A 69,200-nucleotide genomic window follows, 5' to 3' on the forward strand; every position below is an offset into this window, starting at 1 on the left:
AACCAGAAAAACTGTTTTCAGCTGTGCTAACATAATTGCACAAGGGTTTTCAAGGGTTTTCTAATCATCCATTAGCCTTCTAATGCAATTAGCAAAGACAATATACCATTAGAACACTGGAGTGATGGTTGCTGGAAATGGGCCTCTATGATATTGCATTAAAAACCAGACGTTTGCAGCTAGAATAGTCATTTACCACATTAACAATGTATAGAGTGTATTTCTGATTAGTTTAATGTTATCTTCATTGAAAAAACTGTGCTTTTATTTCAAAAATAAGGACATTTCTAAGTGACCCCAAACTTTTGAACGGTAGTGTATATATAACATAAATTCATTACATAAATTCTACACTGAAACTTTTGGCTTTACATCATGTCATTTAAAAAAACAAACAAAAACAAAACATGCAGATTTGAAATGTCAATATACAGTGAGAAGGTTTGTAACATGATACAGGCCAGGTGGCTGTATAACAGCTCTCTGAAACTGTTGCTTGGCGCAATATAGTTTATCTTTAACTAGATGAATAAAGCTGATGTTTATGTTTTTGATGCTCGCAACCAGCATCTCCAGACACAGCAAATCCATTGTAGCAAATTATACCATGTGAAATACTGAAATATCACATCACACATGCTTCCCACGGGATCCTTTCAATTTTGGACAGTTTATGAATAAAGCTCATTGTTTTCCTGAACTGTCACTGAAGACAGTCTCTTTAAAAGCAGATGGATTTCAACACTTGCTGATGTACCTCACAAAAAGTAGCCACATGTGGCACTGTTAAGTCCACCACATCAAAATGTAACTTCACTAATACGTGGCAGTTATCTCTTGTTGTAACCCTCCTCCCTTTTTATGAATTGTGTTTTATAATAATAAAGATTATAATTTTTTATATTTTGTATATCTGCATTCTGTGGTTATTTGATGGTTCTGACTTGGTGTCAGTGTTTTCTTGCCACTCCTGTACAAAACCACTTCCCCATTCACTTGAATGGAAAATTGGAAAGTGGCACCTCAGAGGCTTTATTTTATTTTTATTGACAACACATTTAAAATAGCTGTGTTTTTTAGACTTTGTACAAAATTGCAATTGACTGGAAAAATATCTTTAAATGCGTCTGACTGTGCCAAGTTAACTACCAGCTGATGATGAGCAATGTGGGTGGCTCTGGCTCAGGAGGCAGGTATGCTCTCCTCTATCAGAGAATATATTGTAGAAAAAAATAATAAAAATAATCTTTTATACCATTAATGCAATCTTGACTTTCATATGCTGCACTCCACAGGGCACGGCCACAGTAATGAAGACACTTCACTCTTTTTATTTCAGTAAGTATAAAATATTTCAAATCCAGTTTGCAATTCAGTTGCTACTTGTATCAAGTCTCATAGTTAGAGATTAATAATTGCAGAAAGTCTAGCTTCCATTTTCTTTGTAAATTTGAGGTATATGTTTCTTCAACATAAAATGTAAAGAAAGTGAAAATGATCAGACACTTCGCCACAACATGTTCCGCCTTCCATGTTCCAGTTGCTCCAGCTTCTGGCCAATGACTGTTCTCTGTGATGTCCTGCCCCTCCCCATCACTGTACAGTATTTGTCCCATTTGTTCTGGATCCAAGGGACAAACAGCCAATCAAATGGCTCGATTTGTTCCATATTCAAGCATTTTGCTGTCTCATTAAATACCTGCAGTCAAGTCAATGTTTGCTGCTGGCAGTGCTATGTCAGAGTGCAGTATTCATTAATTCTAATCAAATATTTGTATAAGTTGACAGGGTTTTACAGTTTTTCAAATGTCACATTTTAATTTTACGTGACGGAAGTCATGAAATACAGCAGCTGTTATTGTTGTGTTTTAGCCAACTAACATTCATGCTGTTCAAACCGTCTTTCAAGCTAAAAACACACCACTTCAAGTTGGTCTGTACCTGTTTCATATGGTGCTAATGTTATTTGCTGCTAATACACTAATTTTTCATGTAGAGGCAAGAACCATGAGGCTTTTTCACTCAAATTCAACAGTCCAGTCATGAAGACAGCTACTAATAGATATCTGAATGGGTACATTATCGTTCTCATGCTGTTCAACCAGTTAATGTATATTTTAAATATAAAACATGTCAGCACGTCTCAAAATGTGATGAAACTGCTTTGATTAAAACTTTTTTTATGCAGAAGGAGCTGAGCGCAGCTTAACACCATCATCTTAATTTCTCCTCTGTTGTGTTACAGATTCTATCTGCTTTACAAAGGAAGAATGGAAGCTGTGAGTCTGCTGAGTTGCAGACTGCAAGATTTCTGGGAATCTATGTTGATGAGACCTTGAGTTGGAAAGAACAAACTGACTGGGTTAGCAGAAAAATAAATCAATCTATTGGTATAATGAGGAGGATTAGCCATCTTCAGATCACAAGCTGTCTCCTTACTCTCTATTATAGTCTCATTTAACCCTCTTTTTCATATTGTAATATACGTAGTTTGGGCGAGTACTCTTTCTACTACTCTTGACAAAATCTTGGTCCTCCAGAAACATTTTGTTAGAATTGCAACCCAATCAGAATGAAATGTCATCTGCTCCTTTATTTGAGAAACTACAGATTCTTACTATTTATAATATCAATACTTTTCAAATTTGTGCTTTTATTTAAAAGATATATTCAATCAAAGGGAATATTCCTAAGTATTTCAAGACTCATTTTAAAGCAAACTCACAGGTCCATTCTTCCTCAACTCGTCAATCTTCTGATATTCATCCTCTTAAATTTCTCACTTGCAGAGGTCAATTTTCAATAAGCTTTATGGGTCAAATTATAGAATGGCTTTCTCCATTTGGCAAAGAACTGCTCCTCTATAAAATATTACAAAAAAGATAATTTTACTGCTGTTCTTTTCCCCCATGTTGTTCAGTCCCCCATGTATGACTGCTTTTTTGTTTTTGCTCATATTTACATGTATTTTTAACATTGCTCATGGAGTCAAACTCATACCCATAATATTTTCCCATTTTTTGCTCTTATTTTGATATTATTGTTATTTTGATTGTTAATTTTATCATATATATATTTTGAATCTATTAATTTGTCATTATCTTGCTGTAGTCATGTTATTTTCTTGTATGTTCATTTTGTATTTTTGTACTTTTATACTGTATTTTTTCAATATTACTTTAGGTGGAGACTTTAAATAAAACCATCTCCCTGCACTGTATGTTATTTGTTTTCCTTGTCACTTTATGTGTATCTTTAATTGTGCAAAACAATAAACAGAAAAAATCAAAAATATAGTATCAGCTTCACTGAGCAGTGCACCACTGTGTGCTGCCATTCAGACATACCAAGACTAACCCCTGCAACTACTGAGGGGTTAACAATGTGCAGTTTCATGCTCTGGCTCAAATGTCACACAGATACCTCTCAGCACGACTCAGCAGCGTGGAGAGTGACAGGCTGTTCAGCTCCCTGTCACATAATGTAGATGAGAACAGAAACAGCTGATAGTGCAGAAGCTTCTTTTCCTGCCTCTCACTCCCCAGAAAAAATGCTTAGACCTCCCACACAGCACTAACATAGGATAACATATCATTCAATGGCACTGCTACAATATGTTGGCTGGCACTGACTGTGTTATGGGTTACACATGTGTGTCGACACAAAGCTGAGCAGCAGCAGCATAATGTTGGAGGTTTCATTTGTTACAGGCAGAAAGTGAACAGGAACATATGATGAAAATAAAACATGTTTTCAAAGTCACTGTTTCAACTGTAATTGTACTCAATACTCATCTCAGTACTCTGTATCAGCAAGTACACAAATGCAAGTGTCTGTGCTTGGTCTGAAAAAAAGTGGTATTCAATTCAATTCAATTCAATTCAATTTTATTTGTATAGCGCCAAATCATAATATACATTATCTCAAGGCACTTTACAGGGTAAGGTCAAGACCTTACTTTGTTACAGAATAAACCCAACAGTTCCCACAAAGAGCAAGCGCTTGGCGACAGGGGGGAGGAAAAACTCCCTTTAACAGGAAGAAACCTCCAACAGAACCGGGCTCAGGGTGGGGGGGTCTGCCTCGACCGGTTGGATTTAGGAGAAGATAGAAAGAGGGGGAGGGGGAGGAGAGGGGAGAGAAGAAAGAGAGAGAGAGACCAGGAACAGCTGTGTCAGTAATGGTGTTATCAATAATAATGACAGGTAACAGTGGTTAATAGTAAAGATGAGTAGTGGTGGATCTGGGTCCTGCTGCTCCAGAGGCAGAAATACCTGCAGAATGAGGACAGAGAGAGGGAGAGAGAGGAGAAGCACAAACTACGGGAGAGAAAAAAAATACAAAGTTAATGGCATGAAGTTATCGAGAGAGAGAGGGGGAGAGAGAGACAGAAATAGAGAGAGAGCGCCCAGTGAATCATGGGAATCCCCCAGCAGTCTAGCTCTATAGCAGCATAACTAAGGGATGGGTCAGGACATACCCGAGCCAGCCCTAACTATAAGCTTTACTAAACAGGACAGTTTTAAGCCTGATCTTAAAGTTAGAGAGGGGGTCTGCCTCCCGAACCCACACTGGGAATGTGGGAATCTCTGCATCCCTGACTAAAACGGTCTGTGTCTGTGTCTTCCAGGTGCCCTCAACACCAGAATGAGTGACTGCTTCCTCCTCCTCCTCGTCCTCAGGATGACCTGCAGCCAGGCCCCTCTTCCAGTAGCTGTGGAGGAGTGGAGGGAGGAGATCAGGAGGAGACAAGATGATGGGACAGAGACATTTGACCTTTTTTTAAATCTTTATTTATATTTTTCTTTATCTACACTATTTATTTGTTTATTTGTTTTTTAATTTTTACATTTGGAGTGGTGAATCTGAATCCACTATTCGCTCTCTTTTAGCTGTGTGTGTGGTCTCCCTGAACTCCTGAGGGAAATATCTCACTCTTCCACCAGCTGCTCTCTAATTGCGTCTGTCTGCTGTTTGCTGCTGTGCAGGTTGTGGACAGTGGCTTTTCAACAGCTGTTTCTTTAAAAACAGCTGCCAGCTGCAGCTGAAAACAGTTCATTTTATTTTATCTATAGAAATATTTCTAAATTAAAGAAATTTCTGCAATCAGCACTTTGTTTGAAAGTTTTATGATTTATGGTGATTTATTTTGAATGATTTGACTTGTAAACACAAGGGCAATAACATCATGTAATGCCAACAATAATCAATAAAACAACATGGATTACTCATGCTGGTCGCACTTCCAGGGTTCATGGGTCAAAACAATATTTTGTTATTGATTATATGTTTTAATATTTATATTACTATGTTCCTCCCTAAAAAGTGGGAGGCGGTGCCATAACAATCATTTTTAAAGTGCTGCCTTTGTTTGTCCCCAATAGAGACACACTCAGGTGAAGTTTGTGTATGAGCATTGCACATTTGACTCAGTGCTGCAATCAGGACATGTTTGAGTGTGTTGTCTGACGCTGTGGATAATTAAGCTGAGGCTGTCCAGCACTGCTAAATTTCTGATGAGCACATGTAATCCACAGAGTGAGAGCTGCTGCTGGGCTAGTCTGCAGGCTTCAGTGTGTCGGACTTTTCACACGTTAAATTCACATATATGTCAGACAGACAGAACATATGTGAATATATAGCAAGGTGACAAATAAAATCAGTAACCCTTAAATTTACAGACTGTGAATTATGTAGTACTTATGTAGTAATGTAAAGAAATTGCCATGAAGTGATTTTCAAGTTAAATAAGTATAATGGTAAGTTGTATTGGTATAATTACGGAGATTTACTGTAAAATATTAGGTAATTACAGAGTAAAATTGAAGCAAAATAAATGGTTGGTCAGTAATTTTATAGGAATTAATTAGTTAGTTATGTAAAGCCTAAGTAGTATGGCCCTCAAACAAAGACATGAGGGTCGTTTCTCAATCCATCCATTTTCTTCTGTTTATGCTGGGGTCTGGTCGTGGTGGCAGCAGGCTAAGCAGAGAATTCCAGGCATCCTTCTCCCCAACCTTTCAGTCACTACCCAGAGCTCATGACCATAGGTGAGGGTTGGAACGAAGATCAACTGGTAGATCGAGAGCTCAGCTGTTTCTCTTGCTTTACGACACGACTGTCAGTCTGTCTGAACAAGAAGCTAACGTTAGCATGTCTGATGTGTAATTATGAAGATGTCTGAATATTTATTGATCCGTACACGAGCTCTGGGTAAGTTATATTTTTATTTTCCAACTCATTCAATCTTCACCAACGACAATTCAGATGTTGGATTTAAACACCGGGCACGCCCCTTTATGCAGACTGGAACCGCCCCCCTTTTGCTCCCATAGACATGAAGTATCTTGCTCCGCCATGTAAAATCACGTGCTATGCTCAGTCCTTAATCTCATCGCAATTAACGCATTAATGCTGACAGCTCTATGTTAAACTGATCACCTGATGTTGTCACGCTCTTCATTTTCTGGAAAGCCCTGCATTTTTCTCCACCAAGTCTTTACAAAGTCTTCCACAGGCCATCAAAGTCATCCTGTTATTGTTTTTCATTGTGATCCATAACTTACCAAAACAACATTCTCTGGACTCGCGTATGAAACATAACTCAACCTGGACATGTTCATAGGTCAGAGCAAATTCTGTGGGTTGTGCTGAGTTCAAACAGGAGTTTTCTGTACAATATAGGTGATTGCTGAACATATAGGAAAGGCAACATTTTGCGACAAGGAGACTGTGAATAGGAAGTCTTTCTACAGTATTAAAGTGCAACTGAAAGTCGAAGTTCATGTGTGATGCAGCACACATCATGTTGAAGGCAAGTGGCCAGGCTCTGTGCATGACTTGCACGTGTCATGAATGTACCCTGAGCGACAGATTTGCGCAGGGGAAGTAAAACTGTATCCTCATGATGTCCTCATGTATCTCTTAAACACAATCAAAATGTGTTCTCTGTGCAATAACAGAAGAGTTTGGTGGCTACGTACTTGGTTACAGGGGGTACCCATGCCAGCCCTTCTTGTTGACCCCTGACACTGACCCTTTATGTGGCCCACTGCAGGACTGGAGCCCAGGTTGAGATGACAATAGTATGCTCAAAGCCAGGTTCCAGTGCCTATTAGGGGTGGGGGGAAGGTTGATTCTTAGATGCATCGCGATGCGGTTGTGGACGATTCTGAATCGATTCACAAAAAGTGGAACTCGGAAGTGCCGAGATACAACGTCTCATCTCGAAGATATTTTATGGACACAGCGATCCCAACACTAAACAACTAGACCAAAACTGAAGTCACGGAATCTCTGAAGACAGCAGGTAGGATAGCTGTAACGTGATGCGTGGACATCCACTGCAACAGAATCTTATGTCACCGTAACTGCAGATTTTATCACAGACGAGTGGCAGCTAGTGTCTTATGTGCTCCAAACAAGAGCAGTGAATGAGAGCCACACAGGTGCAAATATGGCAGAACTGTTAAAGAATGTAGCTGAGAAATGGCAGATCACTAAGAAAGATTTAGTTTTAGTTACTGGTAACGCATCCAACATGGTTGTTGCTGCTGAAATTCTTTGCAATGCTGGGATATATACTGGCAAATGCAACCTTCCAGTGGACTTGCCGCATCTCTTCCATTTGTTTTTTTAATAAAAGATATTGGAAGTAAATTCATTATGGATCATTACAAATACTTTGCTTTGAAAGTAACAAAGTAGTCACAGTGAGAAAAAAGAAATCCTGTATAGAAAAAAAGATGCACCAAGATACGTTGATAATCATTTTATCATTGCATCGCTGAATCGTAATTGAATTGTGAGGTGCCTAGAGATTCCAACCCCTGGTGCCAACATGAACTCAGAGTAACCCCATAGAGGGCATGTGACATTACTGTGTACATGTGTTGTTCTCCATAATGTTGTCACAATTAGAGGAGAGCAACAAATCGACCCTGAGGAAGACCATCCCCTCCACCCCGCTGATGGAGGCTGTGAAAGACATCCTTTGCAGAAATCATGTCTCAAATTAAACCACCACCACCCCCATCAGTCAAATAAAGGGAATATATTCACAATTCATTCAGTCTTCTTTATTTCCTACAAATACAATGCAAAAATTAGTATGTTTACATTGCTCCAACAATGAACATAATTAACCTGTGACCTTGCACCCACCTCTAATCGAATATTTCAAATTCCAGATGTTTTTCTTATCTGCCGCTCAAGATCAGTTTTAACCATTTTTTGTTTTGATGAGATGCATTTTGTACAGCTCTTTTACTGGTAACTGGCAAACATAAAAATGACATTAAATCCTACAAAACCATTTTCTGAACATCTCACAGTGTTAAACTGTACTGTGAAAGTTGATGGACCCTCCTCCTGGCGATGCCCAGCCATGCTCTATTAAAAAAGGATTAGAATGTGCAAACTGTTCTTTCTATTCATAATTTATTCCAATCACGTCAGTGCATATTTCAAACTCGCAATTGCACACAAGGATAATAATCACTTTGAATAATTTATAGGTCCTTAACATAGACTCAGTAGATACTTTACATCATATTAAGATTTATAGCTTACCTTTGTAGGTACTTCTGAAGGTCATCATCAGCTTACTCTGAACTATATTTGTCAGAATCTGAAGGGCAGGAGGTTCACCAAGGCTGATAACACCATCAGTGACTGTTGGCACACATGGATGAAAAAACAACATTACAGACACACACACACACACACACACACACACACACACACACACACACACACACACACACACACATACCCACACACTTACATCTTACGTAAGCACTTGAGTCCTGTGGTGTGAGTGGCTCAGATGAGCTCCCTCCAGGGACGCCTTCAGCCTCTGCCTCTTTCAGAGGTGGTGGTGGTGAGCCTCCATTGGTTGTGTTGGTCTCTACCTTCTTTCAGTTAACTGAAAAGAAAAATGTGTATGTAATAAGCTGGGTATAGGAAGTTTGTATGTCTTAAACGGCATTTTTGGGTGCTTAAAGATACCAGTAGTTGAATGTCAGTATAATTAAAACAAAATTTAGGCCTACAAGTCCTATAGGCCTCGTCAAGGCTTTAGTTCGAACTGTGTTTTTATTAAATTTGTTTATTTTATGACATTTTTGCCTTTACTAATAGGACAGTGGAGAGTGACAGGAAACAGGACAGTGAGTAGGGGAATGACATGCAGTGTCCGACCGGTCCAGAGTCGAACCGGGGACTTGGCTGCTCAGAGCATTTGAGCCCACATGTCGTGCATAGCCCCTGAGCTATGGCATTTTCAGCTGCTGCCGAGTGTGCTTGATGTCCATGGGAATTCACCTAAATGAAAATAGATTTTTATTCAATAGTATTTCACTATTTATTTATACCTGGAATATTAAGTAATATGTGGTTGAATAGTGAATTAATGGACTGCTGCAGAAAAACTGACTCAGGCAGTAAAGCTCTCCCACGTCAACTCTCTCCTGTGCTGCTGCAGCTGGGTTTCTCATTCTATTGAAGATGTGCTCATATTCACAGTACACACTTAACAAAATTTCTTGTTCCACCATGGTAAAGTATGACAACCTTTTTTTTCCTGGTTGTCACGGTAAATCGTTGAATCGGAGCTCCATTGATGATGGCTTTTTATATTCCTCAGGCTTAACTCAGACTGAACATACTCAGAGTTGATTGAATTAACTCAAGTCAGCTGTTCAGGAACCGAAAACTCAGAATTTCCCATCTCAGGCTTTCACAACTCTGAGTTCAGGGTTAGAGTCAGAGTTTGTTGAACCTACTATCTGGAATAGACCCCAGATCAGCTGCAGCCCATAACACAGAATAAACATCTACACAAAAAACTTGGATCTGTCATTTTGTGAAGCTGCAACTAGAAATACCCACTGTGCTAATATACTTAACTTGCTAACTTTTGCTCATAACAAAGATAAAGAGGAGGAGCCCAAGTTCATCTGAGTTGTGCAGTTCCTCAGAGGAAACATGAGCCAAACATGAGCCTTTGCTCAACATGGTAACTGATCAATACTTTTGAAAGCAGATCCTTCATTAGGGCCCGAGCACCGAATTGTATTATTATTATTTTTCCAGAAGTAAAATGGCTTTTTGGGGCCTTTCTCCTGCTCAAAAAGTCATGAAATCTTGCACATGCGTCAGGTCTGGCGAAAATTTTTATATTTTTGTGGTCTCGCACATGGGTGTGGTAAATTGGCTTGACAGCGTCACCTAGAAAATTTTAAAAATCGAGCCCCTTGTGTGTGTTTCACCTACATGCATGAAAATTGGTAGGCATAATCTAGGATGTTGAGACGCACAAAAAAGTTTCATTGACCCATACTCTAAAACCAACAGGAAGTCCGCCATTTTGAATTGAATATGCAATTTTGGCTGCGTTATTGCAATTTGAGGGTCTCATACTTGAGTGAACTCCTCCTGGAGAATAGATCGGATTGACCTCTCCTTTGGTGTGTGTCATCTTAAGACCATTGCCGTGTGAAATTGCGGGAGTTTTTGAGTTTTCGTCAGAGAATACGTCCACGGGTGTGTGGCAAATTTCGATGATTCGCCATGAAAAATCAACTGGCTCTAGCTCTGGTATGCATTGTCCAATCGGCCTCAAAGAGTCCCAGCCTGAACAGATCTATATGGTCATATTCAGTCGTACTCGTAGCGTTACCTAGCAGCGACACACAAAATATGTTGTTTTTCGTTGTGTGTAGGTCAAGAATAGAAACCAGTATTGTCACTGAACAAAGTATACAGTGAAATTTGGAGACCTACTCCTCATTAGTTTAAAATGAAACAGACAGAAGACACAAAAAAGTATTGCACTTGATCAAAGACAATGTAATTTAAATGAAGTAATATGTAAAAAGAGTATGAAAGTAATGTGAAGTTGCCAGAGAAATGTTAATATGAAATGGATTGTCAGATACATCATGATGGACAGTACAAATGGTATAATTTGTATAGTGCATATATTGATATCTTGGCTCATATGTTGTATTGCAAGTCGTGTAGTTCTTGAGGCAATAAGTGTAAGGAAAACTAATGGTATTGTTTGTTGTTACCACAAAGTGAGCAAGGACATTGCAGGGAATCAAACCCTATCCCAGTGAACCAGAAGTACTATTACCAGTGTCTTTTGCTTTTTGTGGGTACGTGTAAGTGAAAGCAAAACCTGCATCACCAATACTGTTACATCCAATTGGAATTGTATTATTTATTTTATATAGTAATGATGTAATTGTTTTGTGAGATGTAATTGTAATGTATTGTATTGACCAAATATGATTGTTGCATAATGTTGACAATGAGTAATTGTAATTGTTGAAAATGACAATTTATGAATACATATTATGTAATGCAGGAAAAGAAACCTTACTATGAAATGAAGTTTTTGTTTGTATAAGTAGTTGTACGAGTCTGTGAATGTGTATATTGTAATGCTTACTGAATATGCCAGTGAAAGAACATTTGTATGTTGCAATGAGGGCCATTGAGAAACAGCTATATGTGACTCAGCAGAGATAAAGAATCCACTGTGGTGTTAACTCTTTCTCAATCTCTGTTGCCAAATAAAGCTAATGAATAATGACACCTATTTTGTAGTGCAGGACCACTGCAAAGCAGCAATATTTGACACAGCAGAGATAAAGAATGCACAGGGGTGTGAACTCTCTCTCCACCTCCATAGCCAAATAAAGCTGGAGTTCCTCTAATAGGTTTAAGAAAACGATAGCCATCATCAAATTCCAACAACTTCTTTAAAGACTCCTCATTATTCAATAGGTTAGCAGTGACTTTATGAGACATACAATTTCCTTTTCCCTTTCACAATGCAATAGAGGCATTGGATATAACCTATCTCTGACATGTACTGAGCAAAAAATATGTATTCCACACTTTGTGCAAACCTTCCATCTGCATGTAAAACAAGACATCGTCAAACGATGTGGTCTACTGTCATGATAAGAGTTACTTCCCTGTGGGAACAACACTGGAAGGCATTTGGCTTCATTTGAATGGTCAGACAGCAACCTTACAGGATTGTTACCTTCTGCTGGAGCCACATTTAATACATGATCAAAATATTGATCCAACACTTCCTGGCCTATGTCAACTGGCATGAGACATGTGTCTTGAAACATGCAGTGTTGCTGTCTGTCCTGCAAAAGCTCATCCTGAACTACACCAGCACTACTCTCACCACTACTCTCACCACTTCCTATATATATCACTTACTTCTCCTGAAACTCTTTTTCTGGGCAAAACTCATTCAGCCATGCCTCATTAAATTCAACATCTTTATAGTACACATTGTTCTATTGCAAATGCACTAATGCTTGCCTTATCAGAATCAGAATCAGAATCAGAATCAGAATCAGTTTTATTGCCAAGTATGTTTTCACATACAAGGAATTTTTTTTGGTGATTGGTGCAATTGATCAGCAACAGTGGGGCTCTCTAGCCTTGTTGATGAGGCTAATAGCAGATGGGAAGAAGCTATTTTTGTGGCGAGAGGTTTTGGTCCTGAAGGACCGCAGCCTCCTGCCAGAGGGGAGTGTCTCAAAGAGTTTGTGTCCAGGGTGGGAGGAGTCAGCTACAATCTTCCCTGCACGCCTCAGAGTCCTTGAGGCGTACAGGTCCTGGAGGGACGGAAGATTGCAGCCAATCACCTTCTCAGCAGAGTGGATGATACGCTGCAGTCTGTTATTGTCCCTCTCCGTGGCAGCAGCGTACCAGATGGTGATGGAGGAGGTGAGGATGGACTCAATGATGGAGGTGTAGAAGTTCACCATCATAGTCCTTGGCAGGTTGAACTTCTTCAATTGCCTCAGGAAATACATCCTCTGCTGAGCTTTTTTGATGAGGGAGCTGATGTTTAGCTCCCATTTGAGATCCTGTGTGATGGTGGTTCCCAAGAAGCGAAAATGCTCCACGGTAGCCACGGGGGAGTCACACAGGGAGATGGGGGTGGGTGGGGCTGGGCTCTTCCTGAAGTCCACTATCATTTCCACTGTCTTCAGAGCGTTTAGCTCTAGGTTGTTCTGCCTGCACCAGGTCACCAGACGCTCAGTCTCCCACCTGTAGGCAGACTCATCGCCATCAGAGATGAGTCCAATGAGAGTGGTGTCGTCTGCAAACTTCAGGAGCTTGACAGACTGATGGCTGGAGGTGCAGGTGTTGGTGTACAGGGAGAAGAGCAGAGGAGAAAGAACGCAGCCTTGTGGGGATCCAGTGCTGATGGTCTGGGAGTCAGACATATGCTTTCCTAGCTTCACGTGCTGCCTCCTGTCAGACAGGAAGTCGGTGATCCACCTGCAGGTGGAGTCAGGCACGCTCAGCTGGGAGAGCTTGTCCTGCAGCAGAGCCGGGATGATGGTGTTGAAGGCAGAGCTGAAGTCCACAAACAGGATCCTGGCATAGGTCCCTGAGGAGTCCAGGTGCTGGAGGATGAAGTGGAGAGCCATGTTGACGGCGTCGTCTACAGACCTGTTGGCTCTGTAGGTGAACTGCAGGGGGTCCAGGAGTGGGTCAGTGATGGATTTGAGGTGGGACAGGACAAGGCGCTCAAATGATTTCATGACCACAGAGGTCAGGGCAATGGGTCTATAGTCATTTAGACCTGTGGGCCTTGGTTTTTTGGGGACAGGGATGATGGTGGAGGATTTGAAGCAGCATATGTGCACAGTGTTAACATATTGATATTCATAATGGCCTTTATATGTTAACTTGCACTTCAACTTTACAGCCAACAAAGAGCCCTCCCTACTGGAGCGAGACAACACTTGAGTAGTTTCAACTATATTAGCTGGAACACAAGACACTGGTCCATGGTCTCTCATACTGGTCTCTACTGTTGCCATGGCGCCGCGGATGGCTGCCTCGGTGTGTTGGTGCGCATTTTTTCACCTTATTTTCTTTGTAAATCCAGTTTTCTGCTTTGGTTTCCGGAGCTCTTTCACCAGAGAAGAGCTCATTAACATCAGAGAAACAACTCCAGTGGATTTTTTTCCTACTTTTCTCGACTCATCTGTGGGATTATTGGACATTTTGGTCAGAGGTCACTGACCGTTGCTCTCGCAGTGAAACGCCGGAGGAGAGGAAAACGTGCCGGTGCGCTTGCGCGTCTCCGCCGGCGCGGACTCCGCACACCTCTCCCAGGTATCTTTCTCTCCAAGGTGCGTTCACTGCCCAACAAACTGGATGAACTTCAGCTACTGGTGCAGAAGAACAGAGACTTTTCCTCATCTTCCGTCCTGTGCTTCGCGGAGACGTGGCTGTGTGGATCGATCCGGACTCTGCGCTGGAGCTGGCCGGCTTCCAGCTCTTCAGAGCGGATCGCGACACAGAGCTGTCCGGCAAAACCAAAGGTGGAGGAATCTGCTTTTATGCAAACAGTGGCTGGTGCAGAGACGTGACAGTGATCCTGCAGCACTGTTCTCCTGACCTGGAGACTTTCATCATAAACTGCAGACCCTTCTACTCCCCCCGTGAGTTCACCTCAATCATCCTGGTCGGTGTTTCCATCCCACCACAGGCCACAGCAGATACTGTGTGTGGAGCGGACCAACCCGGACTCCGTAGTTATTGTCCTTGGTGACTTTAACAAAGGGAACCTCAACCACAAACTGCCCAAATACAGACAGTTTGTTAATTGCCCGACCAGAGAGGGGAACACTCTGGACCACTGTTACACCACAATCAGTGGTGCTTATCCCGCCGTCCCCCGGGCTGCACTGGGCCACTCTGACCATGTGATGGTCCACCTGATTCCCACATACAGGCAGAAACTAAAACTGTGTAAACCTGTTGTGAGGACATCAAAGCAGTGGAGCAGTGAAGCCATAGAGGATCTGCGGGCATGTTTGGACTGCACTGACTGGGAGGTGTTCAGGACTGCTTCCAACAGTCTGGATGAGTTCACAGAGGCTGTGACGTCATACATCAGCTTCTGTGAGGACTGCTGTATCCCATCATGCACCAGGGTGAGTTATAACAATGACAAACCCTGGTTCACAGCTAAGCTCAGTCAGCTCAGGAGGCAAAAGGAGGAAGCTTTCAGGAGTGGGGACAGGGACAGGTTTAAAGAGTCCAAGTACAGGTTTAGCAAAGCGGTGAGAGAAGCTAAACGACTGTACTCTGAGAAACTTCAGCTCCAGTTCTCAGCCAATGACTCTGCTTCTGTCTGGAAAGGGCTAAGACAGATCACTAACTACAAACCTAAACCCCCCCTCTCCATTAACGACTTCCGTCTGGCCAATGATCTGAATGAGTTCTACTGCCGCTTTGAAAGACAGTGGGACAAGCCTGACACTAACCTCCACATCAGAGCCACATCAGAACCCCCCTCCTCCCCTACCAAAGGAACGTCTCTCTCTATCCTGGAGAGAGATGTCAGCAGGCTTTTTAAGAAGCAGAACCCCCGCAAAGCAGCCGGTCCTGACTCTGTCTCTCCATCATCCCTGAAGCACTGTGCTGATCAGCTGTCTCCAGTGTTCACAGACATCTTCAACACCTCACTGGAGACCTGCCACGTGCCAGCCTGCTTCAAATCCTCCACCATCATCCCTGTCCCCAAAAAACCAAGGCCCACAGGACTAAATGACTACAGACCCATTGCCCTGACCTCTGTGGTCATGAAATCATTTGAGCGCCTTATCCTGTCCCACCTCAAATCCATCACTGACCCACTCCTGGACCCCCTGCAGTTCACCTACAGAGCCAACAGGTCTGTAGACGACGCCGTCAACATGGCTCTCCACTTCATCCTCCAGCACCTGGACTCCTCAGGGACCTATGCCAGGATCCTGTTTGTGGACTTCAGCTCTGCCTTCAACACCATCATCCCGGCTCTGCTGCAGGACAAGCTCTCCCAGCTGAGCGTGCCTGACTCCACCTGCAGGTGGATCACCGACTTCCTGTCTGACAGGAGGCAGCACGTGAAGCTAGGAAAGCACGTGTCTGACTCCCAGACCATCAGCACTGGAGCCCCGCAAGGCTGCGTTCTTTCTCCTCTGCTCTTCTCCCTGTACACCAACACCTGCACCTCCAGCCATCAGTCTGTCAAGCTCCTGAAGTTTGCAGACGACACCACTCTCATTGGACTCATCTCTGATGGCGATGAGTCCGCCTACAGGTGGGAGACTGAGCGTCTGGTGACCTGGTGCAGGCAGAACAACCTAGAGCTAAACGCTCTGAAGACAGTGGAAATGATAGTGGACTTCAGGAAGAGCCCAGCCCCACCCACCCCCATCTCCCTGTGCGACTCCCCCGTGGCTACCGTGGAGCATTTTCGCTTCTTGGGAACCACCATCACACAGGATCTCAAATGGGAGCTGAACATCAGCTCCCTCATCAAAAAAGCTCAGCAGAGGATGTATTTCCTGAGGCAATTGAAGAAGTTCAACCTGCCAAGGACTATGATGGTGAACTTCTACACCTCCATCATTGAGTCCATCCTCACCTCCTCCATCACCATCTGGTACGCTGCTGCCACGGAGAGGGACAATAACAGACTGCAGCGTATCATCCACTCTGCTGAGAAGGTGATTGGCTGCAATCTTCCGTCCCTCCAGGACCTGTACACCTCAAGGACTCCTCCCACCCTGGACACAAACTCTTTGAGACACTCCCCTCTGGCAGGAGGCTGCGGTCCTTCAGGACCAAAACCTCTCGCCACAAAAATAGCTTCTTCCCATCTGCTATTAGCCTCATCAACAAGGCTAGAGAGCCCCACTGTTGCTGATCAATTGCACCAATCACCAGAAAAAATTCCTTGTATGTGAAAACATACTTGGCAATAAAACTGATTCTGATTCTGATTCTGATTCTGATGAACTCCATTTTGCCCACCTATAGGCAAACCTAACATTTTCATAAATGGAATATGTAAAACAATCAAATGTTGCTCTAAACTATTCAAACACACCAACTCTGGAGGAATAGGATCAACTGTCAAGTTGTTCCCTGAACACTCAGGTGGCATTTCCCCTCGTCTAATCTTATAATGGCAACAATAACAAATCCACAGTTTTGCTCTAGCTGTATCCAGCCACTGACAAGGCATTACACAGTCGTGATGAAACTTATGCAAATACAGTTCAGTCATACATGCAGCTGCAACTGAAGCTATAGCTGCACTTTTGTTATAATCCTCTTTTTTACACTGTACAACCTGATGTCTGAACAACAGCCTATGACACACACAACAAACAAAATCTGGCCCATCTTTCACTTTATCCAAAAACTACGCCATAACAAAATTGAACTGCTCAGACTTGTCTTTCATTGTTTTCCTTTTAGACTGTACATCTGCTATAACTCGCTGCATGTTCATTTAACATATACTTGTTTTTGCTCATGTCCTTTACCCTTTGTTTATGTAGCACATTATGTTTGTATTTCATTTTGCTCAAACTCTTTACCTTTTCCCTGTGCAAGACATTATGCTGATATTTCACTCTTCTATAAGTCTTTACCCGTTCCCTATGCAACACATTCTGTTGATATTTCATTTTAATCAGTCTTCACCATGTCTCTATGCAAGGCATTTTGTTGATACTTCATTTTATCGCGCAAGGCATTTTTCCTTTTCACATACTTTGATACACAATACCTACTGCCTGTACTAGTACTTTCTATATACTGTGCCTTTACCTTCCTTGTACACATGGATTGTGTGTCAAATAAATTACTCTTTCTGCACAACTCAAAACATACCTGTTTATCAAGATGCTGCACACAAACGACAGGTTCGCAATAACTACTCCCATGTTTCAAATATATTCCTTCATGTGACAACTTTGTCCTCAAGCAACTGTGTTTCAACCATTTCCCTTCACTATTAATAAATATATTCTGGAATTCTACCTTTGATGCACAGTGTCCAACATACTTTATCTGTGATTTATAAATGTAGTCAGACACTGAAGTATATTCTTTTCCAATTAAGTTTATGTGCTCCTCATTGTGAGTCTCCATGTATTTTACTACTGCAAGTCTTATCTTACAATGATTCTTTTCAGAATCACTTGTGCAACTGCTCTAAAGAAACTATTATTATCCGGTAGAATTTTACCTGTCTTACAAACACCACCTACTGAGCCAAATGTAGTTGGAACTTGTGTATCTACTTTCTCAAAGTCCAGATTGCATTGACGACACAATGTATGAGCTACTTCAGTGGATATAGGCATAAACTGGAAGTTCACAGAGCTACCTTCCTGTACAACTTCAGTGTCAGAGTCTAACATTGATACAGCTGCACAACATCTGTCATTCTTCTCTTCCACAACTTGTCTGCTGCTGTCGAACTATATGCCAATACTTTCAATTGTATTGCCTGCTGTCAAATTATAACATTTAGAAGAAGAAGTGGCTTTACAATACCCATAACAACTGTGCATTGCAGACCCATGAACACAAACAACAGTCTCATAATGATTTCCCTGACGATTTTCCAAATATATGCTATGCTTGGACAAAAGGTTGGTGTTGCAACTATATTTCAACCAACGAGCATCATAAAATGCAAACACATGTACTCCTAAATAATCTGCTGTACACAAGAAGTACACAACAATGCTTCTTCCATTTGCATCAATCATACCTCCTGCACTGCGAGCATGAGAATCAACCACTGCATATTTTCCACTATGGTAAATTACACAGGTACACAGGTACTGTTGCGCAGTGTCAGAAGACATGTGTTATACTTGTTGAAAACCAAGTCCAATCCAATTTCTAGACTTGTGTAAATACCACTGTCAAGAAGTTCACCTTTGTCCATTTTCACATCGCCACTAACAAAGTAGCCATATTCAAAAAACATGTTCTGCTCATCAATTACTAACTGTTTTGGTAAATCAGGAACACACGACAGGTCAGGACAGATCTGCCACTGATCAAGTTGCTGTCTCTCAAAACTGTGTACAACTCATCACCTAATACAACAACTCTGTCCAGATCTTCTGTCTCCCATGAGGTCCCGCTGTGAACTGTATGTTTCGCTAGGCTGACCAAGCATATCGCCATACACTGAACACCTCCATACTTGAAGTTATTATTACGCTGATAAAAAGATCTCCTTACAACATCTTCAGGCCTAGTAGAAATTCATACATCTACATCTCCCTTCTGTGCTATCTGTTGTTACATATTAATATATTTCATGAACACAATCACACCCACTATTATGTGCTCCTTGCATTGTACAACTATGTATGATCATTGCATTTGTGTCACTGCTTACATTTGTACCATAACAATTCACGCAACACACTGCAAAACTTTACTATCAAAAGCCATCTCATAAACTCTTTCTGCACTTGCAAAATCTGCCAAACACATTACTATACCAATACTACCTTCGCATCACACATTTCAATTTTTGATACAACAATATCAATACAGTTACAGCATCATTACATCACCATCTTACTATCACCTCAAATTGTTTCTACAAATGATCCACTGGGCGAGGCTTAATTTATGCATTCCTTTGTCACACTAACAAACATGTGGTGGGTGGGGTTCACACACACACAATTTAAAAGCATACACACTTCTTACCTTTCCCCACAAGGAGTTTGTTGTGTTTGACAAAATCAGCATGACCTTTGCAGGTAAATATGACCATTCAGCCATTCAGACCATTCATATGTCCTTTCAGCTATATATACTACTTGTAAATACTTACATTGCAATGAATTTCCTGTTAAGATGTTGTTGATATTTTGTGTAACCACCATCATTTCTTTACAGACCATAAAGCAAATACAGTCCGGTCCAGGTTTAGAGAAAAACACTGCACAATAAACTGTCATGCCTCAGCTGGATAGCTGAGTTCCCTTTTTTGTTTCCCCCAGTGTTCTTTGTCTTGTACTTCCTGTTTTATTTTGATACTCACCTCTTTTCTCGTTTCAGGTTCCTCACTTCCTGCCCTCATGTGTCCTTCCCCTTGTGTGATTACCTGCCCTGTCCTAATGTGCTGCACCTGTGTCTCATTGTCTTCCCTCTCCCTGAGTATTTAGTCTCTGTGTTCCCTCCCTTCTGTGCCAGTTCGTCTAGTTCTGTATGACTACGTTCCAGCCTTTATTCCCCGTGTGCCTTATTCGTATCTTGTCTTGTTTTTGGTTTTTGCCCCTGCCTTTGCCTACCGATTTTGATACTTTTGCTCCGCGGACTGATCTCCTGTGTACCGACTTTTGCCTTATTAAAGGACATTGTGAACTCGCTTACTGTGTCAGTCTGCATCTGAGTCCGAGCCATTGTTCAGCCCTGACATAAACAAGGGAAAGTTCTTATGTTATAACCATTATTTCCCATTTCCCAAATCACTTTCTATTACATCACTTTCCTAACACTTTTTCTTTATGATTACAGGACTCAAAGTACAAAGTGCTTCCTCACAGAGTCCATGTGTTGTGGCCTCACAGATCACATCAGCAACATCTGTGCTTTTGTGCATCTTGGTACATACATCGCAGTTTGACACAGCACACGTACCATTTTGACCACATCACAGGAGAAGCACTCATCATCCTCCACACTAGAACCAACGACATTGCCAGAGGATGACCTCCAAATGTGTTCATTCAACAGATGACTGTGCTTATTCAACAGATACAACGTGGACACTCACAACCTATGTAGTTTGCTGTCAGCGCTATCTTGCCCAGACCAATCAACGACCACGACACCAAGACTCTTGTGAAGACATGCAACACATTAATGGAGAGACATTGTGACAACATGCATAACATTGTGTTCTTAAGGACAAACACGCTGTTTTTGTCACAGGGTACACCTACTGCACACCTGTACAGCAAAGATGGATTGCATCTCTCTTCTTTACTCTCTCTTACTTTAAAAGGTTCATGTGGCCCTTTTGTCATCACCAGCAGTCTCTTCTCCCTTCATCACTGTTATCAAGTGTACACTACTCCTAAGTAAGACATGCCTCATCACAACTAAATAAAATCTTCATTCAATCAACCACTCTTTTGCTCTTTCAATTCCTTCTACAAACTGTACCATTACTGTCAATGAATTCCTTGAAAAACCTTTTACATACACACTGAATAAATGTGTTGTCTGATAAAAGCGCATACTCAGTTCAAATGCACAATGTCAGTACATGTTTCATTTTAAAAGATCAGGGGTACAACATGTTACATGGTCATTATAATGACCTCTGCTTATGAAATCATCTCATATTCCCAGGTCGAAAAGAAGTGCTCTTAAATGTACTAAAAAGGTGTTAGAAATCCAAATAGTATGTTTGCAATACATTTGTATTTTTTTAGTACATACCTTTACTGCACTTAAGTATGGAATTAGAAAGTACACCGTAAGTAGAGTGTAATTAAAATATATTTTATTATGCCTTTATAAAATATGCTAAAAAGTAAGTATACTTACAGCTACATTTCATCATATTTATTGAAACCTATTTATTCCACACTTACTTGAAGTTGTACTTAATTTCATTTTTCAAAAGTATACTTTTCAGTGTACTGCAATAAATGTATTTTATATGTGTATAGGCTAACTTTTTAGGCATACTTTTATCATCATTTTAGTGTATTCATTATTATTTAGTAACATTTATTCAGCACTTCTCTAGTATACCACCTAATGTCACAAAGTCAAAGCATTCTTTGAATATTTTCCTATATGTTTTCCATAGAAAAACACCACATTTCTGGCTACATGTGAATTTATTTATTCTCAACATACTACAGTACATACAGTTACAATGGTATACTTTAAAAGGAATTTCAAAAGGATACAAAGCAAAAAGTCACTTAATTACAACATACATTCAGTTATGAATCTGATATCAAAAAAGGTACTACATATCGCTCAATATAATGTGGCCAAATTTCATCAAGTTACAAACATTTTCAATAAGTAATTCCTCTACTGTATTGCACTTCATCAATGCAGTTGCAAATATGTACATTAGTCCCTTTCAATATTATTTGGCAGGGCAATTACATATGTATTCTGTTTGACATTAATCATGACACATTTCCTTTTCAAAGACTGTGGATGCACTGCATAAATAGTGTTGGACTCTGTCACTTCATTCACAAACCTAGAGGAAATCTTAAGGTCTGCATCCCTATGCATTTGACTTCCAGACCTGCAAAGCTCCTTGACCAAAACACAACTCTGTTGTGCATTAGAACCTGCAGTGTGAAACGCCACAATTCTTAGGATCTTGCATAATGTGCCATCAGCTAATTGTACAACTGAGTTGTTTCTTTTCTGAAGCCTTGTATAAGTTTCCGAGTGATAGAGAACACTGTCAACGAGAAAACGATCGTAATACAGGCACTGCTGTACCCTGACACCAAAAAGTTCCTCAATAGCAAGCATGTGCCGTACTGGAACATTCACTGGATTAGAATTACCAAATACTCTAACATTCTCTGATAGTTGTGATGATTTAGCTGTCTCTTGCTTGTTGTTTTGCATGTCATAGAATAGTTCTTTCACAGTGTCATTGGCATCGTTCATGTGCTGGTTTGCTTTGTTTGAAAGATCTCTCCATTTGAGGAATCTCTTGACAATCTGATCTTGTACATATGTGGTTCCATTAAAGAATTTCAGTAAGGTGCCATTAAAACTCTCAAATGAAAATGTGGATGTGGCCCACAGGGGTCCCCAGTTTCTGACACTTGCAGAAATGTGTGTCATCAAGTGCACATTAAAAGTCATGTTTTCCCGTCCGTACAACTTCTCAAACTCCTTAACAAATTTTTTCAATGCCTTCTCTGCATTATCAATATCAACTATTTGGATCTTTTCCTGAAGCAGAGTATAAATACCAAAAACAAGGAGGAAAAGATGGTTCAAATGCTTCTTTGAAAGAATACCAGAAAGCACAGGTAAAGCATAGAACAAAAGAAAAGATCTCCATTCTGAGGCTTTCCAATATTTCCGTTCCTTTACTGAACGTGGGACTCTAGTTAACTCTTAACTGGAGGCTTGATGGCTAGCAACTGCTTATCAATCATGACAGATTTAGTGCCGATGTACCATGGCTTCGCATTATTTTTTGAATCTAGCCATAATGTCATTAGCTGCCGTGTTACTCTAAGGCAAACACTGTGCTGGTATTCTGGCACAAATCCATTTACCATCTGAAACTTTGAAAGCCTCATCAGAGGAGAGGGACCTCCCATTACAGGTTGCTGAGGAGTTGCAGCCATTGCATGTTCAAAATTTTCAGATTCAGATCTGAGAGAAGGTTCAGGACTTATATGTGAGTATGGACCACCTTTATGGTAGCAAAAGTCATAGCCATATTCTCCGTTGAACTGTTTTGTGTTACGAATTTGAGCACGAGCCACTGAATCTGAACTACAGATCAGGGCATGCACTTTAGATAAGTGCTGTCGGTTCTGTGTGTCTGTCCATTTTATTCCATTTTCCTCCAATTCTTGTAGCTGATCAACAAATGCAGTTAACAGAGTTGTCATGTTGGGTTTCACCTCACCACACCAAATACATGGTATGCAAACATTATTTTTCCGATCTTTTGGCTTCAGTTCAATAATCTGACATTGAATGGGCCATAGTTGACACTTGGAACTCTTGAAAACAGGGATTCCATCACAGTTCCACAATAGACTTACGTCATCTTCACTAGTTTCACCATTCCTGATTAGCTTCTCATACTGTGTTCCTGAATGTATATCATTAAAAACACCACTGGGTGATACATTTCTTGCTAAAGCTGTCTGGGGATTTTCAAGAATGTCCTTAATTTGGGAGGATAAATTCAAAACAAGAAAATATGATCCATTTTTCAGATTAGTGTCTGCATCAAATGGCATGTTACATATGTGTACAACTGTGTCTGATCAGCAGTACCCTTACCTATGTAGCTTGTGCATCCAGAACAGTAAAAATGTGATTCACATTGTCCATACTGTCCATAGGCCTTATGGAACAGGTAAGAAGTTGCAGGCATTAATCCTGGGAAATGTTCATTGAACATTTTGAGAAGATGTTCAAGAGCTGTCCCTGTCAGGTTGTGTCTCAAGATGTAGGTCATCAAAAGAAGCAGACTCTGTCCTTTGGAGAGCGGTGCCCCTGGGTAGAGGAGCTCATCCAGCTATACTACATTTGTAACCAAAGTGTAACTAAATTGTCCAAAGTATACTGTGCTCACAGTTTATGCATTCTGTCATTCAGTCAATCAGTATAATTACAGTGTTTTTACATTAAGCGAGATATCTGTGAACATGACTTTGAAGATGATATAGTGTACACATCCCTTACAATGCCACATTGTGTATGTTTCGTGAAAGTACCTGTGATGCATTATAGTTTGGACTTTGAGCTGGTTGAGGTACATCAGGTACTGGTTGCAAATTGGCAGTATGTTCCTGGTGTCCTCCGGTTTCCATTTGGTCTTTGTAAATCTATGGAATATATAGTATATCTGTGTAATAAATTACTATGAGTGTTTCAACAACAACTTTCACATGAAAGAATACATGTTCCAAACAATTTGGACCTGTAACAATTTGTAATGACCTGGTTTCTCTTTGCTTCATTGTAACCTTCCTCAGCAGTTACAAGTGACTCTGTCTGGTGAGGCAGTGCCCTGAAATCACTGTCTGATCCATCTGCAACAGACTAAATATTTATTTTGAGTAATTATTTAGCATTGTGACATATGGCAGATATAAACTGAATTTTCAGAAAAACACATTACTGTCAGAAAGCACTACAGAGGTGTAAGTGAAATGCAACATATATGAATAATGGACCACTCAATATTTGAAAGGATTTAATAAAGACAAAATCTTAACATAAATATCATATATCTACCCAGACAGACACATCTTGTATTTGTCTTTCAGTTCTGGGTCTTTTAGCAGGTCCTGGGCAATGGGAATTTTGTACACTGGCATCCTCATCGTCATTGGCGTGAACAGGGAACTTGAACTGCGATATAAAATTATGTCAAGGAATTTTAAAAGGAAGGAATTTTTAGGAAGGAAGTTCACATACTAAGGGATGTTCACATCATGTCATAACTTAGTGTTGTATAGACTTCTTAGCAGCATTAAATGTGTTGTTTACTTCTTATTAGTTTTGCAAGTTTTAGACTGTTTATGACGCTGACTGTATTTAGCTCAATAACAGAAAATCTCTATATAGCTGAATTTTGTGTACACTGATACTTGACCACAACAACCACAGTACAAGATACAGCATATATGCTGAATAGATATATCTATTATAACCATGTAACACAGAAAATTTATTTTACAGTGTATTCCTTTTCCAGTATGCACTTGTTCTTGGGATACCTGACTCACTGGTAGAAACAAACTTTTTATAAACCACTTGGGCATAGTTCTGCAAAGAGATTGAGAAAAGGACATGCTAGGTGTCTCAGATGTTGCAGGATGACAAGAATAGCATACCATCAGGAGGAAATTAATTGGATTTCTGGCAAATTGACATTGTATGGAGAGTGTCACCTTTCTCTTTGAGAAACAAAATACTTTTTAAAAATAAGTGAATTCAATGTTACCTCTTTATCTTTACCATGTCTCAATCGCCTGTGAGCTGTGGTTCTTGGAATGTTGTTTTCAGATTCCCGCAGATAGGATTAGTATTTCTTCATTTTGGTCACTTGCAAGTGACCAAGTGCGGCCTGCACAGGCCTAACAACAAAGAAAAAAGACTTGTTTTCGTGTAATTATGACCCTATCTTCACATGCTAATGTAAAACACACTGTCACCCTACCATACTTGCACTAACTGTTAACGCTCCAGAATAGGTTGCGCCTATAGCCTATAGCAAATAATTTATAACAACTAGGTAATCTAGTTAATGCAATATTCATGCCACAATATTCTACAGCAACGAAGTTTTGCTGAAAAATACCAGATATAGCCTACCTTAAATGCAAGTAATTATTCAGGTGAATTTCCTCTTCGGAGACCGCCAACGGAGTGTAATGCCGTTTAACCAATCAGAGTCAAGCTTTGCCGTATTCAAAATCGACATATCTTCCGGTGATGGGGAAACGTTAGGCTACTGAGTTCTTCTTGTGTAGTCTGTTGTAGTTGAGAGGAAGATAAAAACAATGGTATTTCCCAGATTTGGGCTGTTTTATTTCCCCGATACTAATTTGGTGAAAGTGGACAGCACGGACATAATTAGATGCGAGCACAGGAGGGAAGAAAACAGGGTAACCTCTCGACAGCAACTTGATAGTGAAGACGGCCATGTTGAAGTGTGTTTGCCTAGTCGCAGCAGAAATGGACAAGCTAAGACACTAGCGGCAAAATACTCTTTCTTGGAGGTAAGTTCACTATAGCCAATACAATACAATAACAGTGTTTAACTTGAAGTTTTTTTTTTTTACTTCTAAGGTGATAATGAGAATTTTAGTTAGCAGCGTAGCATAATGCTGTTGTTAGCACTATTCTGTTATATGTTAATGTGCTAATGTTTAATTGTGTATAAAAGAACTGAGTTATCATTTCATTATTATTATTATTAAACGAAGGAAATTTCTTAAACTGATATAAAGAGGGGCAGATGTGTTAAATGAAATTTCGTCCAAAAAAGGGTTTTATCATCTATCTAAGGGGGGTCGGTTCAGATTAGCCGCTCTTTAGCCTATCTATTGAGGTTTTTCACCTGCCACGTCATAATGCCAATGCGTCTATGAGAATTTAACATAGGCAAAACTGCTCGTGGACTGCCATCAAGTTGAATGGTGGCGGTTTATAGAAATTCATGTGGGCGACAGCAATCATTTGTGAACGACTGCTTAATTAAACGCTGATTACAGGTATGACAACTATTTGTGTGTCAGTAGGTTGTTTTAATTGCCCGAAAAATTGAGGTGTTAAGTTATTTCAGTGCTAATTTCCCTGCTAAGTAACGTTAAACCGACAACTTTGGTTGCTAACTTTCTTACAAATTACATGGAATTTAAAGACCCATACTCATTTTGCACATTGCAGTACATGTCAGTGATGAACTTTAACATAGTTATTACACTCGTTTTGAACTATAAGCAACAGATTGCATAGCAAAGTGTCTAGCAGCGTGTCTCGCTGTCCCTGTAGCCTATAGAATTTGGCTGCAAGCAATAAAGATATCACAACAACATTAAACACACTTTTTGCCCAATAAATAGCAAAGTAGCATATTGTGACAGGCTATTGAATGCTTCAGTATGGGAAACCCTTTCATAATTTTCACTTTTATCAAGGTTTGACATGTTAATAGTGATTAAATCCGAAGACAAAAACACAGAAATAACATAGGCTTGTACTGACTACCTTGACATTTTGCCTACCTGCCAATCACGCACGTCACAATGGCTCCAAACATCATCTGTAATACCTCAATAATGGCTCTCTGGTTGTGCATTGACTGTTTACATTTTTTGGTCATTGTTGTAGATCCAAAATAATTCTTACATTGTGTAGTTTTGAAAATATGTACCCTATTTAACCAATTTTGTACGAACAAGAGTGGGAGTCATAAAGGTTACAAATTCTTTGTAGTTGCAATCTGTAGTTCAGATATCCACAATGACAAATATCCACATGTCATTTTGTCTGCAGACAACTTTAAGGACATGGTAGGAAAAAAAAACAGCTTTCCTCAGAAATGAAGACATCTGGCACAACAGTGGCACCACATCAGCTGTGAGAAGAAAGTCTACTGCCACACAAGATGAAAACAGACCAAAGGTTGATTTCGCTTTTTTGACATGTCATTGAATAAAAACTGTTGCAATATGTAGTTATGGATGCCACAGTACTACACATGTATACATCCCAGATTATTTATCAATCTGTATATACTGCTAAATAACAATTACTTTTCTCATCTTACTGATTGTGAAGGAAATAAGAGGATCTTTCACTTGAAAATATGAGTTTATATATTTAGATAGTTTCTATATTGTCAATTACACATTTTCTCTCTGCTACAGAAAAAAAAAATAAAGGGACAGGAGGCCACATGATGTCTTCAGACGATGATGAGACTGACATAGACGCACCACCAGCCTTTGGAACAAGTGTGAGTTGATATTGGGAAAAGAGTATACAAATATTGCACACACTAGTTTAACCTATGATTAACACCCACCAGGCAAATCCATTTCTATGGAAAGTTCAATACATTGAGTGATAATATAGAAATGTATGTAGAATTTTACAGTTGTTAAGAAGGTAAAGTCTACCTCGAGACATTTTCAGTTTCAACTTTGAACACTTCACTCCGCACTTGTTATTGTTTGTGCATATATTAATTTTACTTATTGTGGTCTTTGATTCAGAAACCAAAAATGATGAAGGCTGCAAAGGAGAGGGTTCTTTCGCAGCTAAAGTCTTCTCTGATGAATAAAAGGCCAAGGACATCCACCCCCTCACAGAGTGAGGAAGATGATGTAGACATAGACACCAATATGGACCTTTTTGATTCACCCCAAGCTTCTGGAACAGCTGTAAGTATATTGTATTTATAGCATAAAATATATACATAGTCGAAATTGCTAGTTCAGAAATTGTGTAGTAGCAACAAAGTTTGCGCAGAAACCATTTGTGGGAGAAAGTGAAGCCCAATATCAGAGTAGAGGCTGACAAAGAAATCAGTGGCGGCTGCTGGTTTCTTAAACAGGGGAAGCTCATTTTATGTGTTCATCATAAAACTTATATCGAAGCAAGGCAGTTACAAACAAAAGAAAAGTTTAATTTAGGCTGCTGTATGCCTAAAATATGCTTACCATACTGTACATAAGACAGACCCAGTCATGCAGTTCACTTTCTCATACCAGCAGACCTGAAAAGACCTGTTATGACCTCTCCCTAATTTCTGAATCAGCTTGCACGTTGGTCTGCCTTGCTGTCCAATTCCTACTCTCTCCTCGTAGGCTAAGCAAAAGTAAGCTACAGTTAAATGGCTTTGCCAAAATCATATGTACAATGTTAGCTGCCGTTATGCTAGGCTGGGCTTACTAGCACAGCAGATCCCACCTAGGCTACAACCACGTTGAATGACCTAAATGAATAAACAAACTGATGAAACTCAAAACTATGATTATGTTTTTTTATTTACAGTGTAATATGTACAAACGTGTATGTAAACGAACGTGTGAAAATCGCTGTGGAAAGTAATGCATTTTGGACAGCACTTAAGCACACACTACTCTCACAGGAGTCTGCATGGAACTGAACCCTAATCCCCCCCCCCCCCCCCCCCCCCCCCCCCCCTCTTGTTTTTCAAACAAAGCAAGAGAAGTAGATGACTGGAGGAATTCCATGGTGTAGAGAGAGTTTTAGGTTAGAGGTTAGACACCACCTGCATTACATTCTATTTACAGAGTCCTTAGTTGACTCCTTGTCAATCAAGTCAATGATAACCCAGTGGAGATTTGTGATGGTGGCTTCATTGTTAAATTGACCACGTTGGGTTTTATTTGATTTGGGTGAAGCAGCCTTATAGGAGGTAAAAGGAGGTCTGAGCCGTGGAAAAAGAAAGTTTGCATTTGTGGCTACTGCGTTCCCAGACTTGGTTGATTGGGATTTCATCTGAGCTAGTGTTAAGATAGGTGAAACTATGTCAAAGTACATTTTGAGATGCACTGTTGTAATCTCTAGTGGTGAGGTGTGTCCTGACCCATCTTTAGCAAGGAGAGGGCTCTGTCTGGAATGCCTGATACCACTTGGACCTTTTGGAGATATTGGGTGCCTAATTTAATGAAACACTGATAAAGAAAAAAAAACAATGAAATGATCAGCTTGTTTATTGCTGTAGTTGTTATGGATTTTTGGTTAGGCTGTCATATTGTATTTAGCTGTTGAGGACTTAGATGGTGCATCCTGTACTGTGGAGAAAGGATGTTATGTTCCTAGGGGACAACATGTAACATTCCAACAGTTACCAACCATTTGTGCATTGTAGTGATAGTAAAAGGAACTGGGGGGTGTTCCAATTAGGTGGTTAAGTGATAAACCTAGATAAGTTAAGCTGGAGAAAGTGGTAAACCTCGTAAGAGAGTAGCCTGTGTGTTCTGTTTAGTTTAGAGAATAACTTCCAGGCTCTTCTATTACCAGGTTTACCACTACCTCCATCTTAACTTACCCAGGTTTACCACTTAACCACCTACTTGAAATACCCCCGTGGTCTCTGTGAATTCTGCAACAAAAGGAAAAATACAAGAAGTTGTATTCTTTTGTGTAACAAAATAAATGAATAAATTGTAACTTTAATTTATAGGACCCCTGCTTTAGGCAACAGGGAATGGAGAGTGGCCAGATGAATCAGGCACTAGAAAACATAGACAGGCACCAGGATGTGATGGATGCATTAAAAGGTATCTATAATGAAAAAGAAATGTTTTATATATTTGTGTATCTAAAATTTAGATGACATGATTTATGCATTTGGTAATTAGAAGTTATCGATGGCTGATGTCTTTATTTATTTATTTATTTTACTTTAATGCAGAAATACCCACCCTTGTCAAGTGTGTTAAGGAACTAACGACCACTATGCAGTGATTGCTACCTTCCTTTGACAGTGATACAAGTTCAGGGTCCTCCAGTCCTGCTCCAGAAATGGTGTGTTGTGCTGTGCTTCCCTTTCTAAAAGAATGACTTATTTTTACTATAGACTATCTTGTGTCATAAAATGAGCCTGCAATTTCCAAACAAGATGATACTCAATTATGCTTTCTGGGCAAATATCTGCAACCTGGGCACAATGATGGAAGTGACTGATGCTTCTATGTGGCTTTTCAGGTGCTGCGTGAAGTGACTACGCTTAGATATTAGTTCTTCACCAAGACAATCATCTGCTTTGAAAATTGCTGTTTCATTTTATATTGTTATTTCTTAATTAATCTGAGTATTTAATTTTCTGATCACAGATTTCCTTGGGCAACTCAGCAGTTGTGGTGAACCGAAAATGTTTCAAAAGATTGAACAGATCAAGGATGTCCCTTTTTGCCCAGGATTTAGCTGTTCTGGTCTTTGGTTGTGACATTCTAGCTTCCTCAAGCCTTACAGGCAATGGAAATCAAAAGGATCCATTAGATCCAGAAAAGCTGAATGCTCTTGTTGGTGTGTACAGAATAAATCTTATATTTTATTATTATTGTCTATGGTTTTTATGTCTGTATTGTGACAGACTTTCACGGATTGTGAGTGTGTAAAGGGACTAGAGTTAAAATATTGCATTAATTTAAAACAATACATTTGCCTGTGCCTATGTCTATGTAAATGGAATACCTTACAAATGTGTGTATTGTTTTTCCCTACAGATACAGTGATGTCTGAGTTCCCAGGAACAAGTACATCTGATGTGAGAGCTGTTCTAAGACGAAAGTGCAACAATGAACATTTTTTTTTCAAAGAAGAAGGTGTAAGACACACACACACGTGTCAGACCAGTGTGCACCAGTGTTTACATGTTCTATTGTTATCTCTTACTTTAGGCTGTATGTTTACATAAAAAATGTTATATACTTTACACATTTTACTACCTCACAATTAAATGTGGCTCTCGGTTGTTTGAAATTCTTTGCCAATGAAAGCTGGAAAAATCTTTATATATTTTTGAAAATATATATTTTTGTTTGCCCATTCTTTTTTTTCAACTAATGGGCCTTGTCTACTTTTCACTTTTGTAATTTATTGTTTTTCTTTACTCAGTAGAGGTGTGTAAGAGCATTGTGATTGCGCTCATTAGCGATTGTTAAAAAATACACTCAAGTAAGAGTTTAAGAACATTTTAACGAGTCTAAAAGTTCTTCTGTGCACCGTGTTAAATGCACTTGAAACGTACTGTTTTGATATGTACTTAGTTTGCCATTAAGTGCTAATAAAAACATGTTGAAATACAACGAGGGGTGTATTGTAGCAATATTTTGAGACACTATTAAAATACACTATAATGTACTACATTTATGCTAATTTTCATGGCATTTTAAATGTATTTAAAGTAAAATGTGATGAAGGCCACATTTTAGTATAATAAATGTACTTTTAGTTGTTCCATTTTAGCACAAAATAGTGCATTTAATTTTAAATTAAGTTGTGTTTAAGACTGTCTTGAAGTGCACTTAATACACTAATAGCTGTTCCAAAATAGCACATTTCAGTATGTACTTCTATAGCATGCTAGAAGTTCAATAAGTGCATGGCAAGAAAATACTACTTAAGTATATTTCTTTTCCACCTGGGTTATTACGATAAAGAGTCTCCTTTGGCTACCAAGTGTATCATTTCCCAGATAAGGGCAGCACCAAAATCCACTAAAATTTGTTAAAACCGATGTAGTCTAATACAATGTAGTCCTGCAATCAACTATCCTGCATGAAGGTTATAGCATGCTTGTCATAAAAGTATTTCAGACAGGTTTTGAATGGACTCTGACACATAATGTCTGCTTGTTGCGTGGTGTCTGTCTCTAAGCAGTGGATGCGATTAAGAATGCAAATAAACAGGCGACTCATCCTGGACGCCGCCACGCAGTAAACATAGGAACTCTTAACCCCTGAGCGCATTGTCTAACGATCCCTGTGATGCAGGGCTGCTTTGCGCAACCTGCTGCTCCATCCTACCCCCCTGGTGGCAAGGGTGTTTTACTACAAGTTACCAAATCAGAGGGGGTAGTGCATAGGTACAGAATCCTTCTCAAACAAGGAGCTTTACTCTTCAGAAATACAAGATGTACAGGAATACTGTATCCCTAACTGCTGCCGTCGCAGAGGTTACCCTTACTGGGCAGAGGGGGGGTATTCCAGACTTCAATGATGGGATGACATTGATGGCCTGTGCAAGACTTTAGAAGGACTTGGTGGAAAAAATGCAGTGTTTTCCAAAAAAAAAAGAAGAAGAGCGAGCTTTTGCCTTTCAGTTTAGAATAAAAATCCAGGCAGGCTTTTCAGTGCCATTAGGAAAACAGTAAACTTTTATCCCCTGCTTCCAACAAGAATGCAAAAGTCACAACACAAATGCAAAAGCAACAACGCTAATACAAAAGTCATAACACAAATGCAAGAACCACAACGGACATGAGCAGTGGTCGGTCTATAATATTACTATAACAATAGATAAGAAAAAGTAGGGCAAAAGTACATAAATATGAAAATATGAATACATCACAATCATATAGCAACAATAATCAGTTATCTAGCAATAACATTTCACTTACTTCTCAAACTGCTTCAGAAACTTTTCCAGTCAAAATAGAGTGATTGCCTGGAAGTATCCTGATAACTGAAGGGTAAGGATTCATTCTATTTTTCTGATCAGCGAGTCTCCACTTCAACTCCCAGCTGGCTGGACTTATTGCTGCACGTCATTCCCCTTCGCTCTGTGCATTTTCTGTCTCTCTTCACTGTCCTGTCAAATAAAGGCAAAAAATGCCCCAATCCCCTGTGGTTCCAGGTTGCCAGGGGATTATTATTGCTCTTTTAGTTCTTTTTTTGTTTTGGGAAGATTGGGAGTTGATCCAGGAACTATCTGCTCAGAAAATTGGCCTGTTGGACCTCCTGTTGTTTTTTCGTTACTTTTTGGGCATTTCGGGTTGTGGCTTTTGTATTGATGTTGTGGCTTTTGCATTTGTGCTGTTGTTTTTGCATTTGTGTTGTGTCCTCTGCATTGTGATGACCTGTCTGGGCCACCACAGTTGTATATGGTGTTGTTGTGAATATTTGCAGCACATATTTCAAATACATAAGTTATATAGTAGTGGTATATATAGTTCATATCAGAGTTAATAAAGGTGAATTTTTCTGGTATTTACAAAATCTTTGTTTGTTATGTTGAAACTATTTCAAGGAAATACTGATATACTTGACATCCAATGTGAATTATCTTGATACTGGCATGTCGTCCTCTATCATATAGAAATGACCTGCATGTTCTTTAAAAGTTTCACATTACTCTATTCAGACAGTACAAATACTGTCTAATGGTACTAATGGTATTAGAAAAGACCCTCCTGTCTTACCCTGTATGTGGGCTACACTACTTAGGCTACCATAACAATTACATAACATTACATAATTACATAACAAAGCAACCCTCTTCAGTTCCACTGTCCTGCCATTGCATCAAATGTCCCTCTTCTCCTCCCAAACAGACTCCAGTTGTCTGTTTCATTTGTGAACATTACAAAGAAATACCACTGATGGGACCATCCCTCATCATGTTTGCAGTAATGTTTAGTTCTTCACATTTGACCCCTCACTTGGGAGAGGGAGATGTTACCTCGAGGAAAGGGTGCTGGATCTGGAGACTAGATTAAGAGGGGGAGAATGCCTGCACATTCCTGGAAAACTGGTGTCTGGAGGCTCTGAATGTGGCAGCTTAACAATGCACCCAGCACTCTCACGGAATTCCTCAATTACAGGATTAAAACCTCTGTGACGAGAGGGGAAAGATTCTTCTACAAGAACGAGAACTGGACCTGGCGTAGCCTCACTAATTTGACAGTACATGAAAGAAACAGTATGATGCAGTGAGACAACAACTGCATGCCATGGGAACTGGGGACCCTCCTGCTTGGCCACTGGTGACACAACAGCTAGTCTCAGATGTTTTAAAACCAGGGGAAGCAGAGGACTTTGTAAGCCAATATAAGAAAATACAGTCATTGCTCACACAGTCTGGAAGTGTGCACATAGATAAATGCACATAGCTTGTTTGTCATGTGGTTACTTAGCTATGAGGCTCACAGACAGTTTTAACCCTTTTACTAACGAGATTCCTGTCTCTATAGCAGAGGTGAAGGAAGATGAGTTTCCAGCACAGTCAGGCTGATACACACCCATGTGTGGAGCCGACACTAACTATATTACATAGGTGCCATTGTACACCTCTGGAAGGGAGGCTAACCAAGTTTAAAGTTTGGGGGGTGGGGTACTGTTTAGTGTTAACATAATGGATATAGAACGTAAGGTGTGATTTATATGTTTTGTTACTCCATGTATTTCTTTTTCTTATCAGGTAATCCATTCAGTCTTATCTTCTATGTTCGGGGGACTACAAAAATGTTTTCTTCTTGAAACTCCAGAGGACCACAAAAACTGAAAAAACCTAGTCAAACTAGTAATGAGGACCTTATAATCTACTCGTGCATTTGGATGTGGTGTTCTACAGGAAACTCACCTGCTGTGTGGCCAGGAGGAGGTGGCAGGGTAGTGTGTACTCAGCCCACTTTACCTCTCAGGCCAGATGGGTTCTGACTGGAACCCTGAGGCTGGAAAACTGATGGCAGTTACAAGATGACATATTTTTCACATTTTATGTTGCAGCCTTATGTTAAAATCACAGATATTATTTTTTAAGAGCACAGTGGCCTCCGTCATTCTTAAATGGAGGAAGTTTGGAACAACCAGGCCTCTTCCTTCAGCTGACCGCCCGGCCAAACTAAGCATCCTGGGGAGAATGGTCTTGGTAAGAGAGGTGACCAAGAACCCAATGGTCATACTGGCTGAGCTCCAGAGATGTTATGGAGATGGAGAAACTTCCAGATAGGTTTATCATTTTTAAAAAAAATCAAATTATTTGTGTTTTGTGTTATTCTTTGCATGCTCTTGTCTTCCACTTGTTTGACATGTAAGAGAAGGCCTAATTGTCATATTGGACAACAATCTATTTGCCTTTTTTCTCTCTTGCTGGATGAACTCATTTGTTTCCCTGTTGATGAAAACAATTTGAAAATGTTGAAATTATTGCAGTTATATAGATTTTGTTGTGAAGAGCAGCTTGGTTGGTTTGGAGCTGGAGTATAGACGGGCTGACATGAGGTGAATGTTCCTGAAGCATGGGGACGCAAAGGTTAGACTGTAATCAAAAACACAAGGAAGCAAATAAGAATGAATTATACTGAACAAAAATATAAAGTCAGCAGTTTTCATTTTGCTCCCATTCTTAATGTTTTGAAACAAAAGAGGTAACAAATTTTTACTTCTCAAATTCTGACCATAAATGTGTGTAAGTCTGTGTTAGTGAGCACTTTTCCTCACACAAGTGTGCCTTGGGATGGTCACAGTAACAGGCCACTCTAAAATGTGCGGGTTTATCACACAACACAATGCCACCGATGCTGCATGTTTTGAGGCAGCATGCAATTGTTTGCCCACCAGAGCTGTTGCCCATGAAATGAAGCCATCGACAAAACTGTGAGAAAGACAGTGTATAATTAAGAACACTGCATAAACGAAGAATGCATCACAAAATTGTTCAACATCAAATAATTTATGTGACTGTTGACTAAAAAACTGAATCAAAAACAAAATTAAGACCTTACTTCCTACCACACAAAAATAAACAAATAAAAAGTACACTTAATGTAACAGCGTCAGTCAATACAGCTGTCCACACAAGCTGATAATGGCTCGTGTTTTACTCTACAGGAGTAACTGTGACCTGAAGCTTCTGTTTACAGCGCTAGTTTACTTTCTGTTGTTTCACACATCTCCTGCTGCTGTTTTGCTTTCACTGCACCACCTGTGGAGTGGGAGTAAGTTACTGATGTCAGTTGCTCCGCCCTGTGACAGATAAGCTGTACAGAAACAGGCCTAAATTTCTCACTAGGTTTACTTGTTGTATCTGTTTCTTTTCTCCTGATATATGTCAAATCATAAAATCTGGATGAATCCATAGTAAAATCTGAGTCAGAATCCTTCCAAGAGCTCACAGGACTGTGATCTGAACTCTGTTGGAAAGTAATTACATACATCATACGTTTCCTTAAGATATTTCTAGCTTCCACATGTCACATTAGTAGGTTAATGTGTTGTTAAAAATATCCTGGAAAATCCTGGCTTTCACACAGTCAACAGTCTGAGAATTCACCAAACAGCACATATTATACAGCTGACCTGTGAAACCTGAAAGCTGGTGGAGGAACGAGCTACCTACTGTACACATGATACAGCACTGAGTTATTTCTATTGTTGAATAATTTACTCGCGGTAATTTCAGCCTGAACATCAGCCTATGTGATCAATCTTAGAGTTTAAGCCAACAAGCAGAGTCATAAATGTGTCTTAGCTCATGACTACGGGGGCCAACTTTGTGTTATGAATATTTATGATACATCACAAATTATGTTAATGTCACATATTCTAACAACACCAGCTGGGACTAAAACCTGCTGCACGAGTCAGGCCTGAGCCCATGTTCACTTCTCCTGTCCCTGTCCTGCACCACAGGGTTTTTGTCAGAACATTATGTCTTCATGTGTTTGAAGGAATTGCCAAAGGTTGCTTATGTGCTGTACAGTATGATTTTTACAGTATGACCTACAGCACTACAGCATGACTTTTTTAATCATAGAAAATGACAAGTGACCAATAATCAGGAGATCAAAGCTCATGTCCTTTAAATAGTCTGGGGAACACGTTGGTTGAAACTATTTCTGTCTCTGTCAAAAATTTAAAAAATGCTCTGCTGGACTAATGCCATTTGGCATCTTGTTCATTTAAAAGCTACAGAAATAGATCTCTTGAAGCTGTTGTGGTTATAGTTGTAATTAGTGTTGGGGCAATTTATTTGCCAACAGAAGTATGTGCATGCAGGGATGCTGCCAAGAATTTTAAGGCCCATGAAAAGATATTACATTGGGCCCCAACACCTCACCACCCACAGGCCATGTCAGCCTTGAAAATATTACACATTCTGCATACAGTAGAATTCACTGATAACCTCTACGAGAAATGTGCCTTCTCATAGTAAAACATAATTTTACTGGTACAATTCTATTAAAATTAATGAATAACTTAAAGTAAATGTAATTTAAATATACATTAACCTCCTAACTTTAAATAATTGAACAATTATGCTAACTGATGTGTTAGTCTGGCCTGGCCATGTGTATTGATAAATTTCCAACTCATGCATTGAGTAACACGCAAGAAAACATTACGCCTTAAAAGCTGCTGCTAGCTGCCAGTAGCCTCTCAGCAACACAATGAATTCTGTAAATCTAGAAAAAAAGTGAATGAAGCAGTGTATCTGTGCTCCCAGCTGTTCACAGGTAACAAGACTGGGACATGTTTTCTGTTTGAGTGACTATCATCAGCAAACATCTAAATCTAAACATTCAAACAGTATAAAGGCATTCAGTATGCTGTCATATTGTTGGCCAGAAATTGTCCGACATAGCAACAGTAAATAAGACAGGAAGTGTTGCTTGGCATTGGTCAGTTAGAAACAAAACACAGCAAAATTTGTCCCAAGATTGACCTGGAAGTAAGTGAACTGAATTAAAGTGTCGATTACTTTCAAGAGTAATCTTTAGTTTAGGTTTAGACTGGATGGCTGTTGAAGAAAATCTGTTAGAGAGTTGTAGTTCATTTGTGTCCTGCATTTCTATGTACACAGGACTGCATTTTCTTTTTCTCATAGACCCAAATATTTTGTTCACGCATTATCTCAATTTTGTACTAATGGTTCAACCAGGAGAGATTCAAGTCCATCTAAAGCAACAGCAATCTATAAAGTAGGTTATGTGCATTGTATGTAATTCAGGTTGATATAACTGACCTCAATGAGTGTGGTTCTGGCTGTGAATGCAGCCTTAAATACCGTTCCTCTGTGGCCTTCACTGTTTGACATTTAAAGCAAGGACAGAAAAACACAGTGAGGCAAAGGAGTGACTAATGTGAGTGACGCAGTCGGATCCTGTGATTTCATTAACACTTCCTCTTCCACCCCCATCAACCTCCTCCACCCCTGAGGGGTGACATCTCACCCGCCAGGTCATTCTCAACCATTGTTTCCATTCTACCCAGTTCATAAGACTGTTCCAACACCCGGTAGCAAAGCAACTCACTCAAAAACTAGTAAGCAGACACTGTAATACACACACACACACACACACAAACACACACACACACACAGTAACCTTGTGTGTGTGTGTGTGTGTGTGTGTGTGTGTGTGTGTGTGGTGTTTTGTGGGTCTAAGAGGATAAATTCCTGCTGATTGGCAATTTCACCTCGCCAGTACTTCCTGTCAACTACTTCCTCCCTCCTTTATAGCCATCATCTCTTCTATCTGCTCACTCCACTTTCCCTACACATCTCTCCACCCACAAATCTCCTCCCTCACATTTTTTCCTCCTTTTTTATCACCATTTTCCCTCCCTCATATTGTCTGTCCATTAGTCAATGTCTGGAGGAAATGGGTTTCTTTGTTTCTTCTCCTCCTGTACACTGATGGTGAGGATCTACGGATTGCCTTAACAGTTGATACATGTACCAACTCTTGTACTCTTGTACCAACTCAGGTATACACTTTACTTTGAATATTTCCTCTGCTCTATCTTGCTGTCAAACAGCCCTTTCCTTTGGAGCAACATTTTTAACAACTGTTGAACTATTTCTATGCCAAAGCGCTGATCTGTGGAATACAGCACACGTGGTAGTTGCGGTTGTGCGTAGTACTATACTATTTCAGTGGTTCACAGCAGCTCATCACTCAGCTTCTGTGCCTGTGCTATCACTCTAAAATAAACATGATGATCCTCATTATTAAGTTAACCAAAACCACCATGGCTACTGTGCAACTGGACAATGGCATAATGCTGAAAAAAGCAAACAAAAAGATCGCTGAGGTTACCTGACAGTTCTCCACCGAACTGCAGGAGAAGGAATCACTACTGTCCAGCTTTATGGAAGCAGCATTCAGGCACTTAACCAGCAGTCGTCCTGGGCCAACGTGGTGGTCCATGGCCTCAAAAGGGACTAGGACAGGGCTGCCCCTCCCTTCCCAATGCCCCTGTGGCTTCATCTCTCAGATCGAGACCCAAAGACAACACCTGCCAACCCTTCACTGGTTGCTGACAGTGCTCAGGTAACTGTCCACTCCATCTTGAAACCAATGACACGGCCCTCATTCCGCCCTCCGACCTCATCCTCCCCATGCTCCGATGCTGCAGCAGTCTCCTTGTCCCTCAGCTAACAGGGAATCCCTCTCGAAGGTCTGCTGCCCTGCCACAGCACATGCCTACCTGGACACTCAGTGAGGATTGTGTACTCGTCTTCCAGGACCCCTTGACTTTGGAATGACCTGCGCGAGGAAATAAGGCTAGCAGAATCAGTAACCTCTTTTAAATCACTTCTAATATCTAATTTCTATAGACTTGCTTTATGTGATGTTGTCTTATTATTTATTTATTTTATTTATTTTTTTATTATCTCTGTAGCATCCTTTACTGTTTTTACTGTGTTTGTGGGAGTGTGTGGGTGTGGTTTTGCTCCCTCCTTCTTTAATTGTGATATATTGTTTGCCTTCCCACTGTTGTTTTTGACTACCATTACCTTTTAATTGACTGTCAAGGCACTTTATAAACCCTGTTTTTAAAGGTGCTATACAAATCAAGTTATTGTTGTTGTTGTTGTTGTTGTTGTTGTTGTTGTTGGTGGTGGTTTTTAATAATTAATGGTTACATGACACCACCCTCTAGCCCATGTTTTGCTCTACATTTGTCTCTCCACCCTCCCGCCCTCCCTGTCCTCCTACTGTCCTGTCTTGGCAGTGTGTGGTGTCCATGTTGTTTAAGACTGATTGCAGTAGCAGCAGTTCATTGAAGCCTGTTTGAAGCCACAGGATGAACACAGCAGTGCAGAGAGTGTTTCATTATTACATAGATACATGCCAGATTAACCACGCTACTGGTCACATTCCAGTTCCAGTCTTAACATGTTTGAACCTCTTTGGCCTTCGGCCTCAGTAGAGACAGGATCAGTCTACAGTTGTGAGAAAAACTAAATGAATCAAATTCATTTATGTATAAATTTGTCTTAAAATATGGTCAGATCTTCATCGTAGTTTCAGTTGTGATCAGAGACAATCTATTTGAACTAATAACACACAAATCATTGCATTGTTTTTATCCCTAATGAATCAGTCAAACATTCACAGTGTAGGTTAGTTATTAATGACTCCCAGAGGGAGCCTGTATGCTTTTAATTACACAAGATGTTTCTGGCTCTATGATGGACCTGCTCTCTAGCTACCACAGCGAGTCCTGTACATCCACTCTGGATTATGTCATCTGTGTAAGTACACACATCTGCAGTTACCAAGTACTATTTAAGGAACACCTTACTTATGCAGGGTAGTGGGTTATGGTTTGGGTTAGGGTCCATGTTGACCTGACTGCATCACAACATTTCAGCAGATTTGTCTACACTGGTGGTGCAGTGGTTAGCGCTGTTGTTTCACAGCAAGAAGGTTCTGAGTCCGGACCCCGGGTCTGGAGCCTTTCTGTGTGTGGAGTTTCCCCATGTCTCTGTGTCCCGGGTATTCTGCCTGCACACGTGCATATTAGGTTAATTGGTGACTCTAAATCGCCCGTAGGTGTGAGTGTGATTGTTTGTCTCTATATGTCAGCCCTGTGATAGACTGGTGATAGACTCACCCAAGGTTGGCTGGGATAAACCCTCCACCAACCCTGTTCAAATAAGCATCACGTTCATGAAACTAGTTTGAGATGGCTTTAGCTTTGTGACATAGAACATTATCCTGCAGGATGTAGCCAGTAGAAGATGGTAAACTGTGGCCATGAAGAGATGAACGTGGTCAGCAACAATACTCTGACCCTGGTATCAAACCATGATCAATTGGTGATTGATTAAGTGTGACATTCCTCACACCATTACACCACCAGCAGCATGGACTGTTGACACAAGGAAGGTTGAGTCCATGGATTCATTTTGACTCCAAACTCTGACCCTACCATCAGGAATCCAGATTCATCAGACCAGGCTACGTTTGTCCAGTCTGTCCAGTGTTGGTGAGTCTGTGTCCACTGCAGCCTCAGGTTTCTGGTTCATGTTCTGGGCTGACAGGAGAAGAACCTGACGTGGTCTCTGCTGTAGTCCATCCACCTTAGTTGTAAAGAATGGTTTTCTTAGTTACTGTAGTCTTTCTGTCATTCTCCTCTGACCTCTCTCATCAATAAGATGTTTCCTTCAGAGTGCTGCTGCTCACCAGATGGTTTTTTTTGTTGAACACTCAAATCAAACAATCATGTCACCGTCAAAGTTACTCAGATCACATTTCTTCCTCCTTCTGATGTTTTTAATGTGAACATTAGGGGTGGGTGTATCAATCCCAAAATATCGAGACCACCAATACAACATCTCATTTTTGATTCATAGATTCTAGCATCAATATGATTGGTACCAGTTTCAGCTTCTCTCTTCTACGTTCCTTTCAGAGTAGATCTGTCTGTGCAAACAATTATCCATTATCATGAACACAAATAAGTGCAGCCACTCACTGCCACTGCTGTCATGTGCACTCTAAAACATGAACATATGTGCAGTGCACCCACACCTGGTAGAGCGCATATTGTTTATGCGCAGTCCTCACTGCAGTGGGCTGGTTTTGAATCCAGCTTGATCCATTTACTTTTTTTATGAAGTGCTGCATTAATGAATGGAGCCACTGCTTGTTCTGCTTCACTTGTTACATTCATGCTTCAGCTGGGAATCAAACCCAGGCCTCACAGGTAGCAGGAATAAATTTCACCATCCTTAAAATGATTATTAATCTTTGGCAAATCATTTAGTGGTCATTAAAATGTATTTAGATTTAGCATATTGATGATGGTTACCTCATCAGTCATGACTATGCTCTCCCCTACTTGAAAATACATAAGCCACTTTTAATAATAATAAAGTATTGTTATCAATATTGACATCGACAATTCTGGCCTTGTATTACTTTCTATCGTATCAAAAAGAAATTTTGTGGTATTGCCCATCCCTAGTGAACATGAACTGAAGCTCCTGACCTGTATCTACAGGATTTTATGCACTACACTGCTGTCCCATGATTGGCTGATTGGATAATTACATGCATAAGAAGGTGAACAGGTGTTCCTAATAAAGTGAGCGTGGGAGTTAGTGGAAAAATGAATGAAAAGAAAACCAGCAGTTCATGGACTGGCAAAGTAATGACGAGTTCAAACTGAACCTTATTGCCCACGGTCACTAACACACAAACACACGTGCATACACACGTGCACACATGCCAGACACACACACACACACACACACACACACACACACACACACACACACACACACACACACACAGGAAAAGAACTTAGCCCGGCAGTAGGGTGGCAGTAAGTTGCAGAGCATTCACAGCCAACAAGATTAACCCTCTGCCCTCACACACACACACACACACACACACACACACACACACACACACGTCTGGAAGGAAAAAGACAACTCAGCACTTCTGAGACAGATGCAGTGTGTGTGTGTGTGTGTGTGTGTGTGTGTGTGTGTGTGTGTGTCAGAAAAGTCACTTTTCAGGGTGTGTAAGTATCCCCTAGAGAAAATATGTGAGTGGGGTAGATAAACAGTTCCCTGCTGCTCTGCCTCACTGGACATTTGGCCAGAAATAGGTAAGAAACCAAGATAATTCATCTGGACGTGTCTTCACACAACCATCAGATAATGTCTGTGGGATCAGCACCAGGTAGACTTTCTCTGGTGCTGAGGTTGATCCTTACTGTGGTGAAATCTTCTTTCAGAGAAGTAAACTGGTGGTAATGACTGATGACACCACTGCTATGTGCCACAGCAACACTGAAAAAGACCAAGATCATAAATTACTTGTAGGATATTGTTTTCACCCTGTGTTTTCAAATGTGGTCCTAGAGACACTCACTGTGGCGGGAACTCCCACAGAAGTGGTTTGTGTACTGTGACAGGTGTTTATATGCCTGTGGACAGAGATTGTCAATGCAATAGTGTCACAACTGTGCAAGACACAGTTGCACAAGTTTACAGTTGTGTCGTTTACATCAAATTGAAAGCTGGTGTGATCTTATATTGGTGTTAGCAGTTACACAGTAAAAAAGTATGTTACTCCAAAAATCTAAAAAAGTGAGAACATGTAAACAGCAGAAACAACAGCAACTGACAGTGAGACAATACGCTACTGCTGCACAGCAATAAAAGTTCTGTTAAGAATTAAAAGGTGTTAAATTTGAAATGATTGCAGGAAATGTTGAGTTTGGATCAATACATAATGCAGAAACTTTAACACAGGAAACGGTAGTGACTGAAAACAAACCTTCGTTCTAAACTACAGCTATAATTCTACATATCAAACAGAGGGAGTTGGAAATAAAGACCAGTCTCAACTAAAAGTCTGTTATGTTCTGGAGTTGTGGTAAATAAAGGCCCTGGTCACTTTTTCAGGAGGTTCAATAGTTGAAAACTGTTGTGGATCCCAGACAGTGGCTGTGCTCTGCAAGACTAAATAAGGAAGATATTCTATCTTCTAAAACTCTCTCTGATTATTTTAGTAAATCCAGCTGAAATCACAGGTCAGTCTTTGTTTTTAACTGATGTTTGGTGATTTTGTTAGGTGTCCTATGTCTTAATGGGCCCTAATCAAACTTGTCCTGTTGTCTGACAACAGAAACAGAAACACATGTCAATGAGAACAGCTTAACTATTAATTCAGTTGTATTTAAATACTGTATATGTGAGCACAGAGAGGAGGAGAGAATGAGGACGCGATGATGTCAGTTTATAGCAGCTCCACAACAGTTTTCAACTACATCCTCAATTACGCACAGTGACCATGTGCAGTCCAGCCATATACTAGGTTTTGACCTAGTCTTGTTAAGTATAATAATAATAATAATAATAATAATAATAAGTAAATTAAAACAAATTAAAGATACATGTTTAGAAAATTACAAGTTACTGTAAATACAATATTAATGACAGAAAAATGGTAATGGTAAAGAAGCAGTAAAACATATTCAACTTCACTGTAGGATATTATATGAATATTACTGAGTGCCTGAGATGATAAAGTTAATTAGGAAATTCTTTTTTTCCCCCTCTTCTTTTTTAATTTTGTTTTTCATGCAGTCTCAGTGACCAATATAACATGTCTACTGCTGCCTTAATGAAATGCACTTTGCATAATCAACAACACATTTCATGTTTAGGCTTGTTATTTTTATGCACACGGATTTGTTAAAAAATCTGTTAGAAAAAAAAATTATTATTATTATTATTAATAATAATAATAATCACACATATATATATATATATATATATATATATATCCCATACCACCAAAAAAATGCTGGCTTGAGTTTATTGCATAAGTGCGTAATTGTTCACAGGTCATCCATAAACCAAAATAATGAACTTTGGTTTCGTAAACAACAGCTGCTTAAGGCTTAAGTCTGGTCATGGTGACTCTGACATTCAGGAGGTTTATCCATGATGATGCTGTCGCTGTATGAGCACTGAGCAGCGCCAGCTCTTGGCTTTTGCACTTGCACCACACAAAGGTCAAGTGTGTGCTGTGGACTATCTGACAAATGCATTGCCTGGGTATGTTTTCACAAAGGTCATAATTAAATAAATCATTTTTTTTCCTTTTATGGCCCAAAATTGTTTGTAGTTTCAGTAGTTAACTACACAACTACCAACAAGGTACTGCAAAATGTTGTTAAACTACTGGTTTAATTATATGCAGTTTACTACTCCCCAACATTGGCAACAAAGAGAACATTTCTAAACCTTTTCCTGAGAGTAAAATTGCTATCTCCACATATCTTACAGTCCTCACCCAAAGTCAGCTGGGATTGGCCCCAACCCCCCTGCGACCCAGTTCGGACAAGAGGTATAGAAAATCTATCTAACAGTCCCTTTGTTCTCCACAGCATTTGTCATTTCAAAAACCTTCCTATATCCTGCTTTACTTTGAAAGAAAAATGCTTGCTGTTTTTTACTCAAGCTGTTACAGGCCTGAAGGAATGTTTGGACTTGTACGATATATGGTCAAACTTACTGTATGTGGACACTGCTGTGTGATTGTTGGGCATTACTGCAATGCTGTAACAGCCTGTCTGGCTGCCAGGATTGTCCCCCATTCAGCCATTACAGCATTAGTGAGGTCTGGCACTGATGGTGGGTGTCAGTCCTGGCTCACAGTCCACAATCTAATTCTTCCCATGGGATGAAAGGGTCAAGAAAGGCCAGCTCCAAAGCATTACATTTCATTACATTCTGTAAACACTCTTGTCCGAAGGGGCGACTGTTTTTTCACCCACATGGTTTGCGAGTTTGAGGTCCAGTGTCTTGCCAAAGGAAATAGTGACATTGAAGGTGCTGGGGATCAAACCACCCTCCTTACAATTATTGAACAATCCACTCTACTACATCTGCTGCTGATCCCCACAGTGTATCACACTGAATATGCTCTACACTTAATACTGTCTCTCTCTCTCTCTCTCTCTTCTCTCCTCTCTCCTCCCCCCACCCCCTCTTTTTATCTTCTCCTAAACCCAACCGGTCGAGGCAGACGGCCGCCCACCCTGAGCCCGGTTCTGTTGGAGGTTTCTTCCTGTTAAAAGGGAGTTTTTCCTCCCCCCTGTCGCCAAGCGCTTGCTCGTTGTGGGAACTGTTGGGTTTTTCTCTATAACAAAGTAAGGTCTTGACCTTACCCTGTAAAGTGCCTTGAGATAATGTATATTATGATTTGGCGCTATACAAATAAAATTGAATTGAATTGAATTGAATTGGCATATCAGTCAGTACGTTAATACTGCAGCTGTATGTTTCACTCTTCTTCTTACCTGTGTTTCATGTTTCTCTCGCTGAGGAGAAGCTTCTGTCTCCACTCAGCCATAAAGCTCAGATCAGTGGATGCTACGGTGATGGTTGTCCCTCTGGAAGTTTCTCCATCTCCTCACAGGATCTTTGGAGCTCATCCAGAGTGACCATCAGGTTCTTGGTCACCTCTCTTACCAAGACCCTGCTCCCCCTGAATGCTCAGTTTGGCCGGGCAGCCACCTCTAAGAAGAGTCCTGGTTGTTCCAAAACTTCTTCCATTCAAGAATGACAGAGGCCACTGTGCTCTTGGGAACCTTCAATGCAGCAGAGTTTTTTTGGATCTTTTCCCAGATCTGTGACACAATCCTGTCTCTGAGCTCTGCAGACAGTTCCTTCCTCTTTGTGTCTTGGTTTTTGCTCTGATCTGCGTTGTCAGCTGTGAGATCTTATGTAGACAGGTGTGTGCCTTTCCAAATCATGTCCAATAAACTGAATTAACCACAGGTCATTACTAATAAAGGCAGTAACATCTTAGAGATAATGAAATGGGAGAAACCTGAGCTAAATTTCCTCACAGAAGACTTTTCTGCAGAAAGAAGCTTCAATAAACTGTTGACCTGTCTGCTGCTTTCAAAGGGTTAAAGAGGATGAGAGGAACTGATGTGACTCCAACCTTCCTTATTGGAAACAGTTATATACAAAATAAAGGTTCTATCAAAATTAATTTGGAACTGTTCACAAATGTATAGCAAAATGTACTGATTCTTCTCAAAGCTTTATAAAGTCTTCTCTGGGTAGCAAACGCTGGGATATGTCCCAGTGCTATTTCACAGTGACTGCTTAGCATATTGTATATCAATATCTCTTTTAAACCCAACTTCCAACATAAAGCCAGCCGATCCTTCCTCAAATGTATGCAATGTTTGCCATGCATATGTATTAAAAGCTACAACCCAAAGAAGTTGGGATGCTTTGTAAAATGTAAATAAAAACAGAATCCAATGATGAGTAAATCATGTAAAAGTTCAGCATTAATGGAGCCTTCCCAGATGTGCGAGCTACCCAAGCCATGGGCGTTAATGCCCCCCACACCATCACAGATTCTGGCTTTTGAACTGTGCACTGATAAAAAGCTGGATGGTTCCTCTCCTCTGTAGCCTGGAGGGTGCAGTGTCCATGATTTCCAAAAAGAATTTGAAATTCTGATTCATCAGACCACAGGACAGTTTTCCATTTCACCTCAGACCATCTTAAATGAGCTCGGGCCCAGAGAATTCGGAGATGTTTCTGGATCATGGTTAAATTTGGTTTCTTCTATGCATGGTAGAGTTTCAACCTGCATTTTTGGATGAAGCAACACACTGTTCACAGACACTGGTTTTCAGAAGTGTTCCTGAGCCCATACAGTGATTTCCACTATAGAATCCTGTCTGTTTTTAATACAGTGCTGCTGAGGACCAGAAGATCACAGCCAACCAATATTGGTTTTCAGCCTTGTCCCTTGCACACAGAGATTTCTCTGGATTCTCTGAATCTTTTAATGATATAATGAACAGTAGGAACATTATTCTTAAACTGATGCACTATTTGCCCACAGTCTTTCACAGAGTGGTGAACCTCTCTCCATCTTCACTGCACAGAGACTTTGCCTCTCTGGAGCCTCTTTTTATCCCCAATCATCTACTGACCTGTTGCCAATGTACCTCATTAGTTGTAAGACATTCAACCAGATGTTTTTTTAGCATTACACAACTCCAGTTTAGATTCCAGTCTTTTGTTGTTGGTGTCCCAGTGAATGTATTTAAATGTGTCAATATCAAAGTCCCTGATGTTTCCACAAACCAGAGGAGCGACTTCATGTCTGAAAGTATGTATTTCATATATCTGCTTTATTATTAGATTTATTTGTCATCCCTTTCGTTCTTTCATCTCCACAGTTGTGTTGTAGCTGATATGAAGATTATCTGCAGCAGGGATGCCTTCACCTCCAAATGAAATGAAGGAATATTTCAAATGACAGAGTAGAGGAGGTTGAAACAAAAATAGCTTTTTTCTAAGCAGACGACCTCTAAGCTACTCAAGATCTAACTCTAATTGTTGATGATGCATATTTTCAGCACTGGCATCATTTACATGAAAAGGCTGCGGAATGTCAATGATCCACCCAAATTATTACAACTTACTTCTGTAGTCTCATTTCCATTGCTATCAGTAACAATAATACAGACGGCCTGGGATCTTAGTTAGTTGCTGAAGTGCGACAGGTCAACTACAGAGCAAGTGGTAAAGTACTGCTGTCAAGTCAAGTCACAACAAAAGTTATCTCTTTTCATATATTGCAGATCTAGACAATACTATTACAATATTATTTACAGAGACCCTACATCCCCTCAGGAACAAACACTTTGCAACAGTGGCAGGAAAAACTCCTTTTTAACAGGAGGAGACGCTGAACAGAACCAGACTCTGGGTGGGCGGCTGTCTGCCTCAGCCAGCTGAGATGAGAGCTGGATGACAGTGAACAGCAACAGATTCTGCTGGGAGAGGAGCATGCAGGAGACTGCTGCACAATGTGCCTGCATGTGACAAACTGAGGGACACATAATTAAAACATCACTGACCGTGACAAATAATTATCTTGACATAGCCTATTATACATACAGTATATAACACACACACACACACAAACAAAACATGTATCTACTACATTTTTCCCAGACCTTGTTCTTTTTATGTTTATTTTATTCTCATGAATTGTATTTTTCCTCATCTCATTATTCAGTTGTTTTATCCTTAATACTTGGGCAATATGGTTCACCTGACATTCATACCTGACATTCCTCCCTTCGTCTCCTCAGACCCTCCCATTCTCCTGTCTGCTCCGCCCATCCACATACCTGTACCCACCTCCCCAATCAGCCCTGCAGCCCCCTGATCTCCCCCCACCTGTTCCTCATTCCTCATCACCCCACTCACTATGTAACTGCCTTTAGTCACTAGTCTATTGTCTGTTCATCTGTTGCTGTTCCCAGTGTTGGGGGCTGTGTGGATGAGGTAAAGGATTTTACAGGGGGGCAGAGCGGGGAGGACCCCTTCCAAACATGAAATGGGTGGTGGTGTTTAGGGCTATGCTTCTTTTGGACGCCCAGATACTCCGTCTACTTGGGCGGGGGGGGGGTGCAGGAGCTTTGTTGTGTTGGCTCACACTGGCTACTTATACAGCACTTATTGAGTGGGTTTCCATGGTGCAAAGCTGCTTCCAATTCATTGAGCCTTACCTCAATCACTGCAAATAAACTAAATGTATTACATGTACCATTATTGCTAAAGGAGGCTAAACTTAAGCACACAAGCAAGAATAAAAGGGAAGAGAGAAGATGACTGCTATGCTAAAGTAAAATGAATTGTGTGTAAACAACTGTGGGGTTAGCCAGACAGTTGTAAAAGAAGTAGAGAGCTATGATTGATCATACATATAATTGACTAATTAGAAAAAAAATGTTGCCATGCTCTCAGATCTAAGACCCAAGTTGAAAACATCCAGAAATATACAGCAAGCAATACACACCTTTCTATTTACCAACCTGGACGGTGGACCTCAGTGGACCTCCAGGTCATGAACTGGAGGATGGAAGAAGTGTTCATGTATAGGAGCTGATCTCTCACAGCCACATGAATTTATAATGTAGTGTTTGTGTGGTCCTCGCTTCCTCTGCAATGGTGAAGGTAAAGACCCATCACCATGTGTGTGTGTGTGTGTGTGTGTGTGTGTGTGTGTGTGTGTGTGTGTGTGTGTGTGTGTAGACCCCTGTCTATATTTATCTTTACTGTGTGTGCAGCTGTAGTTGTAACCTTTTGGAAGGAATTGAGGCCCCAAATGCAGGAACAAAGTGGAGGAAGGTCATTTATTAAACATTTAGTAACTAAGACAGAGACTTAAATACACAAGGAAGGCAACAGCAACTGAATACAGGTGTAACACATTAGGGCGGGGCAGACAATCAACAAGGAGGAAAACAGACAAAGACAGGAAGTAAATAAGTCCTATCATAAAATGTTCATCAGGACAAACCCTGACAGTAGTTTCTCAGTTTCCCTTAGCAATCATCATATGATTACATGCATGTAGATTAGTGTTCCTGAATGGTAATTTCCTAACATGAACTCACTCAATGCCATTATTATAACTAATAGTACTGTAGCTGCCCTAGGTCAGTCAGAAAAGATCATTAATCTAAGGATGAAGACAGCATAATTATTGTATGAATGTAACAAAATACCTGCAAAAATATTTCTCCAGAGTCCAATCCAGAGAACACACTGTCAGTACAAAGCAGAACCCCCCACCTGAACCCCCAAGAAATCATGCTTCTATTAATTCTAATGTATTCAACTAATATCCCGTTAGGAGGTACACTGAAAAATTAAATAAGAGATGTGTTTCGTCACAGTTCACTGAGTCCTCCGGTTGACAGCTTTCTGTTGCATTTCATCATCATTTCATCTTCTCTTACTCTCTTCAAGAATTCTGCCCACAAGAGAACTAATCTGCATCTTAAAGTCATGAGTAACTCGACTATTTTCTTTGTTCATCACTCATCAGTGGGGAGTTGGTTGGGGGCTGGTTGAAGGTTGACATCAGACCTGAATGATTGAACAGATGTGGTTCAAAACTAATAGTAAGTTGATCCTACTGACATGCATTGTCTGTATATCCAAAGACTATTATGTCTGACTGTAATGACTGTTATGTTATGTCTGTGACATAAATCTGGTGCTGATAGTGATCAATTTCGTCCTGTTTGACTAATGATTCCCTTGAAAACGGTTAATTAAAAGTTTTAGGAAATTATTGAGCCCTTTTAAAAAACAAACTATATTTGTTTTTAAGTATTTACATCTTAGTAGGAGGCAACAGGCTTGGGGATGAGAGCTACAGAAAAGTTTAATAAGTCAGATGTTTTGGGAAACAGAGCAGGGATCAAAACCAAACGCAGCTGCGTTGGTGGGAGGGCATATTGTTTCAAGGCACTGGACATAGTGAAATATAAGGAAGTCCAGTTGGCATAACAAATTATGCACACAGTATGTAACGTCTGCCACTAGGGGTCTCTCAATCAAAACAATAACATAAGATGGCGTTGGGTGACTTCATGAAATGGCATGGGATCATGGGAATTGTCAGTCATTCAGTAGGTTTTTACCTGGAGCTGAATTATGCACACAGGTCCTCCTCTCCTAAACAAACAGACCAAGGGCCATTTCCCAGCTTGCTGTCTCGCGTACACAAGTCTCTAATGGCTTTAATGAACTGGTGACACTCAGAGGTGATGTAGTGAAACTACTGACATTAGGGAGTGGTTTGAGTTAGTCAGTCAAAACAACTACTGCTCAACCTACAACACAGGCACATGGGCCTTATTGTAAACAATATGCAATAAATAAGTGGACATAAAGGCATGTGCAAAAGGATGCAGTACACAACAATGTCAGGTTTGAAATTATAGAGAACACAGGAAAGGACAGAACTAAGGGAACAGGAATATAAAGTTCCCATATGATGTAATTAACAAGAGTATAACAGTACAGTTCGCACAATAGCAGCCAGCCGTCCCTGTTAAACTGGAGAATCACTGCTTTCAGACAAACCTCTGTTTGTCTGTATGAGTCATTTACTTCTGTTCGTAAACTAATGCACAGAGTTGGGAAACATTTTATATATATATATATATATATATATATATATATATATATATATATATATATATATATATATATATATATATATAAGTCTCACCTTTTGCCTGGCACACTGCTTCATTCCATCTATATGTATATTGAAAATAGTGCATTTTGGGTGTATAGTGTGTTAAATAAAGAAAGTACTACTGTAAACTGTTTTACCCATTTCAATCAAGAGAATGTGCACCGTGTACACCTCCACCGCATTAACAGCCTCTGCCACACTCTCCCACTCTATATTTGTTTTCTGTTATTATTAAATCCACAGGACCAAGTGCAGAATGAGATATTTCTGCCTGGACTCCACCTCTGAAAGCAGATCCTCCACTTTGTACTCTGTGAATTTTTCCCATTGGTTTTTCCATTTTTCCTGATTCTGAGGTGAGGGTATTCCAGGCTATACTCATTAGCATATTAAGTTTAGGGCAGATAGAGTGTAGTATTCGTGCAGGTGTGCTCAATGCCATGTCAAGTGGAATGTAAAAAGTAAATGTGCGTGGAATCCAGTGTGCGCATGATTTCATACATCTGAATTGTTTGGTGCGTACACAGCTTTCCAGCTTCTCATGAAGGCAACGTTTCAGTGTGAATTCTACGCAACCTGTGAACCTGTGAAATATATCTGCAAAAGAAATCAATGGGGAGGACACAAGACTTAACTATTGCCACTGTAAATACCCACCTGTGTTATTCATTGCTTATGATGCTGCTATAAATAATAATTAAACTAATATTGACTCCTATGAAATCTGGTAAGTGATGAAAGTTGTCTATTTGCTGCCAGTGTCATCAAAATATTTGACACAAGCTCCCAGCATGTGTGGAGGCTGTGTCCATGCTGCTACTTGGAAAGCACATTAACTGTGCATTATTTCTGGAAGTTTCAGCTGATTGTTACGAGTTTCAGGCAGCAGAGGAGTGTGACCGAGTTCACGGCCCTGAGAAATCAGACCTTTGCTGCTTCTTCAGAGGGTGTACTCAGGTGCATGAAACCAATCCTGACACTGGAACAGCTGTGTTCAATTAAACTCATGGTATTGTAACCGTGCTCAGTGGAGGAGCAGGAGGCTTGCTGTCTTTGTGTGCCACGGTTTATTGTCTGGACAGGAACAGAATGTGTACTGGTCAGTCACACAGTTGGCTCGTTACAGGCGGCTCTCACAGAGCACACTCGGGCACATCTCTCACTAACTGGCAATGCCTCATTGTAGCTGTGGCTGTGTGCCTCAGCCCCACAGGAACGTATTCTCCTACACACCTAAAAAGTATCATGTCCATCATCATATTATTTGCAAAGTGAAAGAAATCTGGGTAATGTCCAGCCACTGAGACAGACCTCACCCACATGTGTCTCCTTTTCCGCTGGCCTGCCAGTCTGCAGTTAACAAAGCTGATTTCATTTGTGGCTCTGCTAACCAGCTATCCCTTGAGCTTCTGATGCACACTGAGACCTGGGTCAAACCTGAAAACAGTGCTACCCCAACGACACTTACCACTCCGGCTGAGGAGGCGGGACTTTGGGTCTCCTGATTTCCAACAAATGGACATACACTCAACTGTTGCCCCCAAATAAATACTCCTCCTCTGTGTACCTTGCATGTTGTGTCATCAGTCATCCACCAGGACATCAAGTTGATTTTATGCATGAGCTGGACACACTGTTGCCTTCTATTTCTGACAAAGCTTATTGTGCTTCTGGGGAGTCCCAGTGAAAAATTTAATAAAAGAATAACACAGTGACATAATATTGGAGTATTTTAGTCAAGGACTTCAAACACATTCTGTAATAAAACATTTTAAAAGCAAAATTCTTGGGGTGAAAAAGTTTGAGAGCAACTGATCTAAAGTATTTTGTGAGTTATTTTCTTTAAAGACAAACCTGAAACCTGAGTTCATCATAGATGTTGACTGGAATTATTCAAATCAAATCTTTCATCATCCTCTAACAACCCTGTTTGAACAGCTAATTTCTACTTGAAATTCAGTTATTTATATTTTGCACATTTCCATAACCAACGCTACAACAGAGCAGCACATTCTGCAGAAAGCAGTGAGTACTAATCAATAGTTGGACATGGTGACAAAGAGCTGCTGCCTGCTAAGTAGCAAACTGCTGTTCTGCACAAAGTCTGAGACTTAGTGTTCACAGACTGACTGTCTTCATGCTTGTCCGCAGCTGAACACACTGATTCATCTTCCTCTCTCAAAGCAAACAAACATTCTTTGAGTCAGAATACCATCTTCACTCTTTCTGCTTTGTCAGCAGCTGTCAGTGGCGTCTCCATTTCATGCATGGATGAGGACATGTACACGTAGTGGTCCGTAAAGCGTCTGTTATGAGGTGGTCTGGGTGTCCTCGCTGGTCACGCAGCCATAACTCACACTTTGAGGAGCAGAGAAGCACATTGCTTTAAACTCACACCTTCAGCAGATCTGTTTCAAATGAGAATACAGACAGTTATGCAGAAAATCCTTCAATGTAACACCTCTGCTGCTAAGCTTGGTTGACTCCCAGCTGAAATAGGCCTCAGAGGCACATAGTGTTTCATTATGAAGTCCCAGCACTCAGAAGGTTGTGTGCTGTCTTTCCTCCATGGCACTTCTCTGCATGACTGCCTCGATTTTCAATCAAACCTCACTGGCTGACCTTGAAACAGAAAACTCAAACAGCTTCTTTTTTTCCCAGCCAAGATTCCCTCTGAGTTTGCTCTGACTGTAATTACTGTAGCTGGTAGGAGGGCAGGCAGACAAACGGTAGAGTAACTTCTAGAAGAATATGTGTTTATCTTAGTAGTTTTTTTTAAATTATTTTTTTGGGGCTTTTTGATAGATCAGTGGAGACTGACAGGAAAGGGGGTAGAGAGAGGGGAATGACATGCAGGAAAGAGTCAGACCAATCGGGAGTCGAACCGGTGACTGCCAGATAAGAGTGTCTTGCGCTCACACATGGTACGCGCCGTAACCACTCAACTACTGGGCCGCCCCATCTTGGTAGTTTTTAATTCTTGTCATGACAAGGGTTAGAAAAAAAAGCAAATTAGGATGAGCACTTCAGGTAATTGGTGTAAGGTCAGGGTTTAAGTTAGTATTGAGGCATAGAGTTAAGCTGAGATGATAAAAAGTTATTGTAACAGTATGATTAGATGTGTGTGTGTAGATGTAATTGGAAAATACCAATAACCAGGTTTCTGCACTAACCTCATTTTTAAATGTCATGCATAAAAGAAACCTGGCTTCTGAAACTGGGATAGGAGGTTAGAGAAACCTTATTTTGTCAGCTACATCTATAACTCTTAAGTTAGATCTCAGTATCTGGCTTGACTAAACCTAACAATCCAACCATCCATGGCAGTGTCTCCTGAAATAGCACCCCTACAGCAGCAGGCATACCAGACCATGGATGTCATGGTTACAAGAATAAACACACAGACTGTACCGTGAGCAGTGTACCTACCTTCGTCGCCATGGTTACTATAATAATATTCATGACCTGGTTGGGTTCAGGAAAAAATTGTGATTTGGGTTAAAGTACTTCCTCAACATTAGAAGATCTTTGCTGTCATGGTAACAATAATAACAGTGAACGGTCATGGATAATAGAGACAACATAAACTGTTACTTTCACATGGGAATCGAACACCGCTCTCCTGTGTCATATTCATCCATCCACCCCAACCTCCTCCTGACGTGGACTTTGTCGCTCTATAAACTATGTCACAACATGGACAAGTCTACTGGCAGCAGAGCCATGATTTTCACACAGAAAGAGCAAACCACAATATTAGAAAAATACAAGGAACATAAACGTATAATATAAAATACATATAAAAGTAATACTGTTGCAGCTGCCAAATGCAGGACGGGCAGCAGGCAACAAATCGCCAACTGTGTGAATGCGAAATTTCCTGACTTATAATTTCACAGCCCCATCATTAGGGCACAAGAAGATCTGACTATAATTACATTTTTAGATTCCAGTAAATTAATGGAATAAATAATATTCTTATTGTGTGTATAAAAGTTCTAGCCTTATTCTTTCAGCTGCAACCCTGGGGGAGTCAAGCAAACTTGGGAGCAAATAAAAAATAAACATAAAAACATAATTCAAAGTGGTAAGTGTGCTTGCTTTTCATATTTTTTGAGAACAAGTTAAATGTTTAGTTCTGCAGTCAGTCTCTGTTTTAGGATAAAGCCAGAAGTGTACAAAAGGACAAAGAAATGACTTTGACACTGTTGCAGCCAACAGGGGAAAAAAAAATGAAGTCAGGAGGGGCCCTCCTACACAGGGGTCCATTTCTAGTGAGGATCTGGCCCTCTGCAATAATGAAGGTCGCCCCCAAATGAAAGGGGTGGAAGGGGGTGTCTCATGAGACCCTGGTGGAAGTGGCAGCTCCCAACAGCCCACATTTGTACACAGTATGTGTCAATGAGTCAATGTTAAACTGCTTGGTTGAAAATAAAATACTGCTATATTATATTGACCAGCGTTGGACTAACATGTATTTACCTTCTCTACAATATATGAGGAAACACTGGTGTTGCTGCCACCACCCACTTTCACACTGTCCTGTACAGAGGTAACAGTGAACGCAGACTGTCATGTACACTAGGATGTCATCTGTAGTTGACAATCATGGATTAATAAACCATTTATGCATCTTATTTTCTAAGGTGGAGGCCCTTAGTGACGAGACAGTGCCTGTATGCTCAGAGTTTTGGGGGTAACTGTAGTCATTTGTTACCACTGTCATGCAGTTTTCACCTCACCCATCTTCACCCAGATAGTGGGAGTGTTGACATTGTAACTGATTTATCTTTATTTACTTGCTAATGGTGGTGGTCTGCAGCACATTTGACTAATAACTGCTTCAAGTGCTCTCTGTCCTAAATGAATCAGTTGCTATGGTGTTCATTTTGCAGGAAGCCTGTGACCTCCAGCTCCAGGCCAAGAGGACCACAAGTGGTAATGAATTAGCCTTAATGTCAACAGGGTACTCAATGTGACATTTGCACCTTTCTTCAAGTGAGCCTTGCAAAGTTACAGTGCTTACATACAATAGCAGCTGTATAATGTGTCATTTGTTTCAGGTCGGTGTGAGGTCTAACAGTGCAAAAAGCTCAACATTGAGTACAAAAAACACTTACTGAAATAAGTTAAAGTGGAGTAGGAGAAATAAGAGTACGAAGAGAATGTATTTCAGTAACGTAATTTATTCACAATGTGAATAAAAAAATGTGTTTTTCTTTTGTTCACAGGACCGGGAGAACAGAACAAAATGCAAATCAAACACTTGTTCATTAAGAGACAAAGGCCTGTTCTATGTATTTCTTAGACAAAAAGTGAAAAGGGAATGCCCCTGTTCTTTAGGTAAGACTCAAACAAAAATTGCTGCTGCTTCTTATGAAAAAAATTCTGTGTGATGGCCTCTCTCACAGCCCTGCCAGTGGGGTGGTTCAGGCTGATTGGGTCCACCACATCAGGGGGCTGCTGATTCACAGGAAGGGCCCTCTCCTTCATTACCGTGGCTACACTGTGGAGCACAACATACTCTACAATGATTGTGCATACCCAGTCTGGAGCTTCTCTGAGCCCAAGCAGGCATGTAAATCAGGCTTTCAGTAGTCTAAACATCACTTCTATCCTGACCCAGGTTTTGTTAGGGGCCACACTGAAGCTGTTTTGTGGCCCTGCATCAGGGTCAGGATAGGGAGTCAACCTGCACCAACCACAGCATACATTCAAGTACTGGAGGCAGACAGAACAAGGTAACGCAATGTATGCAGTCTGTGGGACTGTAAGTGTATTGCTCCTAAATTTTGCAGTGACTTAAGAAGCCGACAAATGCAAGTTATCCCTTCTGATGAGAATCTGTGTAAGCTAAAGTGTTCTGCCAGTCCCTGAACACTCTTGCCCTCCTGTGAGACCCTCTCACGATCTGCGCACAAGCTTCGTGGGATCCTTTTCGAACAGCAATACCATGTTCCAAGAGAACTGATTGGTCAGTAGGTGGAGCTTTTATGCACATTGATCTGTTATCTCAAACTTAACCTGCTCCAGAGCAGGTTAGGAGTTCAGTTACCATGGTGATTTACCTCAGTAAGAAGTGAACCACCTGAAGTGAAGCTAGTGCAGGCCCCTGAAAGCAGATTATTTGACAATATAGTGTATGTACTTTTTTAGGTTTATAATCAACATGTTACATCTGTATGACAAAGTCTTCAGTTAGTAGTAAATGGGAAATAAACAGTCTCATGTTAAAGTTACATGTTAAAGTGGGGAATTCATCAGTAATTCAAGTCATTTAAATACAAATAAGTCCCTTCATCTACTTTAATGATGATGTAAGTTTTAACCAGTCAGTACATCTGTTGACAGGACATGAGAATTTCACATGAGGAATATTGTTTAGAAGAAAATGTTCAATCTGTGGAGGATTTAGAGTCAAAGTCCAGGTGAAGGTTCCAGTCCATGGTGTTCAAGGCAATTTGAATGTCTTTTTTGATTTTGTCAGGGCAGGTCTACAGTCATCTGTTTCATGACTGGAATACATGTCATGTGACTCCAAACCTCTGTCAAACAGAGACAAAGACACTGACAGTTGTTTTAGTTTAGTTAGATGTATTAAGATTATACAAATTTGTTGAATTCAGAGAAACATAAATGAATCTTAATAAACTGACAGATCTATTTTAACCCAGTTAATATTTATGTATTAGAAAGTTTACAAACCTCCCGGTCTACTGCATATTTGCATGTTTAGCTGGCCTGTTGCGCACATGGCCAAAAAGAAAAATGCAGTAGCTATTAATTGGCATTAATTATACAGATGAGAAGTTACTTTGTCTTTTTCCAGTAAGCTTTCCATGAATTTACAGTTACAGTGGGATTTCTTTCTCTAGGAAACTATAGCTGTCATAAAATAAAGTTGTATTATATTAAATGTAATACAACTTAAGTCTTTAACCTCCTTTATTCTATTTTCCTGAGTTTAGGTCTGAGGTTGTGAGTGAGAGTGTGAATGTGGGCTGACAGACCAGACCAGGGTCTAGTATCTGTCACCAGGATGAAATGGCTGTATAATTTATGAGGGAGTGATTTCCAGTCTTGGCTCTTAACAACTGTCCAGGACCCTTCAGATTCACACACACACACACACACACACACACACACACACACACGCCTTCACTCTCAACTGGGTGCAGAGGAGCCGGGTTGATTCATTTCAGTTAGCAGCAGACTCAGATCCAACACATACATAAATGTGAACAACAGCGATGAAAAATAGGACAGAGGGACGAAGGGAAAAACACTGTCTGCATGGGCCATATGCTGTACATCCAGTGCTGTGAATAATTTATTTAGTATTCATGTGGGGTCTCTGGAGGAAGCACTGAGCGCTGTTTAATGACTGTTTGGTAGGAGGGAGATGCAGGATTAGTTAACAACAGACCATGTTTCTGTAATAAGGAGGATGGATGCAGGAAAGATTTCTTTATCATCAGAGATCATCAGATTTAAACTTTAAACTTAAAAGCAAGGCTTTGAAACTTTTGCTGAGCAGCGGATTTGACTGTAAAACCAGTCAAAAGTGTATGTTACTGTGTGTGTGTGTGTGTGTGTGTGTGTGTGTGTGTGTGTGGAGTGACCAGAGTAACATAATTTTTTGGTCGATGTTGGAGCACAGTCTTAAGTTTTGAGTTGTTAGCTGCCGTATCAGCTGTTGGTCTGCTAACACTGATTTCAGTTAAAGTCTAACGTTAGCTAACTGAGGAGACAATGGCAACTGAAAACTTCTACATGTCAGTTTAATCCTGTAAAGTCTTATAGTAGTCCTCTGCTATCTCATTGTAGTCTGAAATACATTTCAGTGTAATTGCATATGTTCTACTGGTGTGCATTGCAGTTTATGAAAATTATTTATCAACTTATTATGACTTATTATTAGGCTAGATGTAAACTTGATGCTAACATTAGGCACTAGCAAGCTAGTTATGGGTACTGTCGGAGTGTCACAACCTCTGCAACACCGACAGTGTAGCTTGCAGCTTTTTTAGGACACAGAATAATAAATTAACCATCATTGAATCATGTAACCTTGAAGGTGGTTGTTAAAACTGCCACACATGTTAGACTGAACTGATTCCTTTGTGACCAGCAGCTAAAAAACCCAAAAGGTATCATTTTCTAGGTGCATAAATCCAAGAGATGCAAGTAATTTCTTAGTATTTGCAACAATCAAACAAACAGTGCAACAATAAAATACATTTTTACTTAATAAAGAACTGAAATAATCCAGTATCATGCTTTAAATGCTTTTAAAGTAATTTATGTATTGCTATTGCAATTTTTTGTTTTGTGCATGTATGTGTAATTTGTTAATTATTTACTTAATTAGTTTGTAATAATGTTTATTATTTATGTGACACATCATTATGTGTACTCTTTCTGAAAAAAACTTTCAATAAATTACTTTTTTATTTTATTTTTTATTGATATCTTTTGGTTTAGTAGTTGTAGTTGTAGTTGCAGCAGCACTGTAACAATAACAGGCATCAAAGCACTCCCAAATAAGATGAAGTTCCTTGTGGAATCTCAGATGGTCACAAAATGGTGTTCTGAAGCACCAGAAGTGTTTCAAGACCATGATGGAAAAAAGGGTTCCTCAAGGAAACTGACAAAGTACCCCTGGTTCCACAGATAACTGATAAGTTTAAAAGGGTTCTGCCAGTGTGGCAAATTCAGGAACCCTAAAGTAAGCGTCATGTATCCTTCAATTTTTACAGTATGATCAGGACAAAAAGAAATGAAAGATTCACAAGGTTTAAAAGAGCTTAAAATTTTTTAATTTAACATAAATTTTGGATTTTTGGGACTTTGTAATTTTTGGATCTTGAATTGTTGTTTTATGGTAAGTGTTGTTGATATATGGTTTATGGTCAGAGATGCACCATTTGCAATTTTCTTGGCCAATTTTGATGTATTTTTAAATATTGATTCTGAGTTAGGAACAATAATTATTATTGTTGTTATTATTATTGACGGCCATTGACCAAGGCACAGCAGCAACTCCTCTGGTAGCTTCTTGACACTGGACATGTTCAGCAAGTGAGGGTGTTTGAAGTGTCTGGTTAAGTTTATGGTTCCAAATGTTTTCAGGTTGTTAGTTACAGCTTGCTGTTGCTTACTTTGACCTTACAGGTATTACAAAGAGCTGTGGGTCCTCTGAAGATGGCACATTGTGTGCTTGTAGCTGTATCTGTGCTGTGGTGTGCACAAATTGAACCATCATGTGGGACACAAGTATAAATTTGACTGGCACAGATTGGGATATTTGAGACTCTCTCTCACATCTCTATTTATAGTATTTATAGAGTTCACTGTGTTGATACGATGTCACATTTGATGCTGCTGGTGAACTGGTGTATCGGTTTGTTGAGTTGAGGAAATATTGCATTGGATGTATATTTATCTGAGAGATTTGAGACTTTAGTTTATTACTACTGGCTTAAATAGTGGACACTGTATAGTGTCATATTTTAACAAAGCATATCATACTACATGAAAGTATTCTTTATTTTAGGTATGATTTTGCACCTAGTATAGATAGAAGTGACCCACATCTGAGCCAGATGTCTGAGACAGTGACTGGCATCTGGCTCAGATGTGGGTCATGCCATTTTTGAGATGTGCCAACATCTGGTGCTGTTCATTCAGTGCAGTATGTGGGTCAGAAGAATGTGGGTAATGAGGGCCAGAACTGGCCCAGGTGTCATTTGCTATCAGAGATCCCAGATAGATCCCCTGCATCAGATTCATCGCTGTCCAAGTGCTGAAGCATCTCTAAGGCCGTGGCAGTTCTATCATCATTTCTGACATTTCCAAAGGCTTCTAATAAAATCTGCTCTTGGCAATTACTCATTTTCTGATTATTGATATTTCTGATTATTGATTAGCCAATTTTAAGTTGATCATTCGTATTTGTTATCAAATTAATATATCTGGTTTCTAGCACTCAGTACTGCTAATGATGTTTTGTTTTTTTTTAGACGATCTGCTCACCAGTCCATCTTTACAGCCTTGTTGTGTTTATACTCTATTACTAAGATGAAAGACATTTATAGAAGAGGTCAGAGCTAAATCAAACTACAAGTTGAAAGTTTAATGGTGGTGATGTTGAAGTCACATGACCACGGTGTAGTTGGTACATAGCCTAACATTAGCTTTTTACTTCTGGTGATTTCATGTAGGCTTCAAAAATCTAAAATCATTTGTGAAGATTATCCTATTGAACAAAATGTGTCAATATCATAAACTTTTCTTTGTCTCTGACTTTATTTTCTGTAGTAATCCAAAAGCCCATATAAAAATCCCACTGGCTTTTTGACGAGGGAACCAGGATGACACTAACATCAGGGTTAGCCTCCACTATGCACATCATATCTAAATGTGGTCTGACCTCACACTGTAAATACAATTGGTACTTGCCCCAAAAGTAAGAAGGTCGTCTAATTAATCCTCCTCTTCTATCTCAAGCTGCCCATCAAAACACTGCAGAGAAAAAATAAGTAGAGCCAATACAGCAGCATCTCTTAGGGAGGCACTCAACAGGCTGATTAATGACTGACTGATTAATTTCTCATAGTGTACGTATCATTAGCCTCAGCAAAGCTAACAGGATATAGCCTACCAATGCATTCACTTGTCTCCATGAGACCTTTGTCTCACAAGTTATAGTGGTCCCTCAAGAGTCTCCCACATGGCTTCTCTTGATCTGTGATGTTCCAGAGTAATGCACATCAGTTCCTCATTTTGATTTAGTTGCTTTTAAAATAAAACCCAACCCTGCACATACATACATACATACATACATACACATAGCTAAGACAAGGAGAAGGGGGCAGACACCCAGAACAGCAATTGTTATTCTGTACTCACACTTTGGCAGTATGTGGAAGACAGCAAACCAAATGCTCATTGTTTTCAGCACAGCAGGAGCTGCCTGCTGCTTCTAAATGTAACCCTGTGACAGAGGAAGAGTTTTCCAAACCTCCACAGAGGCTTGCAACATGAGGAAAAAAGAAATTTTGCACAAAACATCAGACAGACTTGACATTTAGATTCCACATTTTGGCTTCTTGGTCTATTACAGCTGGAAATAAATATATTCAGAAAAATGCTGAATGAATGTATATTTTCTCATCAAAACAATAAATAATCTCTTGATTAGATCTTGTAATACATAATATATCTGTTCTACTTGGATCAAAGCAAGCAAGTTATAGTGGTGTTGTTTCACTTGTTGGGCTTAATGTAGCTTCATCTGTTGTCCAACAGCAGGATTTACAGCAGCCAGAGCTCCCACAGCACAGCTCTGTGCTTCCAGTAGAATATGTTGGACATATGGATGTCACACAATTCACCATTAAATTCAACTAACATGTCACAGCTGCAACTCCAGGTTTTTCCTTGCGTTTCCCTGTTCTCTCCATGTATCTCCCTCGTGTCTTCACCTCCCCTGTCTGTCTTAAGCTCTGTCTCAATTCAGGGGCAGTATTCTTCGAAGGCTGTATCTGAAGACCGACTGCATCACAGAAGTGCAACAAGGCTGTTGCATTTCAAAGACTCCCTCATATGCGGCCAGGAAACATGTCAGGCATCTACGAAGATCTAGTGGATCCTTCACAGTCCAACTTATCCAAAGATTTATTCAGTGATCAATCATTTTTCAAGAAGACAATATGGCAGACTACACAAATAAAACAGTGGCTGGAAATAAATAGGAAGTCCTCCCTAGACCACACCATCTCATTTTGGCTCACGGTCTATACGGTATTTGGAGACCACAACTTTGCAGACCACATCTCCAAGGTATCAGGTGTGATAGAGTTTTTCCCTTGTTTTTCCTCATGTCTAGGATCCCCAGTGTCTGCTTCCTCCATCAAGTCTCTTCATGTGCTCTCACACCTCAGGAACCAGCCAGTCCTTCCATCTGCCATCTGCCTCAGCCGGCCTCAGCCACCCAGCACCCTCATCAGCCTGTCAGTCCCCTGCCCACGCTCACCTCCACCTCCTCCACTTTAACCATTCCTCTTCTTCTAAATAAACCCACCATCCTCATCCACCGTGTTGTATCTGTGTCTGCCTTTGGGTTCAAAACACACAATAGCAAAAACATAATACTGATGTTATGAAAAGGCCTAAACAGTAGTACAGAGGTGTGGTTATAAAGGTGGCTCAGAAAAGCAGGGTTTATTGTGAAAAGTCGGTCTTGAATTAACTGAAAAAACTGAGAGATAATGGGAGCAGAGTAAGTCTGGGTTCTATTATAACCTTTAAACACATCACATCAATTCACAATGAAAGAAAACCTGCATCTTAATACAAAGCTGCAATAGTTTAACAGCACGACAGTTGCTAGCAAAGGCAACAAGGACAGCATCACTTGTAATTCGTTATGTTGCGTTCACTTCTGGTAGTAGTGACTGACTGATAAGACCACACTGCAGTGCAACCCTGAGGATCTCTAACTACATCGGGACCAACAGCGTTCCTGAAAGTCTTGGTTTTAGGGCCTCTAAAACTTCGGAGTAGTACAGGTGCTGGTCATATAATTAGAATATCATGAAAAAGTTTTATTTATTTCAGTAATTACATTCAAAAAGTGAAACTTGTATAATGAATACATTCATTCCACACAGACTGATATATTTCAAGTGTTTATTTCTTTTAATTTTGATGATTATAACTGACAACTAATGAAAACCACAAACTCAGTCTCTCAGAAAAGGTTCAATATTGAAGACACCTGGTGCCACACTCTAATCAGCTAATTAACTCAAAACACCTGCAAAGGCCTTTAACTGGTCTCAGTCTAGTTCTGTAGCTACACAATCATGGAGAAGACTGCTGACTTGACAGTTGTCCAAAAGACGACCATTGACACCTTGCACAAGGAGGGCAAAACACAAAAGGTCATTGCGAAAGAGGCTGGCTGTTCACAGGACTCTGTGTCCAAGCACATTAATAGAGAGGCGAAGGCAAGGAAAAGATGTGGTAGAAAAAAGTTTACAAGCAATAGGGATAACCGCACCCTGGAGAGGATTGTGAAACAAAACCCATTCAAAAATGTGGGGGAGATTCACAAAGAGTGGACTGCAGCTGGAGTCAGCGCTTCAAGAACCACCACGCACAGACGTATGCAAGACATGGGTTTCAGCTGTCGCACTCCTTGTGTCAAGCCACTCTTGAACAAGAGTCAGAAGCGTCTCGCCTGGGCTAAAGACAAAAGGGACTGGACTGCTGCTGAGTGGTCCAAAGTTATGTTCTCTGATGAAAGTAAATTTGGCATTTCCTTTGGAAATCAAAATCCCAGAGTCTGGAGGAAGAGAGGAGAGGCACAGAATCCATGTTGCTCGAGGTCCAGTGTAAAGTTTCCACAGTCAGTGATGGTTTGGGGTGCCATGTCATCTGCTGGTGTTGGTCCACTGTGTTTTCTGAGGTCCAAGGTCAACGCAGCCGTCTACCAAGAAGTTTTAGAGCACTTCATGCTTCCTGCTGCTGACCAACTTTATGGAGATGCAGATTTCATTTTCCAACAGGACTTGGCACCTGCACACAGTGCCAAAGCTACCAGTACCTGGTTTAAGGACCATGGTATCCCTGTTCTTAATTGGCCAGCAAACTCGTCTGACCTTAACCCCATAGAAAATCTATGGGATATTGTGAAGAGGAAGATGCGAAATGCCAGACCCAACAATGCAGAAGAGCTGAAGGCCACTATCAGAGCAACTTGGGCTCTCATAACACCTGAGCAGTGCCACAGACTGATTCCATGCCACGCCGCATTGCTGCAGTAACTCAGGCAAAAGGAGCCCCAACTAAGTATTGAGTGCTGTACATGCTCATACTTTTCATGTTCATGCTTTTCAGTTGGCTAACATTTCTAAAAATCCTTTTTTTTGTACTGGTCTTAATTAATATTCTAATTTTCTGAGATACTGAATTTGTGGTTTTCATTAGTTGTCAGTTATAATAATCAAAATTAAAAGAAATAAACACTTAGAAATATATCAGTCTGTGTGTAATGAATGAATACAATATACAAGTTTCACTTTTTGAATGTAATTACTGAAATAAATCAACTTTTTCATGATATTCTAATTATATGACCAGCACCTGTATGGACGCAGGTGTAAACTCACCTTTTGAGCTCATTGCTTAGCTGTCCAGCCTGTCAACTTTCTGTTGTGGTTCACTCTCACCGCTGTCGTCATAAGTTGTTCTTGGCCTCAGCATTCAGCTGTTCTTGGAGAAAATGCTCTTAAAACCCATTGTACACCACGGGCTCAGCACCAGACAGCAGTCAGTGTCAGCTTAGCAACACACGGAAGCATTCAGCAACAAAAGACACTTCTCTCATTAGTTGGTAGAGGCCACAAGCAGGGCTGAATAGAGAGTCAGCTTAAAATATGATGATGTTAAAGTTTGGGGGTAAAGCAGAAAGCAGTCCGCACATTTCATCATGCAAGTCTTGAAAGTATGTTGAGATCCAACATAATATCTTGGTCTCTGTTGGTACAACTAAAATCTTAGATCCCTTGTCAGGTGCAACCTGCATTAAAGATTTCTAGACAGAAGAATATCCGTATCTCCAGGTACGTTATGGGCAGTCTGTTATCAGACGGGCCAAGAAAACATAGTCAGATCTGACTTATGTCCTTTATGCAGAATTCTAGTTTTCATCTTCTTGAATGGTTCTATTTCAAGTTCCTCAGAGTAAGCTAAACAGATTTTAACATTTATTTATTCCTACAGCTGTCATGCTACTTAATTCATAACACTAGTATTATTCTATATTTTTTGTTACATCCATAAATGCAGAACTCGGACCAGAAATATGTGTGTCTCTCAATACTCTCTGAATTCCTTACCTTACCTGTCTGTGCCACTCAGCCCCTGGGCCCTAGGTTCCTGCTGAGGACATAAATAAATCACAAATAATTTGGTAAGTTAGAAATTAAAAAAGGAAAATGTGAACCCGCGCAATGTAGCTTAATGATGTGTTTTTTATTTTTATTAATTTTATGTTTATTCTATCTATCTATCTATCTATCTCTCTCTCTCTCTCTCTCTCTCTCTCTATCTATCTATCTATCTATCTATCTATCTATCTATCTATCTATCTATCTATCTATCTATCTATCTATCTATCTATCTATATATATATATATATATATATATATATATATATATATATATATATATAATCAATACTGACATTAATCACAGTTATCTAGCAATAACATTTTACTTCCTTCTCAAACTTCTTCAAAAACTTTCCCAGTTGAAATAGTACCAAGGACCAGTACCAAAGACAGACTGCTGCTCCCTTCCATTGTGGCTTAATTTGCATTCATGTTGTGTCTTCTGCATTTATGTTGTGGCTTTTGTATTGTGTGGACCTGTCTGGGCCACCATAAGTTTGCCTTGTAATGATATGTTTCTGATATATTCATTTTAACATTATATAACACTGATAAACCAGAGCTCAAGAATCTTACCTGAGAGTCTGTGCCTGTCTGACGGTCCCTGCCTCCCTGTGCCCAGCTTTGTCCTCTGTGTTGCCTAATCACACCATTATGAAAGATTTCCATTAGCACTCCATTCCTTCCTCATAAAGATTTTACAGTAATTGCCTTTGATATTACTGGGGTCTTATACTTACTTACTTGGTGTTTCAGTGCACTGACAAATGATAAGGTGTCTGATTTTCTTTTTTGTACTATTTTAACTGACTTGCCTGGCTGACGAATGGACACACTCACACACATGCATGCAGGGTATGTACACAAGCAGGAGAGGAGCAAAACCCATTAACCAAATGAAAGCTAATATATGCCTAATTAGACTTAGTTTTTGCAAAGACGCAGATCCAATATTTTGTTGCTACTGTTTAAGTGCAGGCGCCATGAAGCCTGCCAGACACTTACTTAATATTTCAACATCGTGTTTGCTGTAATTATGTTGCCTTTTATGAATTAGCTCTTCATTTATCTCTAAAATGATAAGCAAAGTCACATCACAGCAGTCATCTAACATGCAGTGAAAAAAGAATATACTTAGAACCTAATTAGGTAGGTTGAATTAATCTTGAATATTGTCTACAAAAGATAAAGGTATGAGAATTAGCACAATTGCTTTTAATTTATGTTATTATATTATTTAAAATAATATAGCTATATTTTTTTGATTCGTTAACCTTTATCTTACCAGGCAAGAAACTAAGAATAAATTCTCGTTTACAATGTAGAGGGGAAGCAGGGGGGTGGGCAAACAAAAAACAAATACACAGAAAACAAGAGACAAGAAAACAAAGAAGAATGACAAATTAATCAAATCAAATTGAACTCAAATAATTATTAATCATTTCAACAAGTATTGTAATCTAAAAAGGCCCTTAAAAGCTGTGAGAGAGAGAGAACTTTAAGCAATTGTAGTGTTTTTTGTAACAAATTCCAGTTTTATAAATGAGTGTAAACCAGTGTATGTTATAATGAGTATGCAGAGAGGGCCATTTGACAAGAGAATACAGAAGGAAGTGATGTGTTTTGAAGGGGGCATTCGTAGCAAATCAAATTGTGTCAAGCTTTTAAAGTGTTCCTTTGCAACCTGATTTATACTGAACATTGTGTCCCCATGATCAAACAAGGGTAGTATGGTCATTTGAATAATCAGGCATCCAGGCCACATTGTAGGACTGCCTATTCTACTGACGTCCTCTGCCATAGTCTTATGAGTTCTTTCACACAATTTC

General features: G+C 40.1%; 2 long non-coding RNA genes across 3 annotated transcripts; both read right to left on the reverse strand.

Moving 5' to 3' along the window:
• Positions 1–2,989: 2,989 nt before the first annotated feature.
• LOC139627404 (uncharacterized) lies at positions 2,990–19,847 on the reverse strand. Its single transcript, XR_011692566.1, has 4 exons — positions 19,709–19,847; positions 8,786–8,926; positions 8,572–8,673; positions 2,990–4,714 (listed from the first exon to the last, which is right to left on the reverse strand). It is a non-coding gene; the product is annotated as an uncharacterized lncRNA (long non-coding RNA).
• Positions 19,848–24,182: 4,335 nt separating this feature from the next.
• LOC139628434 (uncharacterized) lies at positions 24,183–26,075 on the reverse strand. 2 transcript variants are annotated; one of them, XR_011692773.1, is made up of 5 exons: positions 25,945–26,075; positions 25,574–25,706; positions 24,862–24,978; positions 24,565–24,666; positions 24,183–24,449 (listed from the first exon to the last, which is right to left on the reverse strand). It is a non-coding gene; the product is annotated as an uncharacterized lncRNA (long non-coding RNA). The 2 variants fall into 2 exon arrangements; XR_011692772.1 differs by having other exon boundaries at positions 24,565–24,978.
• Positions 26,076–69,200: the final 43,125 nt, after the last annotated feature.

Source organism: Trachinotus anak, unplaced genomic scaffold, assembly GCF_046630095.1.
Source record: "Trachinotus anak isolate AG129_WGS33_773 ecotype Australia unplaced genomic scaffold, CSIRO_AGI_Tana_v1 ptg000011l, whole genome shotgun sequence".
Classification (NCBI taxonomy): domain Eukaryota; kingdom Metazoa; phylum Chordata; class Actinopteri; order Carangiformes; family Carangidae; genus Trachinotus; species Trachinotus anak.